This window comes from Triticum aestivum, chromosome 6B (genome assembly GCF_018294505.1).
Source record: "Triticum aestivum cultivar Chinese Spring chromosome 6B, IWGSC CS RefSeq v2.1, whole genome shotgun sequence".
Lineage (NCBI taxonomy): Eukaryota > Viridiplantae > Streptophyta > Magnoliopsida > Poales > Poaceae > Triticum > Triticum aestivum.
The window spans coordinates 542,323,010-542,395,098 of NC_057810.1; the positions used below are offsets into that span (position 1 = coordinate 542,323,010).

Here is a 72,089-nt window from a genome sequence, read left to right on the forward strand (position 1 = left end):
TGTCATACTCATCGACATGCAAGTCGTGAATCCTATTACAAGAACATGATCAATCTCATACATCACATATCATTCATCACATTCTTCTTGGCCATATCACATCACATAGCATACCCTGCAAAAACAAGTTAGACGTCCTCTAATTGTTGTTTGCATGTTTTACGTGGCTGCTATGGGTTTCTAGCAAGAACGTTTCTTACCTACGCAAAACCACAACGTGATATGCCAATTGCTATTTACCCTTCATAAGGACCCTTTTCATCGAATCCGTTCCGACTAAAGTGGGAGAGACTGGCACCCGCTAGCCACCTTATGCACCAAGTGCATGTCAATCGGTGGAACCTGTCTCACGTAAGAGTACGTGTAAGGTCGGTCCGGGCCGCTTCATCCCACAATACCGTCGAAACAAGATTGGACTAGTAACGGTAAGCATATTGAACAACATCAACGCCCACAACTACTTTGTGTTCTACTCGTGCAAAGAATCTACGCAATAGACCTAGCTCATGATGCCACTGTTGGGGAACGTAGCAGAAATTCAAAATTTTCCTACGTGTCACCAAGATCTATCTATGGAGAAACCAGCAACGAGGGGAAGGAGAGTGCATCTACATACCCTTGTAGATCGCTAAGCGGAAGCGTTCAAGAGAACGGGGTTGAAGGAGTCGTACTCGTCGTGATTCAAATCACCGGAGATCCTAGTGCCGAACGGACGGCACCTCCGCGTTCAACACACGTACAGCCCGGTGACGTCTCCCACGCCTTGATCCAGCAAGGAGAGAGGGAGAGGTTGAGGAAGACTCCATCCAACAGCAGCACAATGGCGTGGTGGTGATGGAGGAGCGTGGCAATCCAGCAGGGCTTCGCCAAGCACCACGGGAGAGGAGGAGTAGGGAGAGAGGTAGGGCTGCACCAAGAGGAGAAGTTCTCATGTGTTGGCAGCCCCAAAACCTCAAGTATATATAGGGGGGAAGGGGGGCTGCGCCCCCTTTAGGGTTTCCCACCCCAAGGGGTGCGGCCAGCCCTAGATGGGACTTGGAGGGGGCGGCCAAGAGGGGGAGAGAGGGGGCGCGCCCTAGGGTGGGCCTATAGGCCCATCTGCGCCTAGGGTTTCCCCTCTCCCCTCCTAGCTGCGCCTTGGGCAAGGGTGGGAGGCGCACCAGCCCACTCTGGGGCTGGTCCCTTTCCACTCTAGGCCCATGCAAGCCTCCGGGGCCGGTGGCCCCACTTGGTGGACCCCCGGGACCCTCCCGGTGGTCCCGGTACATTACCGATAAAACCCGAAACTTTTCCGGTGACCAAAACAGGACTTCCCATATATAAATCTTTACCTCCGGACCATTCCGGAACTCCTCGTGACGTCCGGGATCTCATCCGGGACTCCGAACAACATTCGGTAACCACATACAAACTTCCTTTATAACCCTAGCGTCATCGAACCTTAAGTGTGTAGACCCTACGGGTTCGGGAGACATGTAGACATGACCGAGACGTTCTCCGGTCAATAACCAACAGCGGGATCTGGATACCCATGTTGGCTCCCACATGTTCCACGATGATCTCATCGGATGAACCACGATGTCAAGGACTCAATCGATCCCGTATACAATTCCCTTTGTCTAGCGGTATTTACTTGCCCGAGATTCGATCGTCGGTATACCGATACCTTGTTCAATCTCGTTACCGGCAAGTCTCTTTACTCGTTCCGTAACACATCATTCCCGTGATCAACCCCTTGGTCACATTGTGCACATTATGATGATGTCCTACCGAGTGGGCCCAGAGATACCTCTCCGTTTACACGGAGTGACAAATCCCAGTCTCGATTCGTGCCAATCCAACAGACACTTTCGGAGATACCTGTAATGCACCTTTATAGCCACCCAGTTACGTTGTGACGTTTGGTACACCCAAAGCATTCCTACGGTATCCGGGAGTTGCACAATCTCATGGTCTAAGGAAAAGATACTTGACATTAGAAAAGCTTTAGCATACGAACTACACGATCTGTGCTAGGCTTAGGATTGGGTCTTGTCCATCACATCATTCTCCTAATGATGTGATCCCGTTATCAACGACATCATGTCCATAGCCAGGAAACCATGACTATCTGTTGATCACAACGAGCTAGTCAACTAGAGGCTCACTAGGGACATATTGTGGTCTATGTATTCACACGTGTATTACGATTTCCGGATAATACAGTTATAGCATGAATAAAAGACTATTATCATGAACAAAGAAATATAATAATAACATGTTTATTATTGCCTCTAGGGCATATTTCCAACAGTCTCGAGGTGAGAAAGGGCAATGCACGGTACCGTAGAGGCTAGCAAATTGCGGAAAGGTAAGAGTGCGTATAATCCATGGACTCACATTAGTCATAAAGAACTCATATACTTACTGAAAAGGTTTATTAGCCCTCGAAGCAAAGTACTAATACGCATGTGTAACGCCCCGGATTCGATGCGCCAGGTGTCCGCCAGTTATTCGCCGTCGTTGCCATGTCATTTGCTTGCGTGTTGCACTTTATCATGTCATCATGTGCATTTCATTTTGCATACGTGTTCGTCTCATGCATCCGAGCCTTTTCCCCGTTGTCCGTTTTGCAATCCGGCGCTCCTATGCCCTCCAGCGTTCCCCTTCTTGCCTCTCTTCGTGTGCGGGTATTAAACTTTCTCGGAATGGACCGAGTCTTGCCAAGCGGCCTTGGTATACCACCGGTAGACCGCCTGTCAAGTTTCGTGCCATTTGGAGTTCGTTTGGTACTCCAACGGTTAACCGGGTAACCGTAAAAGCCCCTCTCTCTTTGCAGCCCAACACCCCTTCCAAAGTGGCCCAAAACCCATCTAACTCCCCTCCATGCTCTCGGTTGTTCGATCACGATCGTGTGGGCGAAAACCGTGCTCCATTTGGACTCTCCTAGCTCCCTCTACCTATAAATAGGTGTCTCCCCCCCGAATTCTCGCGCAGCCCAAACCCTAACCTAGTCCCTCTCCGCCGCCGGACGAAATTCCCACCGACGGACATGTCCGCCGCCGCCGTCCGCCCTCTCCCGCGCCGCCACGTGTCCGCCCGCGGCCCTCCTCTCTCTCCCACGCCGCCGGCCCACCGGGGCCCTCCCGGCCCGCGCGTCCGACCCCGCCGCCACCCGGCTCCCGTCGCCGGCCCTGCGCGGCCCGCGCCTCGCCTCCGCCAGCACCTTCCCTCGCTGGAGCGCCGCCGCTCGCCGCTCGCCGACCTCGCCCCGTCGCCCTGCCGCCGTCCTCCGCCCGCGCGGATCCCGCGCTCCGCCGGCTCCCCGCCGCCCGGCCCCGCGCCTCGGCCGCCGAGCTCCTCCGCCGGAGCGGGCCGCCTCCGCCGGCAACCGGCGCCGCCCCGAGCGCCCCGGCCGCCGCGCCTCCTCCCCGTCGTCCGGGTCCGGCGCCCCTCCGCCGCCGTCCCCGTGGTCCCCCGCGCCGGATCCGGCGAGATCCGGCCGGAGGAGGTCGCCCCGGGACCTTCCTCTCCATCTCCGGCGAAGCTCCGGCCAGATTCACCGCCGCCTCGTTTTCCGTGCACGATGTTGACTTCCCCCCTCTGAAATTTCTGCTAAGTCCCCGAATCTGCTAATATTTTCATGCCATGTTCGTCATGCCGTATCTCCGTATCCGTAGCTCCGTTTCGTGCGTGTAATATGTCAAATTGTTCATCTCAACGAGTGCATCATTTTATTCCATTGCATCATATTCATTTGAGATCACCTGGATGCCTGAATCTTTGTTGTAAGAGTGCTTCATAATGTTTTCTGCTGTCTGTTAACAGAACGAGCTTTTTTGTCATTTTTGCCATGATTGATGTGTGCATCCTATGAGGTTGATGTCTTCGTGTGTTTTGATCTATGCTATGTCTTCTTTACATAGGTGCTTACCATGTATTTTTGTGATCAATGTGGTAACTAGCACAAGCATGCAAACTAGGCATCGTGATATTGCTGATTTTAGTCCCTGTTCTACTGTTATTTTGATGCCATGTAAACTTGATGCTACAGAGAGATCCATGCATATTTTGAGATACTTCAGTAAGGGTGTTTTTAACATGTGGTTATGATACATCCATTCATGCCCTTGGTTGAAATTATGGAGTAGTCTAGCATGTCATTTTCGTGCTCTACTTTTGCTTCAAAATGTTTCCTGGCAGATTGTTTACATGTTATTCAATTTTGCCAAGGTTGCTATAGTTGATCCTTGCATGCTATGGACTTGTTCTTGCCTTGGTTGGTTACATAAACATGTCTTCTTGATGATGCTATGATTATCTTGTCATGAAATGACTTGTGGTGAGTGATTCGAACTTGTTAAGTAGGGTACATGATGTTGCTGTTTTGCTAGGCTGAGTCTGTTATTTCGTGATGCTATATAAACATGTTGCTACTAATCATTCTATGCATAATATAGAGATGTTCTATAAACATGTTTTGATCTACATGTCATCCTCTAACCATATATGCCCCTGGTTGCATTTATAGCTTGCTGTAGATTGTTCATATCTTGCTCCAAAGTTGCTTCATAATGTTGCTGTCAGCCTGTTAACATTAAGTTCACTTGTTACCATGTGTTTTGCTAGTGATCCATGCACCCTATTAACTTTCTATTGCCATGCCTAGCTTCTCAAATATGCCTTCTTACTGTTGGGTGCCTTGACATGCCATGTATTGCTCTGTAGTGAGTTGCACAAGCTCATTAACATGCCTTCATAATTATGTTTCTGCCATGTATGAATCTGTAATATAACTTGCTATGTTTACATGGGTGCCATCATATTTTCTGATCCTTTTTGGCTTATGGTCAGTAAGGGACTTTTTATCTATGCAATTAGTAGATTCATGCCATGCCTTTGTTTGTCATTATAAGTTCCTGTAACATGTTGTTTGATAGCTCTAAACATTGCATCGTGATGTTATTTTCGGCAAAGTCTGAAATTGTTATTACTTGCAATCTTACCACGTGTGTTTGAGCATGTTCTAGTGATTTCTGGAGATAGCTCAGTGTTCATGTTTTGTAATGCTTTACCTGTACTTCATGCCCATGTCTTTTGTTTTCATGTTGGGGTGCTGTAGCATGTTGTTTTGGTGCTTGCAATATACCTAGTTGCTGTTTTAGACAGCTTGTCCTTTAAACTTGTATGGAGTGTATGTGTTGAACCGTTGCTCCGTTTTGAGTGTGCTCTATATGAAACTTGCTTAGAATTGCATGTAGCTTCATATTATCATGTTGCATCCCTGTTTTGAGGTGTTTGCTTGATGTTTGTATGCATTTTGCATCAATGCCATGTTTATCTTGTTTTGCTCATATCTTCTAGGCCGTAGCTCCGAACTAAATGAACTTTATATGTAACTTGACTAGAATCTCATGTAGATCATCGTTATGCATCTTAAACTTGCTGTTTAATAACTTGAACATAAGGTTTATTCAGATCTGGACCAATTTCGAAATATGCATATGAGGACTTACCGGAATTGTTATATGTTGTTCCCGGCCTCATTTAAACTTGCCTTGATGTGTTGCTCTTCTTTGCATCATCCCTTGCCGTGAGTAGCTTCATGTAGCTTTGCCATGCATCATGCTTGGTTGTGCATCATGTCTTGTTCATGTGTGGTGTGTTTACCGTGTTATGTGCTTCTTTCGATAGTTCCTGTTTCGTTGCGATCGTGAGGATTCGTTCGTCTACGGTGGGTTCGGCTTCATCCGTTCGTCTTCTTCATGGACTCGTTCTTCTTCCTAGCGGGATTTCAGGCAAGATGACCGCTACCCTGGATCTCACTACTATCATTGCTATGCTAGTTGCTTCATTCTATCGCTATGCTGCGCTACCTATTACCTGTTTATCAAGCCATCCCATATTGCCATGAACCTCTAACCTTTGACACCTTTCCTATGTAAACCGTTGTTTGGCTATGTTACCGCTTTTGCTCAGCCCCTCTTATAGCGTTGCTAGTTGCAGGTGAAGTTGAAGATTGCTCCATGGTGGACAAGATTTTGTTGGGATATCACAATATCTCTTATATTATTAATGCAGCTATATATTTGGTTAAGGGTGGAAGACTCGGCCTTTTGCCTGGTGTTTTGTTTCACTCTTGCCGCCCTAGTTTCCGTCATACCGGTGTTATGTTCCCGGATTTAGCGTTCCTTACGCGGTCGGGTGATTTATGGGACCCCCTTAACAGTTCGCTTTGAATAAAACTCCTCCAGCAAGGCCCAACCTTGGTTTTACCATTTGCCTCACCACCACCTACCCTTTCCCTTGGGTCGGCCAACCCGAGGGTCATCTTTATTTTAGCCCCCCCGGGCCAGTGCTTGTCTAAGTGTTGGTCCAAACCGAGCCGCCTGCGGGGCCCCCTCGGGGCAACTCAAGGTCTGGTTTTACTCGTAGTCTGTCTCATCCGGTGTTGCCCTGAGAACGAGATATGTGCAGCTCCTATCGGGATTATCGGCGCATCGGGCGGTCTTGCTGGTCTTGTTTTACCATTGTCGAAATGTCTTGTAAACCGGGATTCCGAGTCTGATCGGGTCTTCCTAGGAGAAGGTCTATTCCTTCGTTGACCGCGAGAGCTTGTCATGGGCTAAGTTGGGACACCCCTGCAGGGTATAATCTTTCGAAAGCCGTGCCTGCGGTTATAGGCAGATGGGAATTTGTTAATGTCCGGTTGTAGATAACTTGACACCAGATCCGAATTAAAACGCATCAACCGCGTGTGTAGCCGTGATGGTCTCTTCTCGGCGGAGTCCGGGAAGTGAACACGGTTTCTGGGTTATGTCTGACGTAAGTAGGAGTTCAGGATCACTTCTTGATCATTGCTAGCTTCACGACCGTTCCGCTTGCTATCTTCTCGCTCTTATTTGCGTATGTTAGCCACCATACTTGCTTAGTCGCTGCTGCAGCCTCACCACTTTACCCTTTCCTTTCCCATTAAGCCTTGCTAGTCTTGATACCCATGGTAATGGGATTGCTGAGTCCTCGTGGCTCACAGATTACTACAACAATAGTTGCAGGTACAGGTTGTGCGATGATCATGACGCGAGAGCGATGCTTGTTTGCGTTGAGTTCTTCTTCTGCTTCTTCGATCAGGGGATAGGTTCCAGGTCGGCAGCCTAGGCTAGCAGGGTGGATGTCGTTTGAGTTTCTGTTTGTGTTTCATCTGTAGTCGGATGATGCTCTCATGTATTGTGATGTTGTATTTGTGTGGCATTGTATGCCTTATGTATGTATCCCCATCTATTATGTAATGTTGATGTAATGATATCCACCTTGCAAAAGCGTTTCAATATGCGGGTCTATCCTTGGTGGGACCGTCGAGTTCCTTTTGGATAGGGTCGCATATTGGGCGTGACAAGTTGGTATCAGAGCCTCGACCGACCCTAGGAGCCCCCTTGATTGATCGTGTAGTTTGGCCGTTGTTGAGTCTAGAAGAAAACTATTTTCAGAGTCTAGTTATATCGGAGAGTAGGAATTCTTTTTACTCCTCGTCCCCTTCGTCGCTCTGGTAAGGAATCTTGACGTAGGTGTTTTGAATTACTTCTATTCCCCTTCAAAATTTTCTTTAGGATCACGCAGTTGGTTTTCCGATCGTTGGTTCTCAGCTCTTTTGATCCGGTGCATTTCTCGTCAAGTCGACTCGAGCCTCTTCATCTTTGAGTTCAATCCTCAGTTGTTTTCTTTTCCCACCCACCCACCCCTTTTCTTCCCGAAGCCGGAGTCCGTAATCGAGTATCCATCCTGCTCGTGCGAAATCTTTGCTTTCTTTCCTCAATGATTTCAACCGGTGTTTTCTCTTCAAGTTATTCGTCGATTTCCCCTTCCAAGTTGCTTTTGTTTTCCCGCCCTCCCACCCTTTTCTTCCCGGAGTCTGACTCTCTCTCGACCATCTATTTCACTCGTGCGTAGCCTCTTCAGTGTTCCCTCAATTATCTCAACTGGTGAATTCTCGTCTTGTTCGTCATTCTTCATCTCTATCTTCTCCGGTGGATTCAATTCTAATTTTGGTAGTGATTTCATTCTTTTCCTTGGATCAAGTGTTTTCCCTGCTCGTTCGTCTCTCGCCAGTTATCCTTCCGGAGTGTTCAAGACATCTCAGGAGATTCGTCTGTGTTCGAATTAATTCGAGGGTGTCACCTCATTCAAATATTTCATTTTTTCCAGTGCATCATCTACCTCTTCAACAATCCTTTTCAACGGTGTTTTCTCTTCAGTGGGCCCTAACCCACAGGTCTTTTCCTAGGATCTTACCTGACTCTTCTAATTCCCCCGGAGTTATTCTCAATTCTTTTCCAAGTGTGACGTAAGAATGGATTTCATCAGTCAGATGCTATTTCCAAGATCGATTTCAAATCATTTCATTGTTGGCCCAACCTCTTCGCTTTTCATTCTTCCGGAGTATCTCAGTAATTTTGGTGGTGTTTCTCGTCGTCATTTGAAGATCGCAGAAGAGTCTTTCCTCTAAATCTTGTCCGTTCTCTCGAAGTTTCGCGGTTCTAGCTTCATGTTATCCTCGCGAATTATTTCAATTTGTTAGATATTCTTTCTTACCATCCGGAGTATTTCAGGAGTTGATTTCTATTTTGCTTCATCGGAGGCCATCATTCCAGTTATCGTTCTCTATTTATCCCGGTGCTTCGTTCAAGTGTTCTTTAATCAGCTCATTATCTCTAAGTTCTCGTCTCTCTAAATCCCCTCGAGCATATTGGTTCTTCTAATTATTCCCGGTGATTCATTCTCTCTCATCAGTCATTTTTCTAATTCTTACGGTGGTTCGTTCAAGATTCTTTTTCCTTGATTAACATTCAATTCATTCGTTCTTTCAATCCTACCGGTGGTTCAGGAAGACTTTCTCAAGTTTTGTGCTATATTCTTCTCAATCCCTTTCAAGAAGAATAAGTAGTAGGCAAAATCCATTGCTAGGCATCAACTTATTTTGATGAAGGATAAGCATACAATAAATCTTATTCTTATTTCTTCCAAGTGAGTAATCCCTTCATTCGGAGTTTGTTCTTGAGGAATAAATTCTAGTTCCAAGTGTTCTCCATCTTTTCTTTTCCGGAGTTCAATTTCCTCAGCCATTTCATCGGAACCTCCATCCAAATCATCGTAAGGCTCATCTTATTCTTTCCTCCTTCATTCTATCTCATCATCTTTTGTTACCGGAGTTCTTCACGATGGTTCTTCATGATTTAATTCATCCTTCAAGTGTTCATCAAGATTTTGTTGGTGGAGTTCAAGTATCTTTTCTTCTCGCATCTCGAAGCGCAATTAATTCTTCATTTTCTTTTGAAGTGAAGTTTTGCATTTCTTCGTTCTCCTCAGCTAACAACTCCATTCAACCCTTCCTGCTAAGTTCTTTTCATTAAATTCTTTCAATTCTTCCGGAGGTTTTGCGTTGCTTATCTCGTCAAGTGTCATCCCATCTTGTGAATTTCATGTTCTTTTCCGTCCATTTTCAACCGGAGTGCTGCCTAAATCCTTTCAGTCTTATTCGTTTCTTATCTCATTCTAACCGGAGTGGTTTCATAGTCTATCTGATTCTGTGAGCTTTCGATTCTCGTCTTTCTCATCATTCCTCTCTTTTTCTCGAGTGCTCTCGATTCTTTGCTTCTTCTCTTCAGTTCTTGTTTCACCTCTTTCTTTTTCTCTTCCGTCTTAGTCCTAAGATCTTGGGACGAGATCTCTTGTTAGTGGAGGAGTGTTGTAACGCCCTGGATTCGATGCGCCAGGTGTTCGTCAGTCATTCACCGTCGTTGCTATGTCATTTGCTTGCGTGTTGCACTTTATCATGTCATCATGTGCATTTCATTTTGCATACGTGTTCGTCTCATGCATCCGAGCCTTTTCCCCGTTGTTCGTTTTGCAATCCGGCGCTCCTATGCCCTCCGGCGTTCCCCTTCTTGCCTCTCTTCGTGTGCGGGTATTAAACTTTCTCGGAATGGACCGAGTCTTGCCAAGCGGCCTTGGTATACCACCGGTAGACCGCCTGTCAAGTTTCGTGCCATTTGGAGTTCGTTTGGTACTCCAACGGTTAACCGGGTAACCGTAAAAGCCCCTCTCTCTTTGCAGCCCAACACCCCTTCCAAAGTGGCCCAAAACCCATCTAACTCCCCTCCATGCTCTCGGTCGTTCGATCACGATCGTGTGGGCGAAAACCGTGCTCCATTTGGACTCTCCTAGCTCCCTCTACCTATAAATAGGTGTCTCCCCCCCCCCCCGAATTCTCGCGCAGCCCAAACCCTAACCTAGTCCCTCTCCGCCGCCGGACGAAATTCCCACCGACGGACATGTCCGCCGCCACCGTCCGCCCTCTCCCGCGCCGCCACGTGTCCCCCCGCGGCCCTCCTCTCTCTCCCGCGCCGCCGGCCCGCCGGGGCCCTCCCGGGCCCGCGCGTCCGACCCCGCCGCCGCCCGGCTCCCGCCGCCGGCCCCGCGCCTCGCCTCCGCCAGCACCTTCCCTCGCTGGAGCGCCGCCGCTCGCCGCTCGCCGACCTCGCCCCGTCGCCCTGCCGCCGTCCTCGCCCGCGCGGATCCCGCGCCCGCCGGCTCCCCGCCGCCCGGCCCCGCGCCTAGGCCGCCGAGCTCCTCCGCCGGAGCGGGCCGCCTCCGCCGGCAACCGGCGCCGCCCGAGCGCCCCGGCCGCCGCGCCTCCTCCCCGTCGTCCGGGTCCGGCGCCCCTCCGCCGCGCCGCCCGAGCCCTCCACCGCCGTCCCCGTGGTCCCCCGCGCCGGATCCGGCGCGATCCGGTCGGAGGAGGTCGCCCCGGGACCTTCCTCTCCATCTCCGGCGAAGCTCCGGCCAGATCCGCCGCCGCCTCGTTTTCCGTGCACGAGGTTGACTTCCCCCCTCTGAAATTTCTGCTAAGTCCCCGAATCTGCTAATCTTTTCATGCCATGTTCGTCATGCCGTATCTCTGTATCCGTAGCTCCGTTTCATGCGTGTAATATGTCAAATTGTTCATCTCAACGAGTGCATCATTTTATTCCATTGCATCATATTCATTTGAGATCACCTTCATGCCTGAATCTTTGTTGTAAGAGTGCTTCATAATGTTTTCTGCTGTCTGTTAACAGAATGAGCTCTTTTGTCATTTTTGCCATGATTGATGTGTGCATCCTATGAGGTTGATATCTTCATGTGTTTTGATCTATGCTATGTCTTCTTTACATAGGTGCTTACCATGTATTTTTGTGATCAATGTGGTGACTAGCACAAGCATGCAAACTAGGCATCGTGATATTGCTGATTTTAGTCCCTGTTCTTATTTTGATGCCATGTAAACTTGATGCTACAGAGAGATCCATGCATATTTTGAGATACTTCAGTAAGGGTGTTTTTAACATGTGGTTATGATATATCCATTCATGCCCTTGGTTGAAATTATGGAGTAGTCTAGCATGTCATTTTCGTGCTCTACTTTTGCTTTAAAATGTTTCCTGGCAGATTGTTTACATGTTATTCAATTTTGCCAAGGTTGCTATAGTTGATCCTTGCATGCTATGGACTTGTTCTTGCCTTGGTTGGTTACATAAACATGTCTTCTTGATGATGCTATGCTTATCTTGTCATGCAATGACTTGTGGTGAGTGATTCGAGCTTGTTAAGTAGGGTACATGATGTTGCTGTTTTGCTAGGCTGAATCTATTATTTTGTGATGCTATATAAACATGTTGCTACTAATCATTCTATGCATAATCTGGAGATGTTCTATAAACATGTTTTGATCTACATGTCATCCTCTAACCATATATGCCCCTGGATGCATTTATAGCTTGCTGTAGATTGTTCATATCTTGCTCCAAAGTTGCTTCATAATGTTGCTGTCAGCCTGTTAACATTAAGTTCACTTGTTACCATGTGTTTTGCTAGTAATCCATGCACCCTATGAACTTTCTATTGCCATGCCTAGCTTTCCAAATATTCCTTCTTACTGTTGGGTGCCTTGTCATGCCATGTATTGCTCTGTAGTGAGTTGCACAAGCTCATTAACATGCCTTCATAATTATGTTTCTGCCATGTATGAATCTGTAATATAACTTGCTATGTTTACATGGGTGCCATCATATTTTCTGATCCTTTTTGGCTTATGGTCAGTAAGGGACTTTTTATCTATGCAATTAGTAGATTCATGCCATGCCTTTGTTTGTCATTATAAGTTCCTGTAACATGTTGTTTGATAGCTCTAAACATTGCATCGTGATGTTATTTTCTGTAAAGTCTGAAATTGTTATTACTTGCAATCTTACCACGTGTGTTTGAGCATGTTCTAGTGATTTCTGGAGATAGCTCAGTGTTCATGTTTTGTAATGCTTTACCTGTACTTCATGCCCATGTATTTTGTTTTCATGTTGGGGTGCTGTAGCATGTTGTTTCGGTGCTTGCAATATGCCTAGTTGCTGTTTTAGACAGCTTGTCCTTTAAACTTGTATGGAGTGTATGTGTTGAACCGTTGCTCCGTTTTGAGTGTGCTCTATATGAAACTTGCTTAGAATTGCATGTAGCTTCATATTATCATGTTGCATCCTTGTTTTGAGGTGTTTGCTTGATGTTTGTATGCATTTTGCATCAATGCCATGTTTATCTTGTTTTGCTCATATCTTCTAGGCCGTAGCTCCGAACTAAATGAACTTTATATGTAACTTGACTAGAATCTCGTGTAGATCATCGTTATGCATCTTAAACTTGCTGTTTAACAACTTGAACATAAGGTTTATTCAGATCTGGACCAATTTCGAAATATGCATATGAGGACTTACCGGAATTGTTATATGTTGTTCCCGGCCTCATTTAAACTTGCCTTGATGTGTTGCTCTTCTTTGCATCATCCCTTGCCATGAGTAGCTTCATGTAGCTTTGTCATGCATCATGCTTGGTTGTGCATCATGTCTTGTTCATGTGTGGTGTGTTTACCGTGTTATGTGCTTCTTTCAATAGTTCCTGTTTCGTTGCGATCGTGAGGATTCGTTCGTCTACGGTTGGTTCGGCTTCATCCGTTCGTCTTCTTCATGGACTCGTTCTTCTTCCTAGCAGGATTTTAGGCAAGATGACCGCTACCCTGGATCTCACTACTATCATTGCTATGCTAGTTGCTTCGTTCTATCGCTATGCTGCGCTACCTATTACCTGTTTATCAAGCCATCCCATATTGCCATGAACCTCTAACCTTTGACACCTTTCCTATGCAAACCGTTGTTTGGCTATGTTACCGCTTTTGCTCAGCCCCTCTTATAGCGTTGCTAGTTGCAGGTGAAGTTGAAGATTGCTCCATGTTGGACAGGATTTTGTTGGGATATCACAATATTTCTTATATTGTTAATGCATCTATATATTTGGTTAAGGGTGGAAGACTTGGCCTTTTGCCTGGTGTTTTGTTCCACTCTTGCCGCCCTAGTTTCCATCATACCGGTGTTATGTTCCTGGATTTAGCGTTCCATACGCGGTCGGGTGATTTATGGGACCCCCTTAACAGTTCGCTTTGAATAAAACTCCTCCAGCAAGGCCCAACCTTGGTTTTACCATTTGCCTCACCACTACCTACCCTTTCCCTTGGGTCGGCCAACCCGAGGGTCATCTTTATTTTAGCCCCCCCGGGCCAGTGCTTGTCTAAGTGTTGGTCCGAACCGAGCCACCTGCGGGGCCCCCTCGGGGCAACTCGAGGTCTGGTTTTACTCGTAGCCTGTCTCATCTGGTGTTGTCCTGAGAACGAGATATGTGCAGCTCCTATCGGGATTGTCGGTGCATCGGGCGGTCTTGCTGGTCTTGTTTTACCATTGTCGAAATGTCTTGTAAACTGGGATTCCGAGTCTGATCGGGTCTTCCTAGGAGAAGGTCTATTCCTTCGTTGATCGCGAGAGCTTGTCATGGGCTAAGTTGGGACACCCCTGCAGGGTATATTCTTTTGAAAGCCGTGCCTGCGGTTATAGGAAGATGGGAATTTGTTAATGTCCGGTTGTAGATAACTTAACACCAGATCCGAATTAAAACGCATCAACCGCGTGTGTAGCCTCACCACTTTACCCTTTCCTTTCCCATTAAGCCTTGCTAGTCTTGATACCCATGGTAATGGGATTGCTGAGTCCTCGTGGCTCACAGATTACTACAACAATAGTTGCAGGTACAGGTTGTGCGATGATCATGACGCGAGAGTGATGCTTGTTTGCGTTGAGTTCTTCTTCTGCTTCTTCGATCAGGGGATAGGTTCCAGGTCGGCAGACTGGGCTAGCAGGGTGGATGTCGTTTGAGTTTCTGTTTGTGTTTCATCCGTAGTCGGATGATGCTCTCATGTATTGTGATGTTGTATTTGTGTGGCATTGTATGCCTTATGTATGTATCCCCATCTATTATGTAATGTTGATGTAATGATATCCACCTTGCAAAAGCGTTTCAATATGCGGGTCTATCCTTGGTGGGACCGTCGAGTTCCTTTTGGATAGGGTCGCATATTGGGCGTGACAGCATGCCCCTAGGTGGATAGATTGGTAGGAAAAGACCATCGCTCATCCCCGATCGCCACTTATAAGGAAGACAATCTACAATAAATTATGCTCCAACTTCATAGCATAACGAGAGACTATACGTGCATGCTTTGGGAATCACAAACCTTAACACCAATATTCCTACTAACCACAACTATTTACTAGTACCTACCACATATTATCATCTCTATATCGCAAAACTATTACAAGGAATCAAACATATTATATTCAATGATCCATAAGTTTTATGTAGGATTTCGTGACTAACCATGCAAATGACCAATTCCTTTTGACTCTCTAAATAGATATAAATGAAGCACAAGAGTTTAATTCTTTCTACAAAAGACCATGCTCTAACAAATATAAGTGAAGTGCAATGAGCATTCTATAAATCAACCATGGACTATCTCATACCAGCATGGTGCATAAAAGAAAAATGAAAACTAAGCACAAAGGACGCTCCAAGATTTACACATATCACATGAACGAAACAAAATCGAAAACACATCGATACTTGTTGAAGAAAGATGCGATGCCTTCCAGGGCATCCCCAAGCTTATACGCTTGAGTCTCCTTGAATATTTACTTGGGGTGCCTTGGGCATTCCCAAACTTGAGCTCTTGACTCTCCTCCTTCTCCGCATATCAAGACCTCCTCGATCTTTGATCACTTCATCCACACAAAACTCAACAGAAAGCTCGGTAAGATCCGTTAGTATAATAAAGCAAATCACTACTCTAAGTACTGTTGCAAACCAATTCATATTTTGATTTTGCATTGTAGATACTGTAATATAACTTTTCCATGGCTTATACCACCGATTGAATCGATGGTTTCATCAAAACAGGCAAAACAATGCATCAAAACAGAATCGGTCTTAAACAGGACAGTCTATAGCAATCTGAATATCTACCATACTTCTGGTACTCCAAAATTTCTGAAAAATTAGGAAGAAATAAACAATTTGTATAGCAATAGTGTGCAAAAAGTTTTAGAACCTTTTGAGGTTCCAGTAAAAAAATGAAAATTCAGGCGCTACATCCAAAGTTTCTGTTTCTGCACCCCACATACCAACAAGCAATCTAATCATCCTAAAGGCAAACATTGGCACAATAAATTTACAATACAAAGGATTTGTACAAGGGGATAATTATTTTTGTTGAGAAGTTTCTATAGTTGAGATTCACAAAGTTTCCATGGGCATGAACAAAGTTCAAGGAGCTCCCCCACTTCAACGGTGTTCGTCTTTCTCACTTTCACTTTTCTTTTTGTAAAGTTTTAAGTTCCCCTCTATATTTTTGGTTTTTAAACTTTATAAAAGCAGTCAACAGAATAAAATGACTCTCTAAAACTTCCGGGTTGTCTCCCTGATAGCACTTTCTTAAAGCAATTAAGCTAGGCATAAAGTGCTCAAGTAATGGATCCACCCGGATCCCAAGGTATATCAAAGCCAATTTAAATTAGCAATGATTTGGCATTTAGTAGTGAGCACGAAGCAACATATATCATGCAATGATGAAGTCTAACTCTCTTCCTATGCATCAGCATGTCATAGAAGAACAATTCATGCACATCAAGTAAAGGCCAATACATAGCATAAGCAGTTTCTTGCAATTTTATCGTGTTGGAAACATAGAGAGGTGGAGATATAGTTTCTCTCTCATAATAATTGCAAGTAGGAGCAGCAAGCACATGCATATTATAGTCATCAAAATCATCATGTGTAGTGGTAGAATGCAACCCATCAATGCACTCCTTAATAAGTGCAAACTTCTCTGATATACTGTAGTTTGGAGAATTCAAAAAGACAATAGGGCTATCATGTGTGGGTGGAATAGCAAAAATTTCATTCTTAACATAAGGAACTATAGCAAGTTCATCTCCATAAGCATAATTCATATTGGTATCTTGGCCACAAGCATAGCAAGCATCAAGTTCATCAAAAAGGGATATTTCAAAAGAATCAACAAGATAATAGGAATTATCATAACATTCATCCTTCGGTAAGCATGAAGGGAAATTAAACAATGTATGAGTTGGAGAGTTACTCTCATCAAAAGGTGGGCATGGGTAGCTAATCCGTTCTTCCTCCCTTTGTTCTTCGCTCTCCTCATCATCTTTTTCATCCAATGAGCTCACAGTTTCATCACTTTCTTCTTCCATAGACTCCTACAAAATATTAGTCTCTTCTTGTATAGAAGAGAAGTACTCGATATATTCTTTAACATAAGCATTAGAAGCATAGTTTTCATAGCAATATTTAAGTATGGCAAAATTTCCAGATTTGTAAACAGTAGCATTATACCATAGTGCTTAGGCGAAGCCCTACGCGGATCACACCATCAACATTGTCACCACGCCGTCGTGCTGACGGAACTCTCCCTGGACCTTCTATTAGATCAAGAGTTCGAGGGACATCATCGAGCTGAACATGTGCTGAACACGGAGGTGCCGTATGTTCGATACATGGATCGGTTGGATTGTGAAGATGTTCGACTACATCAACCACATTTACTAACGCTTCCGCTTTCGGTCTTCGAGGGTACGTGGACACACTCTCACCCTCTCATTGCTATGCATCTCCTAGAGATAGAACTTGCGTGAGCGTAGGAATTTTTTTGAAATTGCATGCTACGTTCCCCAACACTTCAACCATTGGTTTAGCAGGTACAACTAATTTTTTTGGTATTTTGCGTTTCCTACCCATAACTTAAGATAGAAAACAAGAGCACAAAATAAAAATTTACTTAGTGATAAAGCAAACAAGGACACACGAGAATATTCACCCCACGCTATTGCTCCCCAGCAACGGCGCCAGAAAAAGGTCTTGATAACCCACAAGTATATGGTATCGTTTGTAGCCTTCTTCGATAAATAAGAGTGTCGAACCCAACGAGGAGCTAAAGGCAGAACAAATATTCCCTCAAGTTCTATCAACCACTGATACAACTGTACGCACACTTGATGTTTACTTTACCTAAAACAAGTAAGAAACTATTTTGCAAGAATAAAACTACGAGTACTTTGCAAGAATAAAACTATGAATAAATTGCAAGGTAATAAAAGTAGATACCTTTTGTCAACCAGAAAGTCATTTGCCCCTAGGCAATCGATAACAAATACTGGTAATCATTCTTGCAATTTTACATGAGGGAGAGGCATGAGCTAACATACTTTCTCTACTTGGATCATATGCACTTATGATTGGAACTCTAGCAAGCATCCACAACTACTAACTATCATTAAGGTCATGAAACCCAACCATAGCATTAAGTATCAAGTCCTGTTTATCCCATACGCAACAACCCACTTACTCGGGTATGTGCTTCTGTCACTCACGCCACCCACCATAAGTGAATCATGAACATATTGCAATATCCTATAGTGGGGGACCCTCCGTTTGCGCGACACGGAGGACACCATAGGACAACACCATAAATAAAACATACAATCATACCAACCAAGATCACGATCAACCCATAGGACAAAATGGATCTATTCAAACATCATAGGATAGCCAAATATCATTGGGAAATAATATGTGGAGTTGAGCACCATGTTTAAATAGAGATTACAACGGGGAGAAGGGGTGTTACACCACTGCATAGAGGGAGGGAGAGTTGGTGTTGACGGTAGCAAGGTTGTTGATGTAGATCACCATCACGATCCTTGCCCCGGCAGCACTCCGGCACCACCGGGAGAGAGGGGGAGAGAACCCCCCTCCTTATTATTCTTCCTTGCCCCCCTAGATGGCAGCGGAGGGGTGGGAGCCCCTCCGAGATTGGATCTCCCTCTCTGTTCTCTTCTGTTTCGTGTTCCCGAGATCTGGCCCTTCATGGTTTCTTAAACCCGGAGATCCGTAACTCCGATTGCGCTGAAATTTTTACACGGTTTTTTCCATAAAATATCTTTCTTGCACGAGAAGAAGGGCCCCAACCGCCTTACGAGGAGGGCATAAGACACCTGGGCGTGCCTGGCACCCCCTGGCGCATCCTAGTGTATCTTGGGGGGCTATGGGCCCCCATTTGCGTTGATTTCACCTCCCAAAAATCACATATATTCCAAAATAATTCTCCATAAATTTTTATCGCGTTTGAACTTCGTTTGATATGGAATTTCTGTGAAACAAAAAACATGCAACAAATAGGAACTGGCACTGGGCACTGGATCAATATGTTAGTCCAAATAAATCATATAAAATGTTGCCAAAAATATGTAAAAGTTGTATAATATTGGCATGAAACAATCAAAAATTGTAGATACGATGGAGACGTATCAACCCGCTAGCCACCTTTATGCAAAACAAGTTGCATGTCAGTCTGTGGAACCGTTCTCATGTGCATGGACATGTAAGGTTGGTCCGGGCCGCTTCATCCCACAATGCCGCCAAATCAAAATAAGACGTTTGTGGTAAGGAGTATGAACATCACCATTCACAACTCCTTTGTGTTGTACTCGTGCATATCATCTACACATAGACCTAGCTCATGATGCCACTATTGGGGATCATTGCATGCAAAACAAAAATTCTACGCACACGCAAGATCTATCCATGGAAATGCATAGCTACGAGAGGGGGAGAACATCTACATACCCTTGTAGATCGCTTATCGGAAGCGTTTATCAACGCGGTTGATGTAGTCGTACACCTTCACGATCTGTCCCGACCAAGTATAGAATGTACGGCACCTCCGTGTTCAGCACACGTTTAGCTCGATGACATCCTCGCCTTCTCGATCCAGCAAGAGAGGCAAAGTGTAGAGGAATTCCGGCAGCACGACGGCGTGGTGACGGTGGTGGTGAAGAACAATCTCCGCAGGGCTTCGCCTAAGCACAACAGAAAATATGATGGAGGATAAACTAGAGGGGACGGGGTTGCCGGCACACGGCTTGGTGAATCTTGATGTGTCTTGTGTGCTAGCCCTACCCCTCTATTTATATGTTGAGCCCATGGGTCGAAACTTGGAGTAAAAGCCTCCTCAAAGTTGGTTTTGCCTGAAAGGCAAGAGACCTTCTCGGACTCCAGGACCAGACGTCAGTGTTCCCGACGTCTGGACCCAGACGTCAGGGTTCCCAACGTCTGGACCCAGACGCCAGGGTCCCGGCGTATGGCCCCTGGCCTCCGCAAAACTGCCTTTTGCACTTACCAAAAGCCCCATGGGCTTTACCCCTTGGCCCAAATAAAGTTTTCTCGTACCCGAATATTTCGGGAAATATCCGAAACCCCTTCCACTGAATTCCGGAACCCTTCCAGAGACCAAACACTATTATTTCATATATCAAACTTCACCTCTAGACTATTCCGGGGCTCCTCGTCATGTCCGTGATCTCATCCGGGACTCTGAACAACAATCGGTCACCAACATACATAACGCATATAATACTATATTGTCAACGAACATTAAGCGTGCGGACCCTACGGGTTCGAGAATGATGTAGACATGACTGAGACGCTTCTTCGGTCAATAACCAATAGCGGGACCTGGATGCTCATATTGGTTCCTACATATTCCACGAAGATCTTTATCGGTCGAACCTTTATGACAAATGTGTAGTTCCCTTTGTTTGTCGGTATGTTACTTGCCCGATATTTGATCATCGATATCTACATACCTAGTTCAATCTCGTTACCGGCAAGTCTCTATACTCGTTCCATAATACATCATCCTGTAATTAACTCCTTAGTCACTTTGCTTGCAAGCTTCTTGTGATGTTGTATTACCGAGAGGGCCCAGAGATACCTCTCTGGCATACGGAGTGACAAATCTCAATCTCGATCCATGCCAACTCAACAGACACCTTCGGAGATACTTGTAGAGCATCTTTATGATCACCTAGTTACGCTGTGAGTTTGATAGCACACAAGGTATTCCTTCGGTATCTGGGAGTTGCATGATCTCATGGTCGAAGGAACATGTATTTGACATTAAGAAAGCAGTAGCAATAAACTGAACAATCATATGCTAAGCTAATGGATGGGTCTTGTCCATCACATCATTCTCCTAATGATGTGATCCTGTTTTCAAATGACAAATCATGTCTATGGTTAGGAAACCTTAACCATCTTTGATCAACGAGTTAGTCTAGTAGAGGCTCACTAGGGACATGGTATTTGTTTATGTATCCACACATGTATTTAAGTTTCCAGTCAATACATTCTAGCATGAATAATAAAACTTTATCATGATTTAGAAAATATAATAATAACCATTTTATTATTGCCTCCAGGGCATATTTCCATCAGCGATTCGTACTACCGCTCTACTACCACCCAACTACCGCTGAAGAAAGAAAGAGTCCAATAGCCTAAAAATAAGCGGTAGTGCCCATGACACTGGACTCAGGAAGTACCGCACAAGCGGGACTACCGCTGCCTAGCTTAGAAGATTCAAAAACTCCTAACACAGAAAACAATGGAAACTCCAAAGTTGTGGGAAATTAGAGTGGGTGCATATGAGTATGTGTACATGTTGATTCCACCCTAACCTTTTTGAAGCGGATCCCCTCTTAATAGTACAGTTTTCCTATGACTCAAATCCACCGAAAAGAAACGCCAGAAACAACCGTCTTCACTCTATATCACCGAGGGAAATCAATTGTCTTGTGCCATATGATCGAATATCTGAAATGCTCAATGCACATGATTAGTCCGTAAAAGCATTGTCATCAAGGATAATTCATCCTGGAGCCCGGGCTCAGCTGTTCCCGGTCAGCAAAAAATTCAAAAAAAATACTAAAAAAATTCAAAAAATTCCAATTTTTTTTGTGTGGTAGATAATTAGATGCGCGAGGTCCGCTGCAAAAATCAACTTGTTTGGACATTTGAGTAGGTCTCGGCAAAAAAGACAAATCGGGTCAAAATAGTTCATGAACAGTAAACTTTTCTAGAGACCCCGGTTTTGTCTCTTTTGCACAGACTTGCTCAAATGTCCAAATGAGTTGATTTTTGCAGCGAACCTCACACATCTAATTATCTATCACACACACAAAAAATTGAATTTTTTGAATTTTTTTTGTATTTGTTTTGATTTTTCCGTGAGCGGGGGTGCACCTGAGCCCCGGTGCAGATTCGCCGCACTCTGTCATCAATCACTAAAATCAGTACAGGAGAAATATGCCCTAACAACTACAAAACAATTTTATGTTACACATACGAGACGGTTGATTCAAAGTACTTCCATTGATCCCTCCAACAAATACATCGGATTGCAATGCCCTTGCCTCAACCCATGACCTTACCAAACTACTCAGACATGAAGATCATATCACATTAAGAACACACCAAAAAACACATCATGAAGATACATAGATTGGTAATATGCCTTATAATGGATGTTGTGTGTGATACACGATTACAAGTATGACTAGATTGCTGAGAACTATGGTGGTGATGAAGGTTGTGGCTATGGAGATGGGAAATGGCGACGACCAAGGTTGATGAGATGGCTATGATGATGATGACGAAGACTAGCGGCGGTGGCTCAGAACCAAATACACATGTCGAGGTAAAAGAACAACGTGTGTGTAGCCCATGACACGTGGCAGCGGCTAAGCGCATCACGTGGCACATCCCCGCACGCTCGCGCGCCTCCACTGCAACCGACCAGTAGGGGTATCTACCAACTAATTGCCCCCCTAAACCCGAAGACCTCCTATATGACGCTGGTGGCACTGGCGCCAGCTGCCTAACTGGCGCTCAAACGGACAGGTGCACGGGGCGCCCAACAAACCGCGAGAAGGGTGAGCCAGTGTAAAAAAGAAAAATAAACACGTTCCAGTTGACTTCTTCACCAATTGACCATTGACAAGTGGACCAATTAACCACTGATCGGTGACTGAGTTGACCAGTGACTTCAAATAGTTCATAAATTTGGAAAAAGTTCACGAGAATATTTTTTTATGAATTTGAAAAAGATCACAAAAGTTGAGATAAGTTCATGAACTTGAAAAAGTTCGCGAAAATGAAAAAAGATCACAAATTTGAAAAGGTTTGTGAATTTGTTTTTTTTTTGCAAATTTGAATAATGTTTCAAAAGTTTGAATTTCTTTATTGTGATTTTAAAAAAAATCATAAAACTAAAAAAATCATGAATATTTTATAAAAAATAAAAATAAAAAAGAATGAAAAATGTAAAAAGAAAGAAAAAAAACCGACAAACCGTATTAAAAACACCAAAAGAACAGCTCGGCGGGCCTAGACTACCGAACGAGCGGGTATGTGCGCCCGTAAGATTCAGGGTAAACTAGACGATTAACTTGGTCCAAGCACTCTCAGGAGCAAAAACAAGAAGAGTGGCGTCACAGGGAAGGCGGTTGCAACTGCTTGATGGATGGTCATTAGTCTTTTGGGTGGTTCTTATGGTCTAACTTGTCTTCGTGGAATTATTGTTGTTCATGGTCTTGGGCCGAGATACTCTCGTTGGGGGTTCTGTGATGTAGTAGGGTGGGAGTTGGTGGTGTTACGTCTTAGGTATGGGTATAGGGTTGACCGTGCAATGCTAGGGTTACGTACTCTGAGTAGTCCGCATGTGATTGATTTGTATGGATTTTCATCCGTTTTTCATTAATTAAATGGCAATTATTTTTGATTAATTAATCGATGAGCCAAATGTTTTGCCTTTTGTTTTGAAAAATAATCAAAGTCCAAGAACTATCTGGCCCACAACCATATGTAGGCCCAATTCTTTTGCCAGAATTTGGGGATTCTCACGGAATTCGATCTCTACCTAGTTTCTCAATATTTGAGCCACATTTGTTTTACAATCTGTCTAATTAGACATTAATTAAATAGAATTTTAAAATAAATGGGGCTCAAAGATTTCGGAAGAAGCTAGGTAGGAGTCGGATTCTGGGAGAATTCCTAGATTCTGGCAAAAGAACTGGCCGTAGTTCGATCTTGTCCGCGGGCTTAGAAAAATGAAATCACGAAAACCAACAGACATTCATTCTGTGAGATAATCCAGCCGTATCCAATACACGCCCGGAAGACATTGTTGTCGTCTTGAAATGCACGTGACATCGTTTTTCTCTAAAAGATGCACGTGACATGGGGTACAGCACTAGTAGCAGAGCCACAGCCCATTCATCACAGCATCGGTGGTGCTGCCGTAGGTGCATCGAAACGCCGCCACGGTCCCGTGGCTCTTGTAGTACGCTTGGTTTCATAAGCACGCCTTTTTTTTCTAAAGAAAAACAGATGAACTCTGCTTCTCTAGCTGAACCGTTCTACTCCAATATATGCAAACCACAGATTCCATAAAACAAGAATTTCCAGGCTACTTTCTCCAGCTTTGCCTTGCCTTTCCATTTTCTTTTCTGAATGTCTCATGCCTTCCCATTTCATGGCAGAAAAAAAAGATGGGCGGACATTCATTGCACTACCCGCGTCACCGAGGACTTTTGCGAGGCGGAACACGGGTGGTACCGCTGGCCGTCCCGCAGTGCACCGCAGCTTTTTAATCCCCATCATTCATTTCAGCTCACCCCCCAACAGCATCTACGCCCGGCCGCCATATGTAGCAGTATGACAGACAGACAGATAGACGGCAGAGGCGTTGATTACTGAATTACTGACGCACAAGGACGCGAGCGAACCAAAAGAAAAAGGAAAAGACGCGTCCGGTCCGGCGTCCCATCCCGGCCCACTGCCGGCGTGGAAAAACAGACGTGAGCCGGCACGCACAGGCACAGCAGCTCGCATTGGGAAAAAGTTCATTTTAAACCCTGAATTTGTAGGCGTTCGGCGAAATGAACCTCCAAATCGAAATCCCGGTCGATTGCACCCTGAACTTTGCAATCCCGGTCTAAATTAAACCCTGGCTGCAATTAACCGGGATTTGTCTAGCTGATGGGCCAAGGAGCGGCATGTCAGCAACTCAACGCACAGGCTTGATGCATGACTGGGCCGGCCCACCAACCCGCCGTTGTTTTGTTTCCTTTTCCGCGCGACAAAAAAATGTTAAAATTCAACAGCAAGTACCAAGACCCGATCCCACGACCACGGAGACCAACAAAGAGCCATTAGCCACTACACCAAGAACAACAACTTGAACATCACGGTGCAGAAATATATAAGAATAGAAAGCAGCGCTGAGATTGGAAAAACATTTTCGAAAACATTTCTTGAAAATTGCGAGCAGTTTTAAGATGCCGCACTTTTTTGTATTCCATATTTTTGGAAAAGTGAAGGTGTTTTGTAATTCTGATTTCAAAATGAAACATGAACAAAATTTGCAAACCCAAACAGATTCCAAAAACGCGAACAATTTTCAAAGAAAATATTTGAAAAACAAACAAATTACGAAAATCACGAACACTTTTTGAGATTGTGAACAGTTTTTAGTATTTTTAGAAAATATATAACGGGAATGTTTTTAATTTAGCGACAAAAAAGTTAAAACAAAAACTTTTTCAAAATGCGCACAAAATTTGTATTGTACGCATTTTGGAACGCAAACAAAAATGAAAAGGTGGTGGAACATAATTCAAACTCGCGGAAAATATATGATAGCATTTTAAAAAAAAATATTAATAAATGAACTTTTTGTAATATATGTTGAACAAATTCGGAATAAATATTCAACAATTGTGCGATATACACTGCACAAATTTCTAATACAAGATGAACATTTTTTTTAAATGAGTGAACCCGTGAACTTCTTTCAATATTGTTGAACCTTTTCTAAATCTGTGATTTTTTTTCAAAATTTGTAAACTATTTTTATTTTTGAAATTCTAGTTCACAAGTTTCTTTTTTTTATCAAACAGCACCAGCATGGGGTCTCATGTTCGAGCAGAGTTTTATTTTTTGTTTTTTAACGAAAAAAATTATGCGGGCCGGCCCAGCAGGGAGTACCGCCCTTGGCGAATTTTTGTTTTTGAATTGAAAAAAATAAAGCGGGCTGGCCCAGCAGGAGCTGGTGTGCGACCTTTGCGAAATGTCCCAATCCCGGCCATCCAAACGACCCGAAGGTTCGATTTAGACCAGGATTGCATAGTTTAGGGTGCAATCGACCGGGATTTCGACTTGGGGGTTCATTTCGCCGAACCTCTACAAATTCAGGGTTTAAAATGGACATTTTCCCTCGCATTGGGAAGCTCGAAGCATCGGCGACGTCGCTCTGTCTGTTCGGCCTCGGCCCCCGTCCTCGCTCGTAGCTGTCTCTCCTCCCCTGCCGCACAAGAGGGCCCTGCTGCGAGATTAGCACGAGACAGCGGCTTCCGTTCCACCAGGTTCGCTCCGGTCTCCCTCCTCGTCACTGCCATGGTCCATGGCTAGCTTCCTGTTGGCCGCCGGGTACGTGTGTGCTTCCCTGACCTTTGCATTCCCACCATTTCTTCCTTCTCTTGCTCGTTCACTGTCGCGGACTCAGCCATGGGAATGGGGGACGGAAGCAAGCTCCGGCTCTGGTGCTCGGCATTCGCCTGCGCGCTGGCGGTCCTCGAGGCGGACGGCTTTTTCGTGGACATTACCTACGTCGAGAGCGCCGTGGCCAAAGGGGCAGGTCAGTCACACCATTGTTGCTTCTCCTTCCCGGCCTCTCGCCAATCTAGCCTGACGTCTGATTCTGCGAATCGTAGTATGTCTGGACGGGAGCCCCCCTGCGTACCACCTCGCCCGTGGCTCCGGCTCCGGGTCGAACAGCTGGTTGGTTCATTTCGAGGTCAGTTATAAAACCCGCTCGGAGCACGTACAGAATTGGTGCCAAGGAACGCTCACCTCAATTCTGTATGCAAATTTTGGCGGCGGCAGGGAGGAGGATGGTGCAACAATGTGACGACCTGCCTGCAGCGGTCGCACACCCGGTTAGGTTCCTCCAAGGAGATGGCCAAGCAGGTTGCCTTCTCCGGGATCTTGAGCAACACCCCGGAGTACAACCCAGGTATACTTCAGTTTCACCACCTGGCCGTCGCATAATTTGTTGTACTCTGCTTCTCTTTGTCAGGTTTGTAGTAGCAGTTCCAAGCTTGAGACTGCCTAAATTTAAATTCACGTGCTTAATGTGTGCGCACTGCAATTTGACAAAGAATAGACTTCTACAACTGGAACAAGGTCCGGGTCCGGTACTGCGACGAAACCATGCTGCGGCCTTTTTCAATGATGTAGTTATGACTCATGTATGCACATTTCATTTTGTTGCTCTTTCTACCTGATTATGTGTACATAAACTAGGAAGCTATGACATGACAACCGATCAATGACCAGTGCCTAAAACAAGACACTTTATATAGTTTATTTCAGGACAGAAAATTGCTTTTGGAGGCAGGCCTCCTTTTGCAAAATTCAAAATTCATCAGAATTCATATTTTTACATTTCAAAAGATTCTGAAAAAATGCAGATATACATGGAGGCATAATGTACATGTGTGTAAATTTTCAGAACAAAATAAGTTGAAATGAGGGCTAGGAGCAAAAAAAAAAAACTGGGTTTTTTTAACACATGATACTATTCATCCTCAAAGTCCAGAAATTTGTCTTTTTATACAGGTCGCATTTCAAGATATTTCATCCTGAATTTTTGCACACATATACATTTCATCCTTGTATACTTGCATATTTTTGGTCAGATTGTTTTGAAACAAGGAAGTTTGGATTTTGAATTTTTCAAAAATAAAGGGCTCCAAAGAGCTCGGTCACCAAAAGGCCCTACTCATTTCAGGACAATATAAGTTTCGAGTTCAGACTGTGGCATAAGTAAAAAACTCTCATGTTGCAAAATAAAATAAAATGCTTTGCACCTATATTTATGCTGTTTTGAATTGTACCTGATTGTGTTGTGTACAAATACCGTAGGGCTCGGCAAAGAATTTACCATCTTCGTGCACATCCAAGGTGCCTGCAGGCATGGTAAGATGCACTTGCAATAGCTACAATGCACACCTAGGGATCAGATTGCACTCCCTTACAAAAACATGTTGCTTGGATGCAGTGCCTTTTTCCTCAGAATGAGGTGAAACAGATTCAGACACCCCTGTTCATCCTGAATGCAGCATATGATTCATGGCAGGTTATCATCAGATATAAACCATTTCTACCTGCAATATGCTTGACAGTTGACACTACCATCCATCAAGGCACTAATCTTCGTCTCTATTTCCACCTGCCCGCATGCAGGTACGGAACATTTTGGTGCCTGGAAGTTCTGATCCTCGCTGGCGAAGCTGCAAGCACGATATAAAACAGTGCTCGGCGAAGCAACTTAAGATTTTGCAGGGTAGGTGCTACTGCCCTTTGATTGACAGGCTAGCTATGAACCTGTGTGTGTATTCAGTCCTGTGTATACTCACCGACAGACGGTGCCGACGCAGGATTCAGGGACCATTTCCTGGAAGCGGTGGAGGCGCAAGGGAACTCACCCACCAGAGGGCTGTTCATAAACTCATGCTTCGCGCACTGCCAATCCGAGATACAGGAGATATGGTTTTCGCCCGGCTCTCCGGTGCTCGGAGACAAAGTAAACACCCTCGCCGTCTTCTCATGCACCACTGAATTTCGTTGGATAAAAGTTTTCCCGGGGCTCAGCCGGCGACGGCCTGGTGTTTGTTTATCTGACGAGAGCTCCTTCTGTCTCACTCTGTCGCAGAGAATAGCAAGCGCGGTTGGGGACTGGTTCTACGGCCGCAGTGGGTTTCAGAAGACGGACTGCCCTTACCCCTGTGACTCCACTTGCCATGTCTTCAAGAACTCCTCCCACACGTAGCAAGTGCAGCAGCCTCGCTTCGTACTACTGTTACCATTGATCACATTATTGTTGCTGTTACATTTGATTGGTGCACCACCATTGGTGCGACGTGCTCGCAACAGGGCACGGCCTGGTAACCGGACATTGATTTTGTTTACAGGAACAGTGTTGCTAAATGTTGACTGAGACATAGTCGATCTATATTCGTGACATCTTGCATGGAGATTCATGCAAAAAAAAAATCTTTCTTATATGTTTCACTTGATCGAGACTTTGTTAAGTCTCAGTCGACTGAGATCTAACCATACCGTTACATAAAATAACAAGTGAAGATGCTGCCTTTTAAAACATTTTTTCATGGTAATATGTGTCTCACTTATATCATAAAGATCATAGTACAAGCCATCTACACGTCTGACTGGAAAAACTGAAAAGACAATAAAAAGCTAGCCTTCGCACCATGAACACCAGCAATGAAAAAAAATTACAATCAGGACCAAATAAACTCTTGGCTTCACACCAACGCCTGGCAACTGCCTTCGGCACCACAACAGCAACACCAGAGGAAAAATTGACAGATCACTTCCTCACCTGAGCTTGACGCAACTCCATCACTAATATGCAGCTTTGCGGACCTCCAAGATGACTCATCAATGATGAAGTCATTGCCGTTGAACGAATCAGACCGGGGCAACACTCCGGACACGCCATCCTCCAAATCTAGCTCCCCTGCATGACTAAGTCGTAAGAGGAGGAAATCATACCTGCCAGCCACGAACCACAAACCCAGTACATGATCCACCATCTTCCAGATGACATCGTTGCATACCACAATTTGCATCCGCTCCTGGACTACCTCCTAAGCTCCGCACCGGCGCTGGAGCAAACGTTGTCACACGGCAAAGCCGAAGGACACAAGTGCACTAAGAGGATGTCGTCGCCGCCACACCATCCTTACTTGAATAGACTGGTTTCTAAATTCATCCCCAACCATAGGACCGACCACCTCGTCGGAGAAGGATCTGAAGCTTCTTTATTCAAAGCCGTCATTGCCACCACCGAAACCAAGACGATGTACGACCCAAAAATCTAAGCTACTAGGGCCTAAAACCTAAAGCTACACGATCCAGATGCTAGATGCTTAAAAAAAAAATAAACCGGATTTTTCTGAAACATCAGTGCCTACTTCTACAGAAAAGACGCCTAATTAAGCGTCTACCTCGTACAAACAAATACCGATGCTATAAAAAATCTGATTTATTTCTCCAAACATCTTTCCTAAGAGCATCTTCAACAGTCGCGCTAAACAAGCGTCGCGCCCCAATTTGCTCATTTTAGCACGCGCGCAATCGCTAGAGTGTCTCCAGCGGGCGCGCAACAACTGCACTGCACGTGCGGCATATAGAGTTGGGCGCGCGGTCCGAATCGTCATCGCGCGCTGCGTATTTGGGACGCCCGCTTTCGCGCGCCGCACACACGAGCGCTCGCGCCGCACTCTCTCCACTGCGCCACCTTCGCCCAGCGCCAGCACCCCCCTCACCCCATCCTACAGCCGCGAACCCTCCACCGTCGCCGCCGCCATCGCCGCCACCACAAACCCTAGCGCTGGGAGCGTTGGCCTCGCCTCCGCCGGAGCTCCTCCGAGCATCGGCCTCGCGCGCGACCACTTCATGCCGCCGCGGATGACCTCGGCGACGGGTGGCATCGCGCCGGCGCCCGCCGTGATGAAACCACGTGCACCCAGCGGGCATGAATTTGAACTTGTGCACATGAACTTTTGGGCACGAACTTGGTTGAATGATGTCGTGGGCATGAATTTAAACTTTTGGGCATGAACTTTTAGGCACGAACTTGGTCGAATGATGTTTGTGATTCAAATTATATGCCATGTGTTTTGTGTTGATGTGTGAAATTTATTTGTGTTCAAAATGAACAAACATGATGAAGCACTGGCTGCTCGCGCGCGCTGCATTTTAGCGTGGCTGCTGGAGCCAGCGCTGTGCGCCGCATCAAGCCTGGCTATGGGCACGCCGCAACCCAGATTTTAGCGCGCTGCGTGTTAGACGCCTGTTGGAGATGCTCTAGACACCTTGCAACTTGCATTGTACGAGAGCTTTTTTAGGGTACCCTGCAGTGATTAAAGACCGTCCATCCGCGAAATCAAACGGCCATGACGGATCTGTGCTGCTGTGATCAGGCCAACAACATGGCGAGCAGTATTAGTAGCACCGGTCGTTCTCGACCACCCAGTATACATGTTCCGAGGGCATTCTGGGACTTCTACGATTCACCTCAAACCGCCACCCCGCCCGTTGTTCTCGTCCGCCAACTCTGGTAGAGTTCCGGTGGTGACTGCCGTGCCTCCTCTTTCTTCTCCAGCCCGCCTTCCCTCACTCAGCAAGCCCGAGTCTCGTTCCTTCGCCGTGCATGGATCCGGCGCTCGGCAGCATGGCGTAGGCCTCGGCCCAGACCGTGCTCTTCTTCTCCAATAGGTCCGACAGCCATGAGGCGTTGGCTTCCGCCCCTCCCATGGCTGGCTGAGCATACCCCACACCGCGCTCATTTTTTCTTTGTTCACAACGACAGGGAGGAAACCACTTTGCGCCATTGTCCATCAACGCATAGGCTTGCCGTGTACCGAAGTTCGTTGTCCCGGCCATGGCGCCTAGGCAGGACGGAGGAGGGCGCTGACGTAGCTGTGGTCGCCAAGTGTTGGTTCCATGTATGTACGTGAGGAGAGCATGGCCGCGATGAGAGCGAGCAGGCGATGCCGATTCTCTGCTATTACTACAAAATGGGATGGCATCTTGGCCCATCAACAATCCCGTTTCAACGGTGGGATTTAATTATAGCGCCAAGCAGTATAGGGTACCATAAAAGAGCTCTACGAGAGCTTTTTTAGGGTACCCTGCAGTGATTAAAGACCGTCCATCCGCGAAATCAAACGGCCATGACGGATCTGTGCTGCTGTGATCAGGCCAACAACATGGCGAGCAGTATTAGTAGCACCGATCGTTCTCGACCACCCAGTATACATGTTTCGAGGGCATTCTAGGACTTCTACGATTCACCTCAAACCGCCACCCCGCTCGTTGTTCTCGTCCGCCGACTCTGGTAGAGTTCCGGTGGTGACTGTCGTGCCTCCTCTTTCTTCTCCAGCCCGCCTTCCCTCACTCAGCAAGCCCGAGTCTCGTTCCTTCGCCGTGCATGGATCCGGCGCTCGGCAGCATGGCGTAGGCCTCGGCCCAGACCGTGCTCTTCTTCTCCAATAGGTCCGACAGCCATGAGGCGTTGGCTTCCGCCCCTCCCATGGCTGGCTGAGCATACCCCACACCGCGCTCGTTTTGTCTTTGTTCACAACGACAGGGAGGAAACCACTTTGCGCCGTTGTCCATCAACGCATAGGCTTGCCGTGTACCGAAGTTCGTTGTCCCGGCCATGGCGCCTAGGCAGGACGGAGGAGGGCGCTGACGTAGCTGTGGTCGCCAAGTGTTGGTTCCATGTATGTACGTGAGGAGAGCATGGCCGCGATGAGAGCGAGCAGGCGATGCCGATTCTCTGCTATTACTACGAAATGGGATGGCATCTTGGCCCATCAACAATCCCGTTTCAACGATGGGATTTAATTATACTGGTCCCCTCGCGCCAAGCAGTATAGGGTACCATAAAAGAGCTTTACGAGAGCTTTTTTAGGGTACCCTGCAGTGATTAAAGACCGTCCATCCGCGAAATCAAACGGCCATGACGGATCTGTGCTGCTGTGATCAGGCCAACAACATGGCGAGCAGTATTAGTAGCGCCGGTCGTTCTCGACCACCCAGTATACATGTTCCGAGGGCATTCTGGGACTTCTACGATTCACCTCAAACCGCCACCCCGCCCGTTGTTCTCGTCCGCCAACTCTGGTAGAGTTCCGGTGGTGACTGCCGTGCCTCCTCTTTCTTCTCCAGCCCGCCTTCCCTCACTCAGCAAGCCCGAGTCTCGTTCCTTCGCCGTGCATGGATCCGGCGCTCGGCAGCATGGCGTAGGCCTCGGCCCAGACCGTGCTCTTCTTCTCCAATAGGTCCGACAGCCATGAGGCGTTGGCTTCCGCCCCTCCCATGGCTGGCTGAGCATACCCCACACCGCGCTCGTTTTGTCTTTGTTCACAACGACAGGGAGGAAACCACTTTGCGCCGTTGTCCATCAACGCATAGGCTTGCCGTGTACCGAAGTTCGTTGTCCCGGCCATGGCACCTAGGCAGGACGGAGGAGGGCGCTGACGTAGCTGTGGCCGCCAAGTGTTGGTTCCATGTATGTACGTGAGGAGAGCATGGCCGCGATGAGAGCGAGCAGGCGATGCCGATTCTCTGCTATTACTACAAAATGGAATGGCATCTTGGCCCATCAACAATCCCGTTTCAACGGTGAGATTTAATTATACTGGTCCCCTCGCGCCAAGCAGTATAGGGTACCATAAAAGAGCTCTTGTACGAGGTCTAGAATCTTGCGGGGCAGCTTCTCTTTGTTTCATTCTCTGCGTCCACTAGAATCTGGCCACACGCTCGCGTTAGCTAGCTCGTCACATGCCAATCGATTTATCGGTCCATCCCGTTTGCTCGGTGATGACGGCATCGGCTACGTAATTTATAAGGTAATTAAGTAGCTGAAGCTTGCAAGCGCTAGCCGCCGCCACCGCCCTTCTCCGACACGTAATTGCTGACGTGTGCTGCTGCGCCTGCACACCTCTCTCTCTCTATAGATGCACCATGCGCCCATGCCAGCCTCACTACTGAAAGCCGGAAGAAAAGAAACCCAGCTGCGTCACAACGACAGGTGAGCGCGCGCAGGTGCAGGCGAAGCTAGCGACGGCATGGCGGCGCACGTGCTGGTGTTCCCGTGCCCGGCGCAGGGCCACATCAACTGCATGCTCCACTTCGCCGCGGGGCTCCTCGACGCCGGCCTCCACGTCACCTTCCTTCACACCGACCACAACTGGCGGAGGCTAGGCCTTGCCGCCGTCAAGGCGGAGGCTGATTCGCCGCGGCTCCGGTTCCTGTCCGTCACCGACGGCCTCCCGGACGATAATCCCCGCACGGCGGGTGACCTCGTCGCGCTCGTGGAGTCCATGATGACGACGACGAGGGTCGCGTACCGTGCTCTGCTCACGTCCCTGCGCGCGGGCGCGCCCCGCGACGATGGCTTCCCTCCCGTGACCTGCGTCGTCGCTGACGGGATGCTCCCGTTCGCGATCGACGTCGCTGAGGAGCTCGGCGTCCCGGCGCTCGCCTTCCGAACGGCCAGCGCGTGCAGCTTCCTCGCTTACCTCTCCGTGCCCAAGCTCGTGGAGCTCGGCGAGGTTCCTGTCCCGGCAGGCGCCGACCTCGACGCGCCCGTCCGTGGCGTTCCGGGAATGGAGGGCTTCCTGCGGCGGCGCGATCTTCCAAGTTTTTGCCGCGGGCACGACGAGTCCGGCGACCTCCACCCCATGCTTCGGATAATCGCCGAATTCAGCGCACACAGCTGCAACGCGCGGGCGCTCATACTCAACACGACCGCGTCTCTGGAGCGGTCAGCGCTCGCGCACATCGCGCCGCACATGCGCGACGTCTTCGCCATTGGCCCTCTCCACGCCATGTTCCAGGAGCCGGCGGCCGGCGGCGCCTTGTGGCGGGAGGACGACGGCTGCACGGCGTGGCTCGACAGCCAGACGGACGGAACCGTCGTGTACGTGAGCTTGGGCAGCCTTGCCATCATTTCGGTCGAGGAGTTCACCGAGTTCCTGTCCGGGCTCGTCGGCGCCGGCCACCCCTTCCTTTGGGTGCTCAGGCCGGACATGGTCGGGGCGAGCCAGAATGCCGTCCTCCAGGACGCCATCAAGGCGGCCGGGAGAGGCAAGGCCCGCGTCGTGGAGTGGGCGCCGCAGCGGGACGTGCTGCGCCACCGGGCAGTGGGCTGCTTCCTGACGCATGCAGGGTGGAACTCCACGCTAGAGAGCGTCACCGAGGGCGTGCCGACGGTGTGCTGGCCCTTCTTCGTGGACCAGCAGACCAACAGCCGGTTCATGGGCGCCGTGTGGGGCACCGGGCTGGACATGAAGGACGTGTGCGAGAGAGCCGTCGTGGAACGGATGGTGAGGGAGGCCATGGAGTCCGTCGAGCTAAGGAGGTCGGCTCAAGCGCTGGCGCAGCAGGTGAGACGGGACATCGCCCAAGGGGGCTCGTCGGCCAATGAGTTCAAGCGGCTCGTCGGCTTCATTAATGAGCTCAGCATCAGCACGCGGTGCTCCACACCAAGTCCGGACAAAGAATGACGGCCAGCCGGCTGGCCGGCATTGGCACCTTGTTACTGGCATCATATCGTTGTTGCTGTGTGAGTCTTGCCAAAAGGCAACGAACATGACAATGCCGATTTGAGATGACATTTGTTGCTGCTAAATCCTTGTGATACCACATTGCACCGTGACAATTCGCTAGGATGTTCAATTGTCACATCTCGCTACCTTGGCTTACCAGTTACTCTCCGTTTTTATTTACTCCGCGTATTACTTTGATCAATATCAAACTTATAAAGTTTATAGATAGAAATATTAACATATATAATAATAAATCAAGATCATTAGATTTATTATTGAATACACTTTCACATCATATAGATTTACTATTGTAAATGTTCATATTTTTTTCTAGACAAAGGGAGTACTTGATTAACAATGACCGAACATCATTGGTGGAATCCGTCACCCCAATTCAGCTTCCTGTTCAGCCGAAGACCCTTCACCTCCCCCGCAAAAAAAAAAGAGACGACCCCTCATCGAACCACTATGGTAGTAGGCACAATCACAAGTGTGAAATCAGTCATATGTACACAAATCAAGCAACACAAATGCCACCAGATAACAAAACCTTCATTTCCATATGTTCTGTTTTAATTTTAACAGATGTGAACAATATTTGGTAGAGATTTATAAGTTCAAAAACATTTACAGGAACACACACTAGGGTTTAGGGTTTAATTTTAACAGATGTGAACAGTATTTCGTAGAGATTTATAAGTTCAAAAACAGTTACAGGAACACGCACGCAAGATCTCAGCAGTTAATACATCTTGAAAAGGGTACTACTCAGTGTATTTACATCAGGTACCGAAGCCTAGAAATCTGTATTAGTACATCTATATTCCTAAAAACAGTTGGGGTAGAAAGTTGCTTCTACTTGGATTTCGTTAAGCCTGGTAATCCCAAGGCAAGCACACACCATTTTCATGTGCTTCAATCTCCCATGTTGCCACCACACATTCCCTCTGTCGGACCTTCAGGGGTGGATGTAGCCCCAAGTGTGCTCGGTCCTATATCACACATTTCCAGTTTCATTTAGGAGAGTGGACAAGACTCAAGGGTACTTTGCATCTGATTATACCCAGATACAGAAATGTATTGCCCTGATGTATCCCTCTCAACTTTATTATCTCCGATGTCAGTGTTTAGTAAAGCCGTGGCACCAATTATCCTTCGATCCCATCCATCGCACCAATTATCCTTCGATCCCATCCATCCTTATGCCCTGACGTTCCTGCAGAGACTGATGCTCAATTTCTCCCCCAGAAATACAATACTGCATACTTTTGATTTACTTAGTTGTAGAACAATAGCGTGTACTGGTTCTTCAATGCACTAGTACCACCAGTCAAATAGGCACTCTAGAATCAAACTCCTCCATGTCGCCCAACTAAAACATATGCACCTCACATCATCATACAAGTAGTAGGTCAAGCTTCAGCGCTAGGTATTCTGGATCTCCGAAAATCCAGCAAGGCTTTGCGACTGCGTTGGCATTTCTTCAGTTGGACAGATCACCAAGCCCCAAGATCTTCTCGGATGCAGCATGGAAAATCAAGAAAATTCCAGGATCTCAAGCACAAGAGGCGACAGGAATAGGAGTGTATTGTAAACTTCAGAATTTGCATCACATTGATACTGTGTTGATACAAGCATCCATGTCGGTGACTCCAACTGTCTTACAAGCTGAAGCTGCAGCTCTCAACTTAGCAGGGAAGGTGGCCAGCTTACTGCAGATCCAACAAGTCACATTCTTAACAGACAGCTTGACATTGGCAAAAGCAGTTGTGGCCTCCTCTTTACAGAATCCGCAGGTCCCTTGGGAGATTAGAGTGCAAATTGCAGATTTCCACAAAATAATACAATTTCTATCCCATGCAGTGTATCATATTAAAAGAGATATAAATGGGGTAGCGCATAACTGTGCTCATCAGGCAATTAGACAATCTTTGTCTAGGCCTATCTTTACTTGCACTAATTCTTCTCATAGAAATAGCTGCTGTCCAGTTGAGTCCATCTTCCAAACTCTTTGCTCGCAGGGCTATGTAATCACTGCTGTACAATGTCTATGAGATGAACGCCTCTCTCTGTTCAAAAAAAAAAAAAAACAAGCCTTGGCATGATACTGCTATCCCTGGCGACATAACAGATCAATGTCTCTTTGATGCTTGCACCAAGAATCATCTCGGAATGAAAAGAAGACAAGCTTCTAGATCTCTAGATGGCTGCATGGCAAAGCCCCAATGGAAATTGCGCCTTCACATTTATTTTAAAGCTGAGTCACGGGAAGATGTTGATGTTTTCAGAGGGCACCTGAACGGAGCATTGATGCAAGTCATGCACAGGATCACCTCGCAACTCAGCTGCAAATCCACCCATCTGGATTGCCCTTCAGGAAGTTAAGCTCAGCCAACACAAGGATTCCATCTCATGGAAAACAACTAACAACCTTACACCGCACCTGATGCAAATGGTGTCGGGGACGATGGTTTTGTGGAAGAGGTCACCTTGGAATTGAGGCAGTCCTTGAAGAGTAGCCAGCCGAAGACCTGCGCCTTGATGGGGACACGGGTTGCCCGAATGAGACGGGCATTAATGTCATGGTTGGGCTGTCCAATGAGGAGATGGTAGATGTTCTTGCTGGAGAACGGAAGCCCGTGAGTGAGGTACCTGTCAGCGGCCACAGCGTTGTGGTTGAAATCCTGCAACGAAGACAACACAACAGCTAGCTCGGCAGAGGCAACCGCGGTAATGCAATTTCGCAGGTTAGCTAGCAATCCGTTCTGCATGAGTTGCGAGACCAAAGTAGTGGGATTGGTAAAGCAGGAGTATAAGTGGGGAAAGGTTAAGGAGAGGGGTTGGAAGAAGATCCAACTATCAGGCCAAAAGAAGGTGGAGTGGGTTTCGAAAGACACGACGCATATCTTCCTCACTCCATTATCATTATGGAAAGCATACGTTTATCACATGTCACCAATATGGTATTTTGCATCCACTGAGACACGCCAGTTATGTAACAACAGCCGATTGTTTGCATCATGAGTTCATGACAACCGCTGAACTGACAGTGTTCTTCGCAACAATTACATCAGCCTGCAGAAGGTACAGAATTGTTTCGCATTTTTTAGATAAAACATGAGTACACCATTGTCATGGACAAATAAAATATCCAGTGTGTTGCAGATTTCCATAAAAGACAAGAAGAAATTCCATTATAGTGCACACAAGTGTAGAGCTTCCAATATATAATCATCATGAACCAATAAAATTAACAGTTTTGCTAAAGCACATCTAGATGTGCCATAAGTATTCCACAACTAAGTCCTACATCATTGATCTTACCCAGATATTCGTGTGGATATTTTCTTTTTTTTCTTTTCCTTTCATTTTTATACTTGATTGAGTCACTTAGATGTGCAATAATCAGGGCACATCTAGATATGCCCTAGACAGACCCATTAATTATACTATAAGTTACTTGACTGAATACAACAGTGAATAGCATAAATCTGCAGTTAACCAAGAGAATGAGGCTATTACTGACCATGGACTTTAAGTAGTAACAACTCTGGCCTGATATAGAGAAAACCACCGGTATCAATCACAATACAGAAGAAAGGAGCAAGGAAATCCATAAATAAATATCAGAAGTACTAGCCCATGCAGGCGCACTGGTTGTCGAAATTCACTCCTCATTTTGATAAGACCATGACCTGAAACATAAATAGGAGAGCATTATTGATAAGGAAGTTAAGACAAATTCTCCTAAGATCCTCCAAATTTAGAGTAAAAGAAAGATTCTAGAAAGCAAAGAGAGGCATCAAATCATCAATGCAGTGCCACTTATCAATGTTAGTGATTTTTATAAAGTAAAACTGTTTTTTATTGCAATATTTGCAGTTTTAATCTAAAAACAAATGAGCTCCTTTTTTTCATAGCTTCCTAATTTTCTGGTGCAGTTAGAAAAGGATCCTCTTAACTCTGAATAATGGAAAAGGTTTAAGTTTTTGAACCACAGATTTCCTGTTTGTTATTTGGATACCAACCAGGTAATTGCAGAGTAACAACAACAATCCGCTAACTGACAGTCGTTCAGCTCTTCTTTCAGGACACATCAATCCATCTATCGCAGATCAAGCTATTGTACCTAAAGCCAAAAGCTAATTATGTATTCTTTGTTTAGGTCATGAAGCAGAGAGTAGAAACTGTATACATTAATGAATACCTTTAATTAACCATTATATTTTACTTTCTACCTCTGAAAAGTACAAAAAATCATGTGTGCATCCACTATTTTAAACGAACCTTAACTGGGCCAATATCTAAAAGAGCTTCAATACCACTCACATAGGAAATTACTTGCCCTATACAACCATAATTTCATCTGAAACAGAAAAAAAAAATCAAAACCTCATATTATAGAGTAGAATCCTTTTGTCTAAATGTCTTTCCTCATTCTTCTTTGAGTTCCCCATAGCTTGCATTTTATTAGCCCACTGAAAATGAAAACTGCCATTAAGGTGCTCCTAACAGAAATATAAAAAGAAATCAATTAAAGTATAGATCAACTAGTGCCCCAAAGGAAGGAGGGGGGGGGGGGGGGGGGGGACTTGTTTAAAAGTCTAAGGTCAAGCAACAGTTAACTGTGATTGTAGCAGATGGACTACATAGAAACTAATCATCATACATGGTGTCATGGAGTAGGTATGCCCCGGTGAAAACTAATGACAGCCTAAGAAAGTGCACTCTTTAGCTTGAAAGGAGGAATTGCAAGGAAATATCGCCTTTTTTGGTTACCTGCAGAATGTTAGTTTTTTGCAGCTCCTCCACCTTGGACTTCGTCTTGACTTCACATTCAGATAGCAGGGATTTGTAATGCTCAACCTTGCAATCTCAACTCAGGAATGTCTTCTTTTTTCTGCCTCACGTCACTTGTTTTTTGCTGTTACCATTTCGTAAGCACCACCAAGGGAAGAAAACGGTAATCATTTAAAATGGTAATAGTCATATCTTCAGTTAAGAAATCAAATGCTTATTTGTTCGGTTACTTGCAGAGTAAGACCTAAGTGTGTACAGCTACTTTTACTATCTGTACAAATTTTAGTGGTTGTCAATCTGGAGATTAGAAATAAAGGATAGCAAGAGAATATAAACATAGGTAATAGTAACAACACAATGAAAATATAGCAAGAGAAATTTCTAAAGTTTTGGCTAAAAAAACTAAAAAAAGGGGGCAGCCTGGAGCACGTTGCTGAGTAGCTCCGCTTGCACAGGGTCCGGGGGAAGGGTCTGACCACTCTGGGTCTTTTGTACGCAGCCTTTCCCTACATTTATGCAAGAGGCTGTTTCGAGGACTCGAACCTGCAGGAGGTAACAGCTTTACCGCTGCGCCCATGCTCCCCGTCTGGCTAAAAAACTAAGGATTTAAAAATTAGAAGGCAACAATGCAGCATAAATTGTATAAACATTTCTCAAAGTAATATATGGGTTTATTACACATGCACGCATCAAGCTATCGTTTATCCAAATTATTTAGGATATTATTATTCAAAACTTAACAGAATATACTGCCAAATATTTTGAAACACAGGAAATGCTATATAAATGAAGATACATATGAAAAAAGAGAGCAGGGAACACACATTTTGTATCATCCAATAGATGTTGCACACTGCCATGGAACACCAGAGCGAACAGTACCAAGTCTACACGGAAAGTTTTCAATGACCACAATATGTATTCGAAAGGTGACCCTCACGCCTATGGTTTTCGATTAAGCTTTATGAATATTGTAGATTACCTGCAATCACTCAAAGAATGGATAGTTCTTGTGATGGTAAGAGGCGATGACCAGTCCTCGGAAGGTTGTCCTAGGGAGATGAGCGGTGTGACAATCATCCGGTAGTGAGGCCAGCTGCAGCGCAACATTGGTTGAGTCTGGAAGAGTGGACAACGCAGGGGCATGAAGTGGAAGTGTGAAATCAAACCTGAAGATTAAATGACTTACAGTTAAAGACGCCAAAAAAGAACTTGATGTAACTACAAAGTTGCCGACACGCTTTATATTTGTAATAAAAGCAAAATGCTTTAAACAAAGTTATGTGTCAGAATAAAAGGAGTTGGTCTTGTCATGTATTCAGCCCAACCAACACTACGCAATTTCTTATAAAAACGAAGTGGGATCCAAGCTGGCATGTAAATAAATCAGAACTGGAGATCATAAAATACAAATTCTGCCTAATGCTAGAACAACATCAGTAGCAGGAGTTACATAGCAAAATTGGTGTAGGAATTTTAACTATGGTAACCAAAAGAATGAAATGATTTTACACACCTGCGGTAGAGAAAAATAGTGAGCACTGGCAGCTAACCCCACAATGGAAGAGAGAACCTTGCATCACCTTGAGTGGCCAACCTACAGAATGGAACCATATAAGGTGTTAACAGATGTGTGAGATATGAAAGAGAAAAGGTACATACCCAACTAATTACATAAACGCACCTCTGCAGCTAAATACATATTTATACCTCCACTAGAATCTTTGCACCATAAGAAGTTTTTGTTCCTGGTATGCGCCATATGGATCCAATCCAAGGTGCCATGAACTTGTATCAGAGAATACCATGTTGTCCCTTTTGACTCTATCTTGTATCATAGATAGATAACCATTGGCCATAATCCTAGAGCGGCAGAAGATACTTATGACTAATGAAAGAAAGGTGTGAATGAATCAAAATAACAGGAGGTGCTAATGATTCTTTTAAAGCAGGAGGTGCTAACTTAAAATACAATCATATAGAAATATCACTGATGTTAAACCTCACTTGACTCAGAACTACTTCTGATTCTTTTTTGCATAACGTCATGCAACAATATTAGGTACAATCAATTACTAGCAATCGAGAACCACAACAGCACACTTGTGTATTGACAAAAGATTGCATCACTTTCAACATCTGGCTATTCAGTTATTCAGATGTTATGGCAATGGATGTAGAAAAATAAATCTTTTCAAGTGCATTATTAAGCGACTGTCCTGCCACCATTAATTACCACTTAACTCTTCTACAATGGCTTTCTGGATTGGGGTGTCCTGATCTAGAGTCAACATGTTTTCAGCGGTGATTAACCTGTTATTTTCAGCCAATGCAGTCCAGTTCTGATTAGACGGTATACGGTAACTGTGCCCTGCTCAAGACGGAGACTGACAGACAGGGAGGAGCGGAGGAACGAGGCAGCAGCGGCGCTGTCCTACCACGGGGAGAGGATGAAGGAGGAGAAGAATGGTGGTGGCGAAGCAATGGAAACGAGCGCAAAAGGAGGGGCCCGAGCGGCGGGTAGGGTTTTCTACCGCTAGTGGACTGGACTTCTATCTCACACAGAGAAAAAAATGGACGGTTCAGATCAGAGGGAGCACCAGATCTAACGGCCGCAAATGCATGGCCCTGCGAAGCCCCTTTATTCACCACCTATTAAGAAGAGAGATACAAATAAAATCAAAGTTTTTTCCTGTCAGAAGCGAGCAATCTATGTTTAATATAGTATGTTCTTACCATTGTGTCACCAGAGAAGATACCATGGCTGAGTGATCAGCCCGGAAAATATCATCCACTCGGAAGAACTTATCATGAATTATACATGAGTTCAACATGATGCAATGATATGAGGATGATGGTACGATCAATAACCAAAAAGTTAATTATTATCAGTGCTAGTCTTTCACCTCGGATCAATACAGAATATCTTTCCTTGAAATACATAACCGCCAAACAGGGCGGAAATGTAACTAGTCTCAGAGCTACAATGTACAGCACAATTTTTGCAAAATTGAATTACATGGTTGGCTATTGAATTGATATATTTCATTTCATCCTACATCCAGTGTCTACAGCTAAAACACGCTGAGCAAAGAATTTTGCACAATGGGAAGATATAATATAACAACTCAGAGGTACCTTCTGAGGGAAAGCATGCCACAATTGGAGATGACAATCCTCTGTACCTCCGGCTCTGATAATCTTGCCAACATAATTCAATAGCTAATTATTCATTATCTGGATGCTGAGACTGTATATTCTTGAGGTAATATTCCATGTGTATTCTTGAAGAGAAGCACTCGAGCCACAGCTTTGGCGCTGCAGGATGCATATTGTAGAGGTTGAAAATGAACCTCTTCTCTGAGTTAGCAAGCACAGTTGCAGGGGCTAATGGTCTTTTAAGAAGACCATAACTTTGGAGCCACCGAAGCATTGCATACCTAGGCTTGACCCGGTTCTCCAAATCAAAGCACAGTAATGCTGGGAAGCAATCAAGATACTCCAAAGAGTATCCCAGATCCAGAGTCATGTAGTTTAACTTTTCATTGAGCATCTCCTTGCCTTGGTTCAGCACCTTTGGGAACACACTCACGATCCGACACAGCATCTTGTACTCCACCCCTCTTTCCAGGAGGTAGTCAAATCGCTCATTCAGCATTTCCCGAGTGCTGTGCAGAACAGGAAGTACGTGTGCGGCTATCTTGTTCTCACCATACCCAATGCTCTTCAAGAACTCAAGCTTGGTGTCCACATGCTGTGCATTCATCGCCGCCTTCACCTTAACCATTCTGTCTGAGAATGCTCTCTCCACCTCCATATCATAACTAGTATCCTCCAACACGAAATCTGGTGATAAATACCGCAAGCTCTCACCACCACCAGAAATCTTCTCCAGGAAACGATGATTCAGTCCCATTGCACGCAGCACACCAGGGAGGTTCTCCAGTCTGTTCCTCCCAACCACATACGGGTGCGTCTTCACCGCCACATCGACCTCATCATCTGCCAACCCAACTCTCCTCAGGTACTCTGGCACTGAGATCACCACATCATCAAAATCAAGATCCAAAACCCCAGGATTGCTCAGTAAGAACCTCCCTGCCTCCTCCCCTGCCAGCCCCAGCCTCTTGAAGAATTTCAACCTCTCACCAATCCGCTCCTCCTTAAGCTCAAGAAAAACCCTCTGATTGCACCCAACAAGCCCCCCGATGCTCCCAATCTTCACCCCAGCATCGTAGAACATCTGCATCCTGCCGCACACTCGCAAGAAGACATCAATGTCATTGCTAGCCCCCAAATCCGGACCCAATCCTCCATACGCCATCATAAGATCATCGACAAGGGGGGCACTGCTGGAGAGATCGTTCTCAATAAGCGAGGGGAAAGAGAGGCAGGCAGCGATAATCGCAGCACGGGGCAGCGGGCGGAGGCTTTCCTCGAGGGCGACGAGGCGGGCGGAGATGAGGTCGGGAGGGACTTGGAGGAGGACATTGGGGAATAGCAGGCCGAGGCGGGACCACGGGAAGCCGAAATGCGCGAGCGCGGCAACGGCGGGGAGGAGGGACGGATGGTCAGTGAGGAACATGAGATCGGAATCGGTGGAGGGGGGCAAGCCGATGGACTCGAGGAAGAAGGGAAGCTCGTTGAGCGGATGGTAGGAGAGGTGGCGGCGGAGGAGGGAGGGGAGGTCGGAGGAGGGGAGCGTACTGGGCACGGCTGGGATGCCGGCGAGGAAGGTGTGGAGGGAGCACGGCGCGAGCGCAGTGATTGAGTCGGCGTGGGAGGAGGGGAGGCAGCGCGTTGAGATGAGGTAGTCGGAGACGGCGGTGCGAGCAGCGGGGACGGCGGCGCGGCGGAGTCGGTACGGAAGATTCCGTAGCTTCGGGAACCCCGAAGACTCCGTGGAGAGGAAGCGGCGGAGCGCGGCGCGTAGGAGTGGCATGACGGTGCTGCGCCGGTGTGCTGCCCTGCTCCACGCCATTGCTCTCCTTGAGCCAGGGCCAGGGGATATCGACCCGAGGGGTTAGGGTTTGTCAGAGCATCCCTAACCGATCCCTGTAAAGCTTTACACGAGTAAAAAATCAGTTTTTCCCTTTCAAATTGCACCCAACCGGTCCATTGTAATGTTTAGAGCATCTTTAACCGTTCGCCCCCACGAAATTAAAATAGCATCGTCTCGAAGTCAACCGGGCATGGGAGCTCGGGTTCCCAACCGACCCATAAGTTCACCCTCCACACCCCCCCCCCCCCTCCGATTTCGGCCCAATTTCCACCCACATTTGGCGTGCTTCGGCACAAATTCAATAGAACTAATTTTTATCACATAGTTCATCGCAGAAATCAATACAGGTTAAATAGTTTAACGAATCAGACTCATAATTCAAACACAAATAAAAACTCATATTTCATCACACGTCGAGCTAGGCGTTGCCCTTGAGCCTCCATAGGTGCTCCACCAGATCATGCTGCAGTTTTTAATGCACATGTGGGTCTTGGATCTCCTCACACATATTGAGGAAGGCAGCACAGGTTGCCGGTAGCTGGTGATCAACTTGGGCAAGAGGACCCTCGCTATAATATGGTTCGGTGTTAAACAATGTCTCTTCCTGCTCGCTCTCAATGATCATGTTGTGCAAGATGACACAGCAAGTCATGACTTCCCACATTTGATCTTTCGACCAGGTCAGAGCGGGGTACCGGACAACAGCAAATCGAGATTGGAGCACACCAAATGTCCGCTCGACATCCTTCCTGCAAGCCTCCTAACACTTGGCAAAGTAGGAGTTCTTGCCTCTTGGCACACGATTTAAGATAGTCTTCACAAATGTGGACCATCTCGGATAGATGTCATCTGCTAGGTGGTATCCCTTATTGTAGTGGCGTCCATTGACCTCGAAGTTCATCGGAACAACATGACCTTCAACAAGCTTGGCAAAGACATTCGAGCACTGCAATACGTTAATGTCATTGTGAGTTCCTGGCATACCAAAGAAGGAATGCCAAATCCAGAGGTCCTGTGTGGCCACTGCCTCAAGTACCACACTGCAAGCTCCTTTGGCGCCTTTGTACATCCCTGCCAAGCAAATGGACGGCTTTTTCATGCCCAATGCATACAGTCGATTAATGTCTACTACACAACGTTCTTCTTGTAGACTCGTGTTGGGCCTCCAAGCGCATAGTTTTGTAGGACAGTAGCAAATTTCCCTCAAGTGGATAACCTAAGGTTTATCAATCCATGGGAGGCATAGGATTAAGATGGTCTCTCTCAAACAATCCTGCAACCAAAGAAAATACTTGTCATCAAAATGGATAAAAATGAATGTATCTAGAACTAAAATACGTCTAGGTACATCTCCTTTTACCCATTTTGATGACAAGTATTTCCGATCGGAGGGAGTAATAAAGAGTCTCTTATGTCCCCAACACACCCAATACAATGGTAAATTGTATAGATGCACTAGTTCGGCGAAGAGATGGTGATACAAGTGCAATATGGATGGTAGATATAGGTTTTTGTAATATGAAAAATATAAAAACAACAAGGTAACTAGTAATAAAAGTGACCGAAAACGGTATTGCAATGCTTAGAAACAAGGCCTAGGGTTCATACTTTCACTAGTGTAGGTTCTCTCAACAATGATGACATAATTAGATCATATAACAATCCATCAACATGCAACAAAGAGTCACTCCAAAGTCACTAATAGCGGAGAACAAACGAAGAGATTATTGTAGGGTACGAAACCACCTCAAAGTTATTCTTTTTGATCGATCTATTGGGTTATTCCTATAAGTGTCACAAACAACCCTATAGTTCGTACTAAAATAACACCTTAAGACACACATCAACCAAAACCCTGATGTCACCTAGATACTCCAATGTCACCACAAGTATCCGCGAGTTTGATTATACGATATGCATCACACAATCCTAGATTCCTCTATTCAAACCAACACAAAGAACTTCAAAGAGTGCCCCAAAGTTTCTACCGAAGAGTCAAGACGAAAATGTGTGCCAACCCCTATGCATAAGTTCACAAGGTCACAGAACCCGCAAGTTGATCACCAAAACATACATCAAGTGGACCACGTGAATGTCCCATTGTCACCACAGATAAGCACATGCAAGACATACATCAAGTGTTCTCAAATCCTTAAAGAGTCAATCCGATAAGATAACTTCAAAGGGAAAACTCAATCCATTACAAGAAGGTAGAGGGGGAGAAACATCAAGAGATCCAACTATAGTAGCAAAGCTCGCGGTACATCAAGATCGTGCCAAATTAAGAACACGAGAGAGACAGAGAGAGATCAAACACATAGCTACTGGTACATACCCTCAGCCCCGAGGGTGAACTACTCCCTCCTCGTCATGGAGAGCATCGGGATGATGAAGATGGCCACCGGTGATGATTTCGCCCTCCGACAGGGTGCCGGAATAAGGTCCCGGTTGGTTTTTGATGGCTACAGAGGCTTGCGGCGGCGGAACTCCCGATCTAGGTTTATTTCTGGGGGTTTCTATATTTATAGGAATTTTTGGCGTCGAGAACAAGTCAGGGGGGTCCACGAGGAGCCCACAAGACCGGAGGGCGTGCCCAGGGGGCAGGGGTAGGGCGCGCCCTCCACCCTTGTGGAGGCCTCGTGGCTCTTCTGGCCCAACTCTTTTGCTTCGGGGGCTTCTTCTGGTCCATAAAAAATCACTGTAAATTTTCAGCTCATTTGGACTCCGTTTTGGTATTCCTTTTCTGTAAAACTCATAAACAAGGGAAAATAGAAAGTGGCACTGGGCTCTAAGTTATTAGGTTAGTCCCAAAAATAATATTAAATAGCATATAAATTCATATAAAACATCCATGATGGATAATATAATAGCATGGAACAATCAAATAGTTACGTTGGAGACGTATCAAGCATCCCCAAGCTTAATTCCTACTTGTCCTCGAGTAGGTAAATGATAAAAATATATTTTTTGATGTGGAATGCTACCTAGCATATTTATCAATGTAATATTCTATATTGTGGCAAGAATATTTAGACCCATAAGATTCAAAAAAAGTTTAATATTGACATAAAAACAATAATACTTCAAGCATACTAATAAGGCAATTATGTCTTCTCAAAATAACATGGCCAAAGAAAGCTTATCCCTACAAAATCATATAGTCTGGCACAAAATCATATAGCCATGCTCCATCTTCATCACACAAAAATATTCAAATCATGCACAACCCCAGTTTCAGCCAAGCAATTATTTCATACTTTAGTATTCTCAAACTTTTTCAACTTTCATGCAATACATGAGCGTGAGCCATGGACATAGCACTATAGGTGGAATAGAATATGGTGGTTGTGGAGAAGACAAAAAGAAGGATATATTCTCACATCAACTAGACGTATCAATGGGCTATGGATATGCCCATCAATAGATATCAATGTGAGTGAGTAGGGATTGCCATGCAACGGATGCACTAGAGCTATAAGTTTATGAAAGCTCAAAAATAAACTAAGTGGGTGTGCATCCAACTTACTTGTTCATGAAGACCTAGGACATTTGAGGAATCCCATCATTAGAATATACAGGCCAAGTTCTATAATGAAAATTTCCCACTAGTATATGAAGTGACAAAATAAGAGACTCTCTATCATGAAGATCATGGTGCTACTTTGCAGCACAAGTGTGGAAAAGGGATAGTAACATTGCCCCTTCTCTCTTTTCTCTCATTTTTTCTCTTTTTTTTGATTGGCTTCTTTTGCCTCTTTTTTATTGGCTTCTTTGGCCTTTTTTCCCTCACAACGGACAATATTATAATAATGATGATCATCACACTTTTATTTACTTACAACTCAAGAATTAAACTCGATACTTAAAACAAAGTATGACTTTATATGAATGCCTTCGTCGGTGTACCAGGATGTGCAATGACTCAAGAGTGACATGTATGAAAATTATGAACGGTGGCCTTGCCACAAATACTATGTCAACTACATGTCATGCAAAGCAATATGACAATGATGAAGCGTGTCATAATAAACGGAACAGTGGAAAGTTGCATGGCAATATATCTCGGAATGACTATGGAAATGCCATAATAGGTAGGTATGGTGGCTGTTTTGAGGAAGGTATATGGTGGGTGTATCTTACTGATACGTCTCCAACGTATCTATAATTTTTTATCGTTCCATGCTATTATATTATCTGTTTTAGATGTTTTATATGCATTAATATGCTATTTTATATTATTTTTGGGACTAACCTATTAACCTAGAGCCCAGTGCCAGTTTCTGTTTTTTTGCCTGTTTTAGAGTTTCACAGAAAAGGAATACCAAACAAATTCCAAACGGAATAAAACTTTCGCGATGATCTTTCTTGGACCAGAAGCAAACCAGGAGACTTGGAGATGAAGTCGGGGGAGCCTCGAGGCGGCCACAAGGGTGGATGGCGCGCCTGTCGTGGTACTAGTTTGACAGTAAGAATAGGGGGTACATATGAGGAGGCGAGGCTCTAGCTACGGCGAGGTTGTACACACGAGTTTACGAGATCAGACCCCTCTCAGAGGAGGTAAAAGCCCTACGTCTTGGTGCCCTAAGGTGGTCGACTGGAATATGGGTGTGTGTGTTACAGGGGGTGCAAACCCTTGTCCCAGAGGAGGGGGGTGGCTTATATACAGTGCGCTGGGACCCCAGCCCACCTTCGTTACAGGGGTTCAATGTACATTAAGATAGGGCGTTACTGATAACGCCAGCTATAAAGTGTATTTAATGACCTGACTACGGAGTGAACGCCTGACCGTTGCCATCCTGAGTGACTCCTGGTCTTCTGTACTCTGAGTGGTTTCTTGTATGGTCGAATGACTTCGTCTTAGTCGAGTGAAATTAGAGGGGGGTATCCGAGTGAGGTGACCGGTCGAGTGGATTACACTCGATGGCTTCAGTTGATACTCCTTGTTGTGCTTTGAATGTCTTTTCTTTTAGGGTAGTGACCTTGGGTGGGGCATATAGGTCAGACCTATGACCCTACCCTAGGTCTATGGCATCGTCCTTAGCCCCCGAACGGATTGAGGTCTGAGTGGAAATAAGGTTGAAGTTGGTCCTGCCTTGACTCTTATGCTTCACAAGTATTCATACTGGATTTGAGGTCCATGCTGAAACTTCGGCCTCATTTCAGTCGCCTTGATCGATTCAGAGGTTGTCGAGTGAACTTATGCTGGCACTCTTTGGGTGTTGTTACGATGCGAAATCTTTGGCGCGATTGGTTACTGCGGATCCCGGATCTCATGGGATTTGAAATTTTGGGGAAGCGCGCGAGGCGGAGCGCACTGTAGTAAACGGGACGGATAGACAGGGGCGCCTCGATTTCCGCCCCACCTTTTTCGCCACGTATCGGTGCGCAACTGTTGCGGGATTTGACAGGATCGCTCGGGCCAACGTGTCAGCCACTCGGAAGTAGGCCCTTAGAAGGCATCGAGGCCGAGGCGTCTGCACTGTGTGCTCCCGTTCCCCTTCTTCCTCCTCTGCCTCTCCATCGCATCTACTCTCACCCTCGATGTCGTCGCTTGTTAGTGCACAGCCCGTCTCCATGGTGAAGGACAAGACGACGGCGTTGGAGCGCGCAAAGAAGGCGACAACGACGACGGCGACGAAGGGCAAGAAGATGAATCGGGGGTCGTCGTCGAGGTCTGTGCTGCCACCGGGTTGGATTCAGGGAGATTGGATCCGATCTACGCTCCGGCCAGAAGATCTGGAAGATCTGGCTGCCATTGGTTTGATCACCGTTGGGGCTGCGAGGCTGCCGGAGGGTGAGATGAAACCTCAGCCGCAGTCGGGTGAGTGCGTCCTTCTTGCTACCCATGTCAACCGTGGCTTCTCCCTTCCTCCGCATCCTTTCTTCCAGGGTTTTTTGAACTTTTTCGGTGCTCAACTCCACCACTTCTCTCCCAATACCATCACGTATCTTGCTGCGTTCGTGTCTATGTGTGATAACTTCTTGGGTTGTCGACCGCACTGGAGTCTCTTGAAGCACATTTTTACAATCCACTCCCAGACCATGAAGAAGGCGAATCCGAGTGACGAGAGGACGCATGTGATCCAGATGTGCGGGGGTCTAGGGATCCAGATGAAGAAGAGGAGCACTTTTCCTACCATGACACTTCCCGAGTCGGTCAGGGGCTGGCAGTCGACCTGGTTCTACTGCCAGGATATTGCGACCCCCGGTCAGTCGACCGGTCTTCCTCCTTTTTCCCTAGATCGAGCCCAACAACCTTCTTCACTGACCGTGACTGCAGCGGAGAAAGTAGAGACGGATATGTTGGTCGAGAGGGTAGTCCAGTTGGTCCGTCAGGGTGTAACTGGCATGGATTTACTGGAGGTGTTTCTCAGTTGATGCATCCAGCCACTCCAAGCCCGTGACCACTCGATGTGGATGTACTCGGGTGCCAATGACACCGCCCGGGTCCACCCAGAGGAGGTTCCGGATGAGACAGTGGCCCTGTGGCTGAAGAGCATTACCGGGAACAAAGATAACCCCGGGGGGCCAGGAGAGTCGATCCATTCGACGCTGACAACCAGCTGGACAAGGTCTGATCTTTGCTACCGAGTGTACTTCAATCTGTCTTGTACCTGTTTCTGAATCCGACTGATGTTTGATTAACCCCTCACCTTGCAGGTTTACACTGAGATGTATTCGATGCCTAAGCAAGACCAAGAGGGAGCGGATAGCACCGAAGAAAGTGGTGAGTTGCAATCCCCAGATGATGACAACGAGGAAGAGAGCGATGAGTCGGACGACAAAGTGGAAGTCGACTCACCACCTCGCATTGAGCGTCGATCCAAGCAGTTCCATGATCCAGCGGGCGGGTGTGGCAAGACTGTGGCTCCGAGTACGCAAGCACATAAGCGCACTCGGACTTCGACTTCGAAGCTGACAGAGAAGGTTGCCAAGTAGCCCAAGGTCGCCCCTTCAAAGTCTTGGAAGACCTTGCCCAAGATCAAGATGGACGTTCCTGTTGCTTCTGCGTGAGTGTTCTATCTTTCTGTGTTTTCTCTACCGACTCATACTTTTGCTCTGACCGAATGGATTATGAACTTTTCAGTGCTGCAACTTCCGGGACCTCCATGGATATTGACAAGGCTTCGGGTGATGAGGAGGCTGATGACGCAGCTACTTCCAAAGCTAGTACGCTCTTGCCGTCTTGAATTTGTTTTGTCGACTGGATTGTCTGACGATTGTGCCCTTATGATTGCATTTTGTTGCAGCTCCGCGGGATGCCATTGAGCTTCCAGACGACGAGGAAGAAGCGCCTCTGAAAGACACGGGAAGGAGGGGCAGGGATTCAAGCAGGAGGAGGGCTGCAGGCCAGGGGTCTCAGTCGACATCAGCACCGGAGATGGTGGTCTAGCGATCAAGAGATCTGGCTTGGGCAAATGTTTCTTTTGCCAATCCACTGTTGACCGAATGTCCCTCGGTGTCGACTGCTCAAGTCTCCGCTTCGCTTGCACAACTCTATGCTTCAGATCCTGTGACAGCTCCGACTATATTGTTGTCATCGCTCTTTGCTGCATATCACACTCCAGACGACCGCCGAGTACCGCCAGGGAGGCCCTTCTCTAGGCAAACCTTGTGATGGAGCAGATGAAGGTGGTGCACGAGGCCAGTCAGGTTGCCTACAATGCCAGCACTGCTCTGCAAGCCAATGTCAAAGTCAGTTGGTTTCCGACTGGTCTCTTGATTAGTGGTAGTTGCAGGTCTCTTGATTAGTGGTAGTTGCAACTGCTGCTTTATTGTTTGTAAGGTGTCCCTGGATGAGCGCTTTGGAACCTTTATGTGCATCTATCATGGGTCTGCATTTCGCATCCAATCACCCACTGTGTGTTTTGACTTAGTGTTGAATAGTACTTCCACTTGAGCCGACCAGGTTGAGTCGAGCGTTTTTCTGAACCAGTGGGGGCACGCAGAGTGCACCCACTGGATGTAGTCCCTGAGACCGCCGTCGGGTGTTCGACGCGACGGGGGTCTTTGTCGAATGTTATTTCATTGTTCTTTCACTCGGTTGAATAGCTTGATCCGAGTGGAATCCAGACTAGTGGGGGCACACTGAGTGCACCCACTGGGTGTAGTCCCCGAGACCGCGGTCGACTGCTGGTAGTCGGGGTCTGAGAATCTCTTATCTTCTTCTCTCTCTTTTTCTGCATACTCATGCTGGGCAGACCATGCATACTAGAAAAACGGGCCAATGGGGGCACGCCAAGTGCACCCACTGGGTGTAGTCCCCGAGACTACTGTTGAATGTTTGATTCGACGGTAGTCTTAGAGCAATTTCTGCTGTGACTGATCTTTGTTTCTATTGACTGACATATCTTTTTTTACTGACTGCAGAAATCTTGTGATTTTGGAGCCCAATTTGCTGAACTGGAGAAGAAGCAGATCAGCCTCAACTTCAATCTGGAGCAGGAAGGCCCAGGAAGAAGCAGCTACCATGGGAGGTAATAATTCATCGACTGTCCACCATATGAATTTTTTCCCTTTTAGTCTCTTGAACCGAGTGACTCCACCTGAACAGATGTGCATAGTGAAAACCGTCAACTCCAAGCTTGTCTGAAGAATGTTATTTCTTTAGAGAAAATGAAGCAGGCTCTAGAGAAGAAGGATCAAGACCTTGCCACAGCACAGAAGGAGGCGCAAGAGAAAACGACACTTGTTGACAAGAAGTTGGCCTCATTCAACAAGTTGGAAGAGGAGAACTCCAAGTTGAAGACTGTCGTTACTAAAGCCAACCAGGAGGTTGCGAGGCTGAAGAAAGACAAGGAAAACTTGACTGACGAGGTTGGAAGTCTCGAGGCCAAGAAGGGTGAACTAGAGGCTTATCTGGGACAGCTTGCTGAGAAGCTGCTCTTGAATCTTGAAGGTATTTACTTTTGTCCGACTGATTTGTCGATGTCGACTGACACATCTTATTAAACTATCGACTCACCGCCTTTCTGACTATGCGGAACTTTGTCAAGATTTCGAAGCAGAGACTGGGCGGGTCGAGATAGGCCTTGACCCTATAAACTCTCCTGTCAAAGATGACGTTGCGATGAGCGTGCTGCAATTGGAGTCTCATCTGGACAGTGTTGTGGACTATCTCGCTCGTCTGAAGGCGGCAATGTCGCGGATCGGCGCTGAACTCTGGCCTCAAGCGGAACTCCCAAAAGATCTCGAGTCTCTGATGACTCAACTGAATGAAATCCTTGGTCGAGTGCAGGAGTGGAAGAAGTCATCTGCTTGTTGTGGTGCCGATGTTGCTCTATCGTTGGTCTGAGTCCACTGTAAGGATGTGAGAGAAGACAAGATGGCGGCTCTCAAGGTTGCCAACACTAAGAAGCTCAGCTTCCAGTCCTTCATGGACAACTTCCTTGACGCCACCGCTTGTATCGCAGACAGCATCGACCTTGACAGCTTCGTCGAGCCAGCAAGTCCTCCTCCTGTCGAGTGAACAAACATTATGCTCCACCTTTATTTGCCTCGGAATGCCGAGTGGTTTTGTAACCGTTAAACTCCTTCAGGCCTGATGCCTGAGTACTTCTGCCCGTTGCGGTTCTGAACTTGGTTTTCTTTGAATACGACGACTTTGCCTTTATCGCTTTTGAATGTTTTCCGATTCCGAGTGAAACTTGATCATGTCACCTTTCGTCGAGTGACTCTGACATTGTGTTCAGTCGACACCTCATCGTCCTTGTGGATCGGGATGGAGCGTACGTTGTACTTGTGATGCAGCTCTGGCGTTATGTTCAGTCGACACCACGTCGTCCTTGTGGATCGAGATGGAGCGTACATTGTACTCGTGGCGCAGCTCTGACGTTGTGTTCAGTCGACACCTTGTCGTCCTTGTGGATCGAGATGGAGCGTACGTTGTACTTGTGGTGCAGCTCTGACATTGTGTTCAGTCCACACCTCGTCGTCCTTGCGGATCGAGATGGAGCGTATGTTGTACTTATGACGTAGCACAGAGGATCTTTGCAACTTAGGCGAGTACGGGGTCGCAGCTAAGCCCCCGAGTGGGAGGATTGTTCTCCACTCAGAATGTTTTTAACTTAGGCGAGTACGGGGTCGCAGCTAAGCCCCCGAGTGGGAGGATTGCTCTCCACTCGGAGTGTTTTTAACTTAGGCGAGTACGGACTCGCAACTAACCCCCCGAGTGGGAGGATTGCTCTCCACTTGGAATGTTTTTAACTTAGGCGAGTATGGGGTCGCAACTAAGCCCCCGAGTGGGAGGATTTCTCTCCACTCAGAGTGTTTTTAACTTAGGCGAGTACGGGGTCGCATCTAAGCCCCCGAGTGGGAGGATTGCTCTTCACTCGGAGTGTTTTTAACTTAGGCGAGTACGGGGTCGCAGCTAAGCCCCTGAGTGGGAGGATTGCTCTCCACTCGGAGTGTTTCTAACTTAGGCAAGTACGGGGTCGCAACTAAGCCCCCCGAGTGGGAGGATTGCTCTCCACTTGAAGTGTTTTTAACTTAGGCGAGTACGGGGTCGCAACTTGATGACCCACAAGTATAGGGGATCTATCGTAGTCCTTTCGATAAGTAAGAGTGTGGAACCCAACGAGGAGCAGAAGGCAATGACAAGCGGTTTTCAGTAAGGTATTCTCTGCAAGCACTGAAATTGTAGGTAACAGATAGTTTTGTGATAAGATAATTTGTAACGGGTAACAAGCAATGAAAGTAAATAAGGTGCAGAAAGGTGGCCCAATCCTTTTTGTATCAAAGGACAAGTCTAGACAAGTTCTTATAATTACAAAAGCGCTCCCGAGGACACATGGGAATTATCGTCAAGCTAGTTTTCATCATGCTCATATGATTCGCGTTCGTTACTTTGATAATTTGATATGTGGGTGAACCGGTGCTTGGGTACTGCCCTTTCTTGGACAAGCATCCCACTTATGATGAACCCCTATTGCAAGCATCCGCAACTACAAAAGAAGTATTAAGGTAAACCTAACCATAGCATGAAACATATGGATCCAAATCAGCCCCTTACGAAGCAACGCATAAACTAGGGTTTAAGCTTCTGTCACTCTAGCAACCCATCATCTACTTATTACTTCCCAATGCCTTCCTCTAGGCCCAAATAATGGTGAAGTGTCATGTAGTCGACGTTCACATAACACCACTAGAGGAAAGACAACATACATCTCATCAAAATATCGAACGAATACCAAATTCACATGACTACTATTATCAAAACTTCTCCCATGTCCTCAGGAACAAATGTAACTACTCACAGAGCATATTCATGTTCGTAATCAGAGGAGTATTAATATGCATTAAGGATCTGAACATATGATCTTCCACCAAATAAACCAACTAGCATCAACTACAAGGAGTAATCAACACTACTAGCAACCCATAGGTACCAATCTGAGGTTTTGATACAAAGATTGGATACAAGAGATGAACTAGGGTTTGAGAGGAGATGGTGCTGGTGAAGATGTTGATGGAGATTGACCCCCTCCCGATGAGAGGATCGTTGGTGATGATGATGGTGATGATTTCCCCCTCCCGGAGGGAAGTTTCCCCGGCAGAAGAGCTCTGTCGGAGCCCTAGATTGGTTCCGCCTCGTGGCGGCGGAGTTTCGTCCCGTAAACTTGCTTCTGATTTTTTCCAGGGTAAAAGACCTCATATAGCATAAGATGGGCACCAGAGGGCTGCCAGGTGGCCCACGAGGCAGGGGGGCGCGCCCTGTAAGGGTGGGCGCGCCCCCCACCCTCATGGACGGTGGGTGGCCCCCCTCAGGTATTTCTTCCACTGGATATTTTTTATTAATTCCAAAAATGACTTTCGTGGAGTTTCAGGACTTTTGGAGCTGTGTTGAATAGGTCTCCAATATTTGCTCCTTTTCCAGCCCAGAATCCCAGCTACTGACATTCTCCCTCTTCATGTTAAACCTTGTAAAATAAGAGAGAATAGCCATAAGTATTTTGACATAATGTGTAATAACAACCCATAATGCAATAAATATCGATATAAAAACATGATGCAAAATAGACGTATCAACTCCCCCAAGCTTAGACCTCGCTTGTCCTCAAGCGGAAGCCGATATGGAAAAATATGTCCACATGTTTAGAGATAGAGGTGTCGATAAAAATAAAATACGAACATGAGGGCATCATGATCATTCTTATAACAGTAACATATATATATTTTGTCATATGATTTCTTATGATCAAGTAACAATCTATTCACAATGTCAAGTATGATTCAGAAACTTCATTGAGAACTAACAAACTATAATCTTAGTCATTTAAGCAATTGCATTTTATCATAACATGGGAAAGAGTAAATAATAGAGCTTTTTAGCAAGTCCACATACTCAACTATCATTTAGTCTTTCACAATTGCTAACACTCACGCAATACTTATGGTTCTGGAATTTCAATCAGACACAGAGAAAGATAGGGGCTTATTGTGTTGCCTCCCAACCTTTTACCTCAATGGTAATGTCAACAATAATAGTTCATGCTAACTTACATCCAATTGGATATATATATCAGGATCTTTCCAACACGAGGTGCTTGCCAAAGGATAAAATGAAAAAAGGGAAAGGTGATGATCACCTTGACTCTTGCATAATGTAAAAGACATAAGGTAAAATATAGGCCCTTCGCAGAGGGAAGCAGAGGTTGTCATGTGCTTTTTGGTTGGATGCACAAAATCTTAATGCAAAAGAACGTCGCTTTATATTGCCACTTGTGATATGAACCTTTATTATGCAGTCCGTCGCTTTTATTACTTCCATCTCACACGATCGTATAAAGTTTAGTTTCTCTGCACTAATAAGTCATACATATTTAGAGAGCAATTTTTGTTGCATGCAACATGACAACTTACTTGAAGGATCTTACTCAATCCATAGGTACGTATGGTGGACTCTCATGGCAAAACTGGGTTTAAGGATATTTGGAAGCACAAGTAGTATCTCTACTTGGTGCAAGGAATTTGGCTAGCATGAGGGGGAAAGGCCAGCTCAACATGTTTGAATGATCCATGACAATATACTTTAACTAAGATGTGAGAGAACATAAACCCATTACGTTGTCTTCCTTGTCCAACGTCAACTCTTTAGCATGTCATACTTTAATGAGTGCTCACAGTCATAAAAGATGTCCAAGATAGTATATTTATATGTGAGAGCCTCTCTTTCTTTATTACTTCCTATTAATTGCAGCGATGACCAAAACTACGTTTGCCAACTCTCAACAACTTTTAAGCCTCATACTTTTTATGTGTGAAGTCATTACTATCCATAAGATCAATATGAACTCTTTTATTCTTTTTATTCTTTTATGCACTTAAGATCATAGCAAGATAGAAATGCCCTTGACTCAAAACTAATCTTTATTATATATAGCTCATGGACTCGATTACATAGAGGGATCACAAAGCAAAACTCAAAACTAATTCATACCAAACTTTATTCTACTAGATCAAGATATTACCGAAAGGATCGAACTAAGAAAAACGGTAAAGATAGGAGTGTGATGGTGATACGATACCGGGGCACCTCCCCCAAGCTTGGCAGTTGCCAAGGGGAGTGCCCATACCCAGGTGATTATTTCCTCGAAGGTGGTGATGTAGGAGTTGTTGATGATGTAGGCTTCTTCCTTAATTTGCGCTTGAGAATAGAATTTTGCTCCCTTAGATCATCGATCTCCTGCTTAAGGCTTAATATCCTTTTGCATAGTTCCTGTTTGTTTTCCTGCAAGAGACGAAAAGGGATAAACTCGATCTTGGGTTTCTTTGCCCTATCGGGGAGGCTTGACTTTTTAAACTCCACGTGCATGTCCCTAGGTTGAAGTAACAGGACTTCATCTTCATCTGAGCTCTTCTCCTCCTTTCCCTTAGGCTCGTAGTCTTCTTCTTCCTCAGTGGTCCAGCCACAATGCTCCAAGTCCCCATAGACCTTAGGGTCTGCAAGGTAATTAGCCACATACCTTTCTCCCTCCGAATCCTGGGATGACATATTGCTCTAATCTGCGGCAGAAACAACTCGAAACAAATACAGAAGATTTTTGTGTGATACGTTGGTCAAAACCTTCCGGAGATTATATAATGATTTTTTACTGACCGAAAGAAGTATCGTGCAATAAAACAGAGTCCAGAGAGCACACGAGGTGCCCACGAGGCAGGAGGGCGCACCAAGTAGGGTAGGGCACGCCCTCCACCCTCGTGGATGCCTCTTGTCCTTCCCGGACTACTTCCTATTTTTCTATTTTCTTAAATATTCCAGAACGGAGAAAAATTGCCATTAGAACTATTTTGGAGTCGGTTTACTTACCGTACCACATACCTATTCCTTTTCGGAGTCTAAAACATTCTGGAAGGTGTCCCTTATGTATTCCTCCAGGGTTACAATTTCAATAACAATAGTTTCAACATTTATAGGATTACCTGAGATATAATGTTTGATTCTTTGACCGTTCACCACCCTCGGATTTGTGCCTTCGAAATTGTTGATTTTTATGGCACCGGAACGATATACCTCCTCAATAACGTAAGGGCCTTCCCATTTAGAGAGAAGCTTTCCTGCAAAAAATCTTAAACGAGAATTGAAAAGCAAAACATAATCACCAACATTAAACTCACGCTTTTGTATCCTCTTGTCATGCCATCTTTTAACTTTTTCTTTAAACAGTTTGGCATTCTCGTAGGCCTGGGTTCTCCATTCATCAAGTGAGCTAATGTCAAATAACCTCTTCTCACCGGCAAGTTTGAAATCATAATTGAGCTCTTTAATGGCCCAATATGCCTTATGTTCAAGTTCGAGAGGTAAGTGACATGCTTTTCCATAAACCATTTATATGGAGACATACCCATAGGATTCTTATATGCAGTTCTATAAGCCCATAATGCATCATCAAGTTTCTTGGACCAATTCTTTCTAGATCTATTAATAGTCTTTTGCAGAATTAATTTGAGTTCTCTATTACTCAATTCTACTTGACCACTAGACTGTGGTGATATGGAGATGCAATTCTATGATTAACATCATACTTAGCAAGCATTTTACGAAAGGCACCATGAATAAAATGTGAACCACCATCAGTCATTAAGTATCTAGGGACTTAAAACCTCGGAAAAATAACTTCTTTAAGCATCTTAATAGAGGTGTTATGATCATCACTACTAGTTGGAATAGCTTCTACCCACTTAGTAACATAATCAACAGCAACTAAAATATGTGTATACCCATTAGAGGCAGGAAACGGTCACATATAATCAAAGCCCCAAACACAAATGGTTCAATAACAAGAGAATAATTCATAGGCATTTCTTGACGTCTACTAATATTACCAATTCTTTGACATTCATCACAAGACAAGACAAACTTACGAGCATCTTTGAAGAGAGTAGGCCAATAAAACCGGATTGCAATACCTTATGTGCAGTTCTATCTCTAGCATGGTGTCCTCCATATGCCTCAGAGTGACACTTGCGTAGGATCTGTTCCTGTTCATGCTCAGGTACAAAACGCCTAATAACACCATCTACTCCTTCTTTATAAAGGTGTGGGTCATCCCAGAAGTAATGTCTTAAATCATAGAAGAACTTTTTCTTTTGCTGGTATGTGAAACTAGGTGGTATAAATTTAGCAACAATGTATTTAGCATAATTAGCATACCATGGAGTAGTACGAGAAGCATTTATGACAGCTAATTGTTCATTAGGAAAGCTATCTCAATAGGTAGTGGGTCATCAAGAACATTCTCTAACCTAGACAAGTTGTCTGCAACGGGGTTCTCAGCTCCCTTTCTATCAATAATATGCAAATCAAATTCTTGGAGCAAGAGAACCCATCTAATAAGTCTAGGTTTAGCGTCTTTCTTTTCCATAATATATTTAATAGCAGCATGATCAGTGTGAATAGTTACTTTAGAATCAACAATATAAGGTCTGAACTTATCACATGCAAATACAACTGCTAAGAATTCTTTTTCAGTAGTAGCATAATTTCTTTGAGCAATGTCTAGAGTTTTACTAGCACATTGAATAACATTTAGTTTCTTATCAACTCTTTGTCCTAGAACATCACCTACGGCATAATTGCTAGCATCACACATAATTTCGAAGGGTAAATTCCAATCAGGTGGCTGAACAATAGGTGCAGAAATCAAAGCTTTCTTAAGTATTTCAAATGCGTCTACACAATCATCATCAAAGATAAAAGGAATATCTTTTTGCAATAAATTAGTTAGAGGCCTAGAGATTTTAGAAAAGTCCTTAATCAACCTCCTATAAAAATCGGCATGACCAAGGAAACTTCGTATACCTTTAATGTCCTTGGGACACGACATCTTTTCAATAGCATCAACTTTAGCTTTATCAACTTCAATACCTCTTTCAGAAATTTTATGCCCCAAGACAATGCCTTCATTAACCATAAAGTGGCACTTTTCCCAATTCAAGACGAGACTAATATCTTCGCATCTCTGCAAAACTCGATCAAGGTTGCTCAAGCAATCATCAAAAGAGGATCCATAAATGGAGAAATCATCCATGAATACCTCACAAATCATTTCACAAAAGTCAGAGAATATAGCCATCATGCATCTTTGAAAGGTAGCAGGTGCATTACATAAACCAAAAGGCATACGTCTATAAGCAAAAGTACCGAAAGGGCAAGTAAAAGTAGTCTTTGCTTGATCGTCCACCGACACATGTATTTGAGAGAAACCAGAATAACCATCTAGAAAACAGAAATGTGTATGTTTGGACAATCTTTCTAGCATTTGATCAATAAAAGGTAAAGGGTAATGATCTTTCTTAGTAGCTTTATTTAATTTACGAAAATCAATTACCATCCTATAACCTGTAATAATCCTTTGCGAGATCAATTCATCTTTATCATTAGGGACTACAGTAATACCTCCCTTCTTAGGGACACAATGGACATGACTTACCCACTGACTATTAGCAACGGGATAAATTATACCTGCCTCAAGGAGCTTTAGTATTTCCTTTCTGACCACTTCTTTCATCTTAGGATTTAACCGTCGTTGATGATCTCTAACTGGTTTGGCATCTTCTTCCAATTTTATTTTGTGTTGGCATAGAGTGGGACTAATTCCCTTAAGATCATCAAGAGTATATCCAATAGCAGAATGATGCTTCTTCAAAGTTTTCAATAATCTTTCCTCTTCCTGTTCTGAAAGGTTAGCACTAATAATAACATGATATATCTTCTTTTCATCAAGATAAGCATATTTAAGAGTATCAGGTAATGGTTTAAGCTCAAACACGGGATCACCCTTGGGTGGAGGGGGATCCCCTAGAATTTCAACAGGCAAATTGTGTTTCAAAATAGGACCCTGTTTAAATAATACTTCATCTATTTCCCTTCTTTCATTCATAAACATATCATTTTCATGGTCTAGCAAATATTGTTCTAACGGATTAGTAGGAGGCACGGCAATAGAAGCAAGACCAATAATTTCGTCCTTACTAGGCAAATCTTTATCATGGGGTTGTCTACGAAATTTAGCAAAATTAAACTCATGAGACATATCACCTAACCCAATAGTAACAACATCCTTTTTGCAATCAATCCTAGCATTAACAGTATTCAAGAAGGGTCTACCAAATATGATGGGACAAAAGTCATCTTGTGGGGAGCCAAGAACAAGAAAATCAATAGGGTATTTAACTTTCCCACACAAGACTTCAACATCTCTAACAATCCCAATTGGTGAAATAATATCCCTGTTGGCAAGTTTAATTGTAAGAGCAATATCTTCTATCTCAGCAGGTGCAATGTCATGCATAATTTCTTTGTATAAGGAATGAGGTATTGCACTAGCACTAGCACCCATATCACATAAGCCATGATAACAATGATCTCCTATTTTAACAGAAATAATAGGCATGCCTACAACAGGTCTATGTATCAGCATCAGGTCTAGCAATATTAACAGCCTGTTCACAGAAATAAATAACATGCCCATCAATATTATCAGCCAAGAGATCTTTAACCATAGCAATACTAAGTTCAACTTTAATTTGCTCGGGAGGTGTATAAGTTCTAGTATTACTCTTACGAACCACAGTTGAAGCTTTAGGATGATCCTTTATCCTAACAGGGAAAGGTGGTTTCTCAACATAAGTAGTAGGAACAATAGGATCATTATAAGTGATAGTCTTTTCTTCAACTGTAACATGTGCAACTAGTTTTACTTTAGTGGGAGGATTATATTTAAACCACTTCTCCTTAGGGAGATCAACATGAGCAGCAAATGATTCGCAGAAAGAAACTACTATCTCAGAGTCAAGTCCATATTTAGTGCTAAATCCACGAAAAGCATCAGTATCTATAAAATATTTAACACAATCAAACTTAGGTGTCATACCTGACTCCTTACCATCGTTGGAATCCCAGTCTTCAGAGTTGTGTTTAATTCTTTCCAATAAATCCCACTTGAATTCAATAGTCTTCATCATATAAGAACCAGCACAAGAAGTATCAAGCATGGTGCGATCATTGAGAGAAAGTCGAGCATAATTTTTTTGAATAATCATTTCTCTTGAGAGCTCATGATTGGGGCATGAATATAACATTGACTTAAGCCTCCCCCAAGCTTGAGCGATACTTTCTCCTTTGCGAGGCCAAACATTATATATATAATTACGATCACGATGAACAAGGTGCATAGGATAAAACTTATGGTGAAATTGCAATTTCAATCGTTTATAGTCCCAAGATCCCGTATCATCACATAGCCTATACCATGTCAATGCGTCTCCCTTCAAATATAAAGGGAAGACCTTCCTCTTAACAACATCATCGGGCATACCTGCAAGCTTAAATAATCCACAAACTTCATCCACATAGATAAGGTGTAAATCGGGATGCAATGTTCCATCTCCTGCAAAGGGATTAGCTAGTAGTTTCTCTACCATACCTGAAGGAATTTCAAAGTAAACATTTTCAGTAGGTTTAGTAGGTTGAGGAGCAACTCTTTGCTCTACTGGTCGGGGTGAAGATACCCCGAACAAGCCCCTCAAAGGATTAGTTTCCATAGTAACAAGTGACAGTAAATTTCAGCACACTATATAAATGTTTCCTTACCAAGTTCCACTTACCAAAGGCGCTTCACTCCCCGGCAATGGCGCCAGAAAAGAGTCTTGATGACCCACAGGTATAGGGGATCTATCGTAGTCCTTTCGATAATTAAGAGTGTCGAACCCAATGAGGAGCAGAAGGAAATGACAAGCGGTTTTCAGTAAGGTATTCTCTGCAAGCACTGAAGTTGTAGGTAACAGATAGTTTTGTGATAAGATAATTTCTAACGGGTAACAAGCAATGAAAGTAAATAAGGTGCAGCAAGGTGGCCCAATCCTTTTTGTAGCAAAGGACAAGCCTGGACAAGTTCTTATAATGAGAAAAGTGCTCCCGAGGACACATGGGAATTATCGTCAAGCTAGTTTTCGTCACGCTCATATGATTCACGTTCGTTACTTTGATAATTTGATACGTGGGTGGACCGGTGCTTGGGTACTGACCTTTCTTGGACAAGCATCCCACTTATGAGTAACTCTTATTGCAAGCATCCGCAACTACAAAAGAAGTATTAAGGTAAACCTAACCATAGCATGAAACATATGGATCCAAATCAGCCCCTTACGAAGCAACACATAAACTAGGGTTTAAGCTTCTGTCACTCTAGCAACCCATCATCTACTTATTACTTCCCAACTTCCTCTAGGCCTAAATAATGGTGAAGTGTCATGTAGTCGACGTTCACATAACACCACTAGAGGAAAGACAACATACATCTCATCAAAATATCGAAGGAATACCAAATTCACATGACTACTAATAGCAAGACTTCTCCCATGTCCTCAGGAACAAACGTAACTACTCACAAAGCATATTCATGTTCATAATCAGAGGGGTATTAATATGCATTAAGGATCTGAACATATGATCTTCCACCAGTTGGAAGAGGAGAACTCCAAGTTGAAGACTGCCATTACTGAAGCCAACCAGGAGGTTGCGAGGCTGAAGAAGGACAAGGAAAACTTGACTGACGAGGTTGGAAGTCTCGAGGCCAAGAAGGGTGAACTAGAGGCTTATCTGGGACAACTTGCTGAGAAGCTGGTCTTGAAGCTTGAAGGTATTTCCTTTTGTTTGACTGATTTGTCGATGTCGACTGACACATCTTATTGAACTATCGACTCACCGCCTTTCTGACTGTGCAGAACTTTGTCAAGATTTTGAAGCAGAGACTGGGCGGGTCGAGACAGGTCTTGACCCTATAAACTCTCCTATCAAAGATGACGTCGCGATGAGTGTGCTGCAATTGGAGTCTCGTCTGGACAATGTTGTGGATTATCTCGCTCGTCTGAAGGTGGCAATGTCACGGATCGGTGCTGAACTCTGGCCTCAAGCGGAACTCCCAAAAGATCTTGAGTCTATGATGACTTGACTGAATGAAATCCTTGGTCAAGTGCAGGAGTGGAAGAAGTCATCTGCTCGCTGTGGCGCCGATGTTGCTTTGTCGTTGGTCCGAGTCCACTGTAAGGATTTGAGAGAAGACAAGCTGGAAGCTCTCAAGGTTGACAACACTAAGAAGCTCAGCTTCCAGTCCTTCATGGACAGCTTCCTTGACGCTGCCAGTCGTATCGCAGACAACATCGACCTTGACAGCTTCGTCGAGCCAGCAAGTCCTCCTCCTGCCGAGTGAACAAACATTATGCTCCACCTTTATTTGCCACGGAATGCCGAGTGGTTTTGTAACCGTTAAACTCCTTCAGGCCTGATGCCTGAGTACTTCTGCCTGCTGCAGTTCTAAACTTGGTTTTCTTTGAATATGATGACTTTGCCTTTATCACTTTTGAATGTTTTCCGATTCCGAGTGAAACTTGATCATGTCACCTTTCGTCGAGTGACTCTGACGTTGTGTTCAGTCGACACCTCATCGTCCTTGTGGATGGGGATGGAGCGTACATTATACTTGTGATGCAGCTCTGGCATTGTGTTCAGTCGACACCACGTCGTCCTTGTGGATCGAGATGGAGCGTACGTTGTACTTGTGGCGCAGCTCTGATGTTGTGTTCAGTCGACACCTTGTCATCCTTGTGGATCGAGATGGAGCGTATGTTGTACTTGTGGTGCAGCTCTGACATTGTGTTCAGTCGACACCTCGTCGTCCTTGCAGATCGAGATGGAGCGTACATTGTACTTGTGACGTAGCATAGAGGATCTTTGCGACTTAGGTGAGTACGGGGTCGCAGCAAGGCCCCCGAGTGGGAGGATTGTTCTCCACTCGGAATGTTTTTAACTTAGGCGAGTACGGGGTTGCAGCTATGCCCCCGAGTGGGAGGATTGCTCTCCACTCGGAGTGTTTTGAACTTAGACGAGTACGGGGTCGCAGCTAAGCCCCCGAGTGGGAGGATTGCTCTCCACTTGGAATGTTTTTAACTTAGGCGAGTACGGGGTCACAGGTAAGCCCCCGAGTGGGAGGATTGCTCTCCACTTGGAGTGTTTTTAACTTAGGCGAGTACGGGGTCGCAGCTAAGCCCCTGAGTGGGAGGATTGCTCTCCACTCGGAGTGTTTTGAACTTAGGCGAGTACGGGGTCGCAGCTAAGCCCCTGAGTGGGAGGATTGCTCTCCACTCATAGTGTTTTTAACTTAGGCAAGTACGGGGTCGCAGCCATAGTTTCAAATAGCGGAGATAGCATCCGCTATTGCGTCTGCAATAGCGCTAGTGCAATAGCATCCGCTATTGATCAAATTAAATGTAATTACTTTTTGTGAAGGATCTAGAAATATACACAACAATCTAGTGTTTTTACAAATCCGCTATGTGGACATAGCGCCCGCAATATCACCTGCTATCCGCATTCCGCTACGCAGACCCCAATCCGCTACCAGCCCGCTATCCGCTATTTAAAACCATGGTCGCAGCTAAGCCCCCTGAGTGGGAGGATTGCTCTCCACTCGGAGTGTTTTTAAATCAGGCGAGTACGGGGTCGCAGCTTGATGACCCACAAGTATAGGGGATCTATTGTAGTCCTTTTGATAAGTAAGAGTGTCGAACCCAACGATGAGCAAAAGGAAATGACAAGCGGTTTTCAGTAAGGTATTCTCTGCAAGCACTGAAAGTGTAGGTAACAGATAGTTTTGTGATAAGATAATTTGTAATGGGTAACAAGCAATGAAAGTAAATAAGGTGCAGCAAGGTGGCCCAATCCTTTTTGTAGCAAAGGACAAATTTGGACAAGTTCTTATAATGAGAAAAGCGCTCCCGAGGACACATGGGAATTATCGTCAAGCTAGTTTTCATCACGCTCATATGATTCACGTTCGTTACTTTGATAATTTGATATGTGGGTGGACTGGTGCTTGGGTACTGTCCTTTCTTGGACAAGCATCCCACTTATGATTAACCCCTATTGCAAGCATCCGCAACTACAAAAGAAGTATTAAGGTAAACCTAACCATAGCATGAAACATATGGATCCAAATCAGCCCCTCACGAAGCAACGCATAAACTAGGGTTCAAGCTTTTGTCACTCTAGCAACCCATCATCTACTTATTACTTCCCAATGACTTCCTCTAGGCCCAAATAATGGTGAAGTGTCATGTAGTCGACATTCACATAACACCACTAGAGGAAAGACAACATACATCTCATCAAAATATCAAACGAATACCAAATTCACATGACTACTAATAGCAAGACTTCTCCCATGTCCTCAGGAACAAACGTGACTACTCACAAAGCATATTCATGTTCATAATCAGAGGGGTATTAATATGCATTAAGGATCTGAACATATGATCTTCCACCAAATAAACCAACTAGCATCAACTACAAGGAGTAATCAACACTACTAGCAACCCACAGGTACCAATCTGAGGTTTTGATACAAAGATTGGATACAAGAGATGAACTAGGGTCTGAGAGGAGATGGTGCTGGTGAAGATGTTGATGGATATTGACCCCCTCCTGATGAGAGGATCGTTGGTGATGATTTCCCCCTCCCGGAGGGAAGTTTCCCCGGCAGAACAGCTCTGCCGGAGCCCTAGATTGGTTCCGCTCAGGTATTTCTTTCGCTGGATATTTTTTATTAATTCCAAAAATGACTTTCGTGGAGTTTCGGGACTTTTGGAGTTGTGCTGAATAGGTCTCCAATATTTGATCCTTTTCCAGCCCAGAATCCCAGCTGCCCGCATTCTCCCTCTTCATGTTAAACCTTGTAAAATAAGAGAGAATAGCCATAAGTATTGTGACATAACGTGTAATAACAGCCCATAATGCAATAAATATCGATATAAAAGCATGATGCAAAATGGACGTATCACAGCTAAGCCCCCGAGTGGGAGGATTGCTCTCCACTTGGAGTGTTTTTAACTTAGGCGAGTACGGGGTCGCAGCTAAGCCCCCGAGTGGGAGGATTGCTCTCCACTTGGAGTGTTTTTAACTTAGGCGAGTACGGGGTCATAGCTAAGCCCTCGAGTGGGAGGATTGCTCTCCACTCGGAGTATTTTTAACTTAGGCAAGTACGGGGTCGCAACTAAGCCCCGGAGTGGGAGGATTGCTCTCCATTCAGAATGTTTTTAACTTAGGCGAGTACGGGGTCGCAGCTAAGCCCCCGAGTGGGAGGATTGCTCTCCACTCGGAGTGTTTTTAACTTAGGCGAGTACGGGGTCGCAGCTAAGTCCCCGAGTGGGAGGATTGCTCTCCACTAGGAGTGTTTTTAACTTAGGCAAGTACGGGGTCGCAGCTAAGCCCCCGAGTGGGAGGATTGCTCTCCACTCAGAGTGTTTTTAACTTAGGCGAGTACGGGGTCGTAGCTAAGCCCGCGAGTGGGAGGATTGCTCTCCACTCGGAATGTTTTTTAACTTAGGTGAATCAGGTTTGCGGCTAAGCCCCCGAGTGGGAGGATTTCTCTCCACTCGGAGTGTTTTTTAACTTAGGCGAATCAGGTTCGTGGCTAAGCCACCCACTGGGGGGGTTTCGGACACAAATGATTACGGGAAATCAATCATTAAGATACTGCAAAAATCTTGTCTTTGGTAAACAAACTAAAGTACTCTTATTACAACTCGTCGGGTCGAGTGATTTTAGGTATAGAAAGGGCGAAGCAGCTCCGCGTTCCATGCGCGTGGGTCGTCCATATTCTTGGCTACGTTGTAGATGTGATATGCTCCTTTGTGAAGCACCTTGGTGATTGTGACGCCCGGATAATTAAGCTACAATAATCCCATGTTAATGGTGCCATGTCATCATATTACTGTTGCTAATCCTCACTTGATCCAAATCACTTGTCAATTTCATATTCAAATTAAAGTCCAAAATTCAAATTTCTCAAACATGAAAACAAAAATGTTCAATTTATGGCAAATAATCTATAGATATTTGTCATGTTGATACCCATATTTTATAAAGTATTTAAATGCCCTTTAACGAATAAAACAGGGGCTGAAATAATTATGTAAATGCTTTTTCATTTATAAAAACTCTAAACTAATTTATTTTAGTGCCAAAATAATTGTGGTAGTGGTCTAACTATTAACACTCATTTAGGGCTAGTGTTATTTTTTTATAAAGCCTAAAAATAAAATAAAGCTATATGCAAACAAAATCTATTATAAAGAAAAGGAAAAGAACCCCCCCTCCTGGGCCAAATGGCCCAGCTGGGCCGCCAGGCCGGCCCACCTGCCCAGCACCCACCTCCCCTCTACCTCCGACCGCGTCGCTACAAGGGAGGGGTCTCCCCCGACCACCTCGTCATCGCTGACGCTGGGAGGGGATAAGGGCGACGCCTCGGGCTCCCCTCGTATCTCCTCGCCCACTTGCCCCCTCTCGCTCGCCTCTGCGCCTCCCCTCCCCCAGATCCACCTCTCCCCTCCCCTCTCACTCGATCCCGAGCGCGCCCGTCGCCATGGCCCCGTCCTAGCCGCGGCCACCATCGCCACCTCGCCTCGTCCTCGTGACAGATCGGTTCTCCGGCCCTCGCTACGTCCTCCCCGACCACCTGCGCGAGCCGGGACCCCCTGCATCACCCCCAACGCCGTCGCCTTCTTCCTCGGGTCGCCGCCGTCTTCTTCGACTCCGGAGGCTGCTGCTGCTACTAAGCCTCTCACCGGCCTCCGTGTGCCGCGCGGTGAGCTCCTCTACCTCCTACCTTTCTCCGTTTGCTCTCACGTGCCCCCTAGCTAGCTCTCACGATGATGCTGAACGCATCACCGCGGAGCTCGTCGTCGACGAGTCTCCGGTGACCAAATGGTCACGGGCGTATGCCCGTTAGCCTCACAGCGTCGCGCAGCACGCGCCTAGCCCTTTCGCTTGAGCTGTAGTGCGCCGTAGCTCCTTATCTGCTGTCGACCGTAGCTGATCCGCCGCGGACCTCGTCACCGGCAACATTTCCGGCCAGGTCCGGCCATGCCACCACCACCACTCGATGCGCGGACGTGTGGCCGTTCGTACGCACCTAGCCGCACCTCTCCACGTGCCCCGTAGCGCGATTCCGGCCAACTCCGCCGAGGCACCGCCATTGTTTTGGTCGCCGAAGTCACTCCGGCGCCGGCCGCCGACGTGGCTGGCATGGAGCCACCCCAGAGCCACTGCCATTGGGCCCCGCGGGTCCCAGTTGACTGGGTTGACCCAGTCAACTGCTGACCAGTCAGCCCAGTGCCACTGACACATGGGCCCTACTGCCTATTTTAATTAATTAAAATCTTTTAATAATTAAAACCTAATTAGTTACTAATTAGAGACTGACATGTGGGGCCCAGTAGCTAATTAACCTCAGATTAGTTTAATCTAAACTCTGTTAAATTACAGTAGCTGACATGTGGGCGCCACCTGTCTGGTTTGACTGGTCAGCCGACCTATTGACCTGCTGACATCAGCATTGCATCATGGTGATGTCATATTTCCCTTTTCTGTTATTTTAAATAATCCCAGAAAATGGTTTAATCTTTGAAAATTCATAGAAAATTAACCGTACGTTAGATGAAAATGTTTTCTACATGAAAGTTTCTCAGAACGACGAGACGAATCCGGATACGCCCTCCGTTCGTTTGTCACACATCCCTAGCGTAGCAAACGTTGAACTTTTTCCCTTCAGTTCATCTTTCTGACAGACGTCCGGAACCGGGAAAACTTTCCCGGATGTTTCCCCCTTCGCCAATATCGCCTAGCGCTGTGTTAGAACACGTCTAGCTCTGCCTGTTGTCCTGTTATGCTCTTGCTTGCTATGTATTTACTGTTTTCTCCCCCCTCTTCTATTCGGTAGACCCCGTGATGACTGTTGATGCCGCTGTGATTGACTACGTCAACGACGACCCTCCTTATCTGAGCAACCAGGCAAGCCCCCCCTTTGATCATCCCGATATCGCCCATTCTATACTCTCATGCTTGCATTAGATTTTGCTACTATTATTGTTTGCTCCTATTCTGATGCATAGCCTGCTTTTGTACCTGCTATTGTTACCTACCTGCTTATCCTAAACTTCTTAGTATAGGTTGGTTAGTGATCCATCAGTGACCCCCACTGTCGGTGTCAAAACCGGCGGATCTTGGGTAGGGGGTCCCGAACTGTGCGTTTAGGCGGATGGTAACAGGAGACAAGGGACACGATGTTTTTACCCAGGTTCGGGCCCTCTCGATGGAGGTAAAACCATACTCCTGCTTGATTAATATTGATGATATGGGTAGTACAAGAGTAGATCTACCACGAGATTGGAGTGGCTAAACCCTAGAAGCTAGCCTATGGTATGATTGTTTTTTGTCCTACGGACTAAAACTCTCCGGTTTATATAGACACCGGAGAGGGCTAGGGTTACACAGAGTCGGTTACAATGGGAGGAGATCTTCATATCGTATCGCCAAGCTTGCCTTCCACGCCAAGGAAAGTCCCATCCAGACACGGGGCAGAGTCTTCAATCTTGTATCTTCATAGTCCGGGAGTCCGGCCAAAGGTCTTAGTCCGGCCATCCGGACACCCCCTAATCCAGGACTCCCTCAGTAGCCCCTGAACCAGGCTTCAATGACGACGAGTCCGACGCGCAAGTTGTCTTCGGCATTGCAAGGCGGGTTCCTCCTCCGAATATTTCATAGAAGATGTTGAACACCAGGGTAGTGTCTGGCTCTGCAAAATAAGTTCCACATTCCACCGTAGAGAGAATAATATTTGCGTTAATCGGATCTGCTGACGTATTCCGCGGCGTGACATCATGCCGCGGCCAGGCTTTTATTCATTTTATTGTTCCACCTCAGCGCGTTTAGCGAGGCGGTTTCTTTGGCATGTCTTGTCAAAGTAGAGATCGTGTCCCCTTATTCCGGGATTCTCATCAATACGGGTGTGGGTAACCCAACCGTGACTTGGGTATGACTCCCTAATTGAAAGCGAGTCTCAAACGGTTACAGGGAGGGCTCTTGGTATTCACCTCCTTTATAAAGGAACCAAGGCCCGGCTCCCTTCTTCTCAAACCAATCAAATCCGCCCCTCGCTTCGAGTTCCAACACCCAAAGCTCTAGTTTTAGGCGCTTCGGACCTTCGAAGATGTCCGGCTCCGACCTACAAGGCCAGTGGATGCCTTCCTCCATTACGGAAGAAGATGTGCGAAAGCTAAGAGATGCCAGGTATCTCACCAGCGAAATCTCACATAGACTGCCTACTCAAGGGCAAGTGGTTCCCGCTCCCCAGCCCGGTGAAAGCGTGGCATTCGCATCTCACTTCCTTCGGGGCTAGGCTTCCCGATCGATCCCTTTGTGAGGGGGCTTATGTATTACT

General features: G+C 45.6%; 2 protein-coding genes and 1 pseudogene across 17 annotated transcripts; 2 read left to right on the forward strand and 1 right to left on the reverse strand.

The window, feature by feature from the left end:
• Positions 1 to 25,630: 25,630 nt before the first annotated feature.
• Positions 25,631 to 28,382, forward strand: LOC123137897 (pectin acetylesterase 8-like; annotated as a pseudogene).
• Positions 28,383 to 32,649: 4,267 nt separating this feature from the next.
• LOC123137896 (myricetin 3-O-rhamnoside 1,2-glucosyltransferase UGT709G2) lies at positions 32,650 to 34,692 on the forward strand. Its single transcript, XM_044557759.1, has one exon. The coding sequence runs from the start codon at positions 33,030 to 33,032 to the stop codon at positions 34,467 to 34,469; it is 1,440 nt and encodes a 479-aa protein (XP_044413694.1). The 5' UTR covers positions 32,650 to 33,029; the 3' UTR covers positions 34,470 to 34,692.
• Positions 34,693 to 35,183: 491 nt separating this feature from the next.
• On the reverse strand, positions 35,184 to 44,379 carry LOC123137898 (transcription termination factor MTEF18, mitochondrial). Of its 16 annotated transcripts, none has more exons than XM_044557772.1 (8): positions 41,912 to 44,379; positions 40,996 to 41,174; positions 40,828 to 40,908; positions 40,294 to 40,480; positions 39,291 to 39,435; positions 38,904 to 39,019; positions 38,038 to 38,206; positions 35,184 to 37,586 (listed from the first exon to the last, which is right to left on the reverse strand). In XM_044557772.1, exon 1 carries the CDS (start codon positions 44,290 to 44,292, stop codon positions 42,538 to 42,540), a length of 1,755 nt encoding a protein of 584 aa, XP_044413707.1. In that variant the 5' UTR covers positions 44,293 to 44,379; the 3' UTR covers positions 35,184 to 37,586; positions 38,038 to 38,206; positions 38,904 to 39,019; positions 39,291 to 39,435; positions 40,294 to 40,480; positions 40,828 to 40,908; positions 40,996 to 41,174; positions 41,912 to 42,537. The 16 variants fall into 16 exon arrangements, with proteins under 16 accessions (XP_044413707.1, XP_044413703.1, XP_044413706.1 ...); XM_044557768.1 differs by lacking the exon at positions 38,904 to 39,019 and adding an exon at positions 40,136 to 40,198; XM_044557771.1 differs by having other exon boundaries at positions 38,904 to 38,989; positions 40,136 to 40,480.
• Between the last annotated feature and the right edge of the window lie 27,710 nt (positions 44,380 to 72,089).

Coding starts and splice junctions, on each gene's coding strand:
- LOC123137896 (XM_044557759.1), top strand. CDS start 33,030: ATGGCGGCGCACGTGCTGGTGTTCCCGTGCCCGGCGCAGGGCCACATC.
- LOC123137898 (XM_044557770.1), bottom strand. CDS start 44,292: ATGGCGTGGAGCAGGGCAGCACACCGGCGCAGCACCGTCATGCCACTC.